The following is a 70,830-nucleotide window of genomic DNA, read 5'->3' as shown; positions in this document are numbered from 1 at the left end:
AATTTTTGAGGTTCCGAGCAACATATTTGTTAACATGTTGTAGCAATTGACCTGCCTTATTTTTCATGTTAACTGATCCCACTTATTATAGATGATTATCCGCAGTAATCTTTTAGGTGATCTGATTGTATAAAAAAAATTTACACCGTAAACACTTTTTAACTTATTGTGTTACAATATGATTAGCAATATCATCATGCTGTATTTTGACTATTGATTTTGAATAATTGCAGGTTTGGAGATATGATGAGATCAGTAGCATATTGCAATATTGACTGTTTGAAGCAGACACTATCTGAGGAGGACTAATACAATCAAAGTCTTTAAATTGTTAATCCTATTAGTGTCTGTAAAAGCAATTCTTTTGTTGTTCTTTCCCTTTGTTTGAATTTCTGATAATCCTTGTGTAATGTGAGTGGCACAATACAAGAAAAGGAAAAGGGAAAAAAGAAGAAGAGATCTGTAAAGGAAAGAATGTTGAAATTGAAGCCATTTTCATAATGTATGGTCTACATTGAATATTATTTCATTACCTACATGTTTGTGATTTGAATATGTCTTCTTTATTCAAAATTTAGTACTGGTCCCTACATTTGCAGTCCATATTTCAAGATTGTTAATTCTTTTAGAAACATTCTTCACATTCTTTATAATGCAAATGATTTCTGGACCCCCATTACATGATTTTTGTTCTAAACTTTGTTTTCGAAGATTAGAAAATCTAAAATAAAGAAGCAAAAGCAAGATAAAGTGATTAAAGAACCAGTAAATGAGCTTCTTAATTATAAATAGAAGAAGAATATGCTTTTACACTCCAGAATTTGCTCTTTTAAAAGGGGCCACAGAGATCATGATTTCTTTGTTGGGGAATGGGTTGGGGACAACCTAAATGGAGTAACACCTTTACTATCCATTGACAAACAAAAAGCATAGGACAGAACTTATCAATGCAATATTCCAAAATCTTGTTTTATAACAAACATTTGACCATGATTTTGATTTGATAGCTTGGTTAGCATTTCCGAGGATAAGGATGTACCCCATGCTATACTGATCATATCACTATTCCCTTGCATAATTCTTAGTAGCTAATGAGTTAAAGAAGTTTAAATAAAGCATACAATCAAGAGTTTTTAAGGCAAAGACCAAGAATTTTTCTTGGTAGTTCAACTATAGAATAGCAGTGGCGGATCCAATCATGAGTTGTGTAGAATCCTCTGATTTGAGGTCAAATTCTATATATATGTGCTAAAAATAATAGTAATAGATAGGTCTATTTTGTATATATTCTGCATAATAACAGACTATTTAGTATATTTTTATATAATGACAGTCTATTGTATATAAATTGTACAATGACAGTTTATTTTGTATATTTTTGTATAGTGGCAATCTATTTTGTATAGTGACAGTCTATTGTTAATTGATTGTATATACATTTCAGAATTCACTCTCTCAATTTAGAACTTGCAACGTCTAAATTTGATCCGCCACGGCGAACAAGGCAACACAAGTACACAACAATTCAAATTTATGACCACTATCATTTTCAACTAGCTGATCTATTCTTGATTGGTAAAAATGGGGGGTTTAATTGATCAATGTTTCACTCATTTGTAAACAAACTTGGAAGAGTATTGATTTCTTATAGGAGGAGTGAGTATTCAACTGCTATGGTCACCACTAAATTTTACTGCTATAGTACACTATTTGAATGTTAGAGTCTGATAAGTTATGTGTCATGCTATGTTTTGATGATCTGACAAACTTAATGTTAAGAACCATATGGAAAACTTGTTCCACATCCTCTGAGTACTCAAAGATCAACAAGTTTCAAATATGGGACATGCTCCAACTTTCAGAGTCCAAGAAACACCAGAGGGAAAAGATCGACATCAGTTCCCTTGCTGACAGTAACAATAACTCCCCACAGCTGTAAAGTGACTGCAATTGTTCCTCTGCACACACGCTGATATCGTCTAAATTCACACCACTGATTAGGATTGTGAAGCGGTCGATGCAATTATAATTACCCAACTTTGAGTCGGGGTCGATTCCTCAGAGAGCTTATATTGGATTAGGTATATACTTAGACTAAGTGTATGACGTGCCTAAAATGCACTTCCACATACTTGGTTGTTTCTTTCTACTTCTAAAATTTATGCTATTGTTTGTAAATGTAAAGCTATAGAATGATATTTTTGGTGTTGTTGTTTTTCAAGTTTATAAAAGATCTAGGGTTGTGACTTCCACCTAGGTGGTTACCTAACGGGTTATGGGATTTAGGGCATATTTCGTTGGTCGGGGTGTAATATACCAATCAACACGCGATTACTCACTCGATACCTTTCGGTAGTTAGAATGATTTTGCCCAATTTGACTTTCTCAAGTCCAAATGTGTAGTTCACAAAACTGTTGATATATGCTCAAGTCGGGTCTTACTATCTCTAGATTCAACCCTTTAACTGGGGCTATCAATTTCTTGAGTTCACCCCAATTTCTTGTTAGCCAAGTTTTCCTAGATTTAGTCTCTCTTTCTCAAGTAGAGACTAAGTCAATTAGGCATAAATCAATGTTTGCAACCATTAATTCCTAAATTCAAGCAAGAACTAGGCTAAATATCATACATCCAACCTTAAACAAGTCTTAAATCAAACACCCATTAGGTACCCATACTAGGTTTGGGTCACAACTTTAGCTAGAGATTTAGCTACTCATAGGCAAAAATGAAGAAACTAAGGAAGAAAATAAGATTAAGCTCACAATAAATAATAAAGGGATAAAAATCCAATGTTAAAATGATAAACTAATACAAAGTTTCCCAAAGTAGTAAAGGAAAAACAACTATCTACTTTCTGGAGTTCAAAAATTGACCTAAATTTGACAAAAAGAACTATTAATACATAGCTGAAATTATCAGACAAAATTGCCCATGCGGAGGTTCTGACGCCGCACAATTCTGTGTACGGTCCTCACTTTGAAGTTGGGCTTGACATGATGGACTTATGCGGCCGCACAATTCTGGGTTGCGGCCGCAAGTCTTCAGATTATGTGGACCGCACATTTCTGAGTGCGGGCGCACTCTTGAATTTGAGCTTCGTATGAGGGATTTCTGCGGACCGCATATTTCTAAGTGCAACCGCACTCTTGAATTCTGCGGCCGCACAATAATAGTGTGGTCTACACTTCTTCATGGACTCAGAACTCCATCTCTCTGAACCTTTCTTCTGCGGCCGCACAATAATTATGCAGTCCGCACTTTGCAAAGGCATTCTGTCAGAGGTCCTTCATAGTCTGTGGCCGCACTCAATATTGTCTGGTCCGCACTTTACTCTTTTTGCTTAGTTTTAGTCCTTGTCCAAAAATACTCCTTCTTGAGTTGAATTTCATCGTTTTGGCATTTTTTCCAATGCTCCTGCAAGTAAGTACATTTTATCAGTTTTCGGGAATACCTTTAAGTATTTTTTTAACTAAAACTAAAGTAAAAGAGTGCAAATAAGTAGTTAAAATCTCTACTTATCAACTCCCCCAAACTTAAGCTTTTGCTTGTCCTCAAGCAAATAAGGTAATTCCCACCTCCACAAGAAAAAAGCTATTTCAGTTGGCCTAAGTTGCATCAAACACACATCAATTGAGACCAACAATTATCCACACACTCATGAATTATCAATAAGGCATGGTTTTGAATGTTAAAGCACAAATAGCTCTAATGTGACACTTGAGCATCAAAAGTTGACTTTACTCATCAAGAAAGTTCTCACTTTCATGTAGATCACTGTGGATCCCAAACTCATCCTCTTATACTCTCTGTAAGCTCATATCACTCAAGAACATAGCACTCAATTCAATGATTCATGAAAGGTTCGCTCATTACTCTCAAAAGAATGTCACAAGTACGGCTCTAAGTACCATATGTTTGCCCCACATGTAGATCACCACTAATGTAAGCTTACTCGTCTTGAAATCACGTAGGGATTTTTCGGCATGTAATGAAGGCTTTTGAACTAAGGAGGGAAATGTTGGAATGGAACGGGTTCATCTTTCCTGTAGCACTCCATTTTCTCTTTTTGGCTCATACTCTGCCGACTCTTTGAGTAATTTTCTTTTTCCTTAGGGGAAATAGAGAGACTTGACATCACTCTTTCTTGATCATGATATTTATATTATCCTTCTTTGTTTTCTCCATGCTTTGCATTTTTGCTTTCTTTTGAATCATTTCAACCCTTCAAATTATTCACTTTCTTTTTGTGCTTTTCTTTTGTTCTTTCTTTCTTTTTCTTTGCCTTTCCTTTTTTTCATTTCTTCTCTCTTTTTGTTCCTTGATACCACTTTCAAACTCCTCATCTCTCCCCCAAACTTATGTTTTCGCCATTTGTTTCTCATGAGTGCTAAGAAAAGCTCGGGTGACAATAGAAGGTCACTATAAAATGTGTAAAGGCTTGTAACATGGTTATCGAATGAAAAAAAAGGCTTTAGGCTCAAAAGGGTTGACTAAGAATAGCATCATTAGTGGGCCATGGAAGGTTTCATAACGGGTCAATGAGAGCCTACAATCACTTCTCAATCCAAGAAAATTTAGAATTTCGCCTAGAAACACATTCGGGGCAAGTTCTAGACCATTCGCACAGGTACTTGGACTTGTAACAAAATATCTCACCTCTCACACAACCGGATTGTTAAAGAGGATAGAGTCGAGGGCCCACAACAACCGTATTCAAGATTGAAGATTGTTAATGGTTCAACTAAACCACCTGATAATTGCCTAAGTCAACACAAGAGTCACAAGGTCACTGACTAGATCCATTTCTTTCCAAAAGCTTGTTTTTAACCATAAGCGTGTAGTTAAGTGTGTTGGTACCAAGTGAAGCATGCTTGACCCTTTTTTATTCATTAACACTACTGTTTCTACCTAAACATAAAAAACAGACTCAATCCCTTAAGAAGGTTCTCACGCCATCCATCGTTGGGAAGAGCCACCCGGTTCACACAGAACCCACCTTTGGAAAGAACCGTGGCATTAAGAAAAATAAAGGCTTATTGCTCACTTAAACATAAAAAGAAGATACTGAATCAAAAAAGAAGCTATTAACATAAATAAGAAGCTAGACTACTAAGAAAACAAAATAAAGAAGCTATGAAATAAGCTACTGAAAGTAAGACAAATGAATATACAAACCGAGGGGAATAAAATATATACATCAAAAGAGAGGGAGGAATATATACATAATGAAAGAAAAAATAAACCAACCAATGTCATTGTCAATGTCATCAAATCAAACCAACCAAAATAGACCACCCCCCTGAATAAAAATAAGCATTGTCCCCAATGCTTAGCAAAATCAAAATAAAGGGAGGGTAGAGAGTAAATAAAACTCCCTATGTGGTCTCAGGGTACATGGCAGCATCACCACCCTCGGACTCCTACAACTGGATCTCATCATCCTCTGCTCGAGGAACAACGGGGTTGGTGGACATCTAAAGCACCTCCTCGGCAATATGGACAACAAGGTCTGGCTCGTCAGACTGGCTAGCTGGTGCCTCTATTGATGGTGTTGCTGGTGATATTGATACTGATGGATCTGTCTCCATTAGTAGGTCAAATGGTAAATCACCAGCTGTTGCAATCTTTGCCACTTCCTTTCTCAATCTCTCCACTGATTTCTTCGAGGCCTCGGATTTTCTCATCCTCTTCACCTGTTTGCCCAGCTCCTCAATAGCTCCCACATGTGCCACCAGTGTACCCATAATTGTCTTTTGGTTCTCTAGGATCTTCTTTAATGTTTCCTCCACTGAGAGAGGAACCTGTGGTGCTGCTGCTGTAGAAGACTATGTTGCAACAATACTGGATATGTCAGACAGCTTTGAAGTAGTTGTCTGCATCCAGTTGTTGAGACTCGCCAATGTCTGGGAGACTCACAGAGCAGCGAGTGGATATGTGGATGAGGCAGTCACTGGTACTGATGATGATGGTCTAGAAGATGGGGGTGGTGGCATGGAAGCTGTCTCGGTGGAAGGACCGGCCGTTATGGAAGGCATGGGAGCTGTAGATGGCTCAGCAGTAGAATTTGTAACCACCACCGATGGCTCATCAGACTGGCCAACGGTGGCAGTTGCCTTACCCTTGAACTTTGGGTTTCCCGGACCTTGCAAGGAGTACCATGAAAAAGGCTTCTTGGACCGCACTTTTGTATCAAAACTCCTCGGCTCCACCTTTGCATCTGTGAGATATTCTGTGAGGGTGTTGGGATATGGGTAAGAGCTTTCACCTTTCCGGACAACCACTGATATGTTGGCTGACATGATGGCACCTACATTGATTGGGTACCCGACCATGATAGATGCCACCAAAATTGCTCGGGGAATCATAAGATTGTTCTCATTCCGGTTTGGGTCAATACGGCTGCACACAAAAATTTTCCACCCCTTTGCTTCAAAGTTGAGGGTGGCCCATGCAATGGGAACCCCTGCTGTGATCCACGATGGTGGTGGTCGTGGAGGAGCCAAAATCTCTGCTAACCAAGGGCTAGTTTCATCACCCATAGCAAGCTTCTCCAAGTACTGGATTGCCTCTACCTCCTCGAATCCCATGTAAGTGTTCAAAGTGCTTGGGTCGAATCTGAGTTTCAAATTTCTCACTTTGGTCACTTTGGTACCCTTCTCGATGTGTTCCACATTGGCATAAAACTCCCGTACCAAGTGCTCTTTGGTATACATAACACTCTTGGTGAAACACATCCACCCCTTGCGCTCTCTGAACTGCTTAAGGACATTTGGGTTGTATTTATCCAAATCCTTTAGCAAGAATTATCGCTCGAGTGTGATCTATCTCTGAGGCCACCACTCTCTAAACATTATGAAGGCAGTCAAACTCACGAACCTATCTTCCCATGTTTCCTTCTTCTTCGACCTCCCTAGGCCGCCCACTCTAGTGTCACCTCCCCTACCATCATCAGGAATATCATCATCATCATCTACTGCAACCGGTACAGAGGGAGTGTGTGTAGAGGAAGGCTCTAAACCATGGCTACCGACATCGGAACCCTCAGAAGAACTTGTTGTGGTGGAGGGTTCGTTGCACAGTTGGTATCTCCCAGTGAATTATGGTGGTTGGGACTGGGCCTCAGGCTGTACCTCCACTGAGTGACCCTCAGAGGCTTCCCTAGATGGGACATATGATCTTGATTCTGAGGGCTCTGTGGACCTACCTCTCCCAGTGGCCGGCTTTTTGGCTATTGCTTTTCATTGCACTCCCAGAGGTTGAGTGTCATTTCCTCGACCTCGGGAGTGTTCACCCCTCCCTTTAGATGTACCACCTCTGCCTCGTGATCGAACCATTGTCTGTAATACGAAGCATATAAGTCAGTTTAAGTTCAGAAGCATGTTAATAGTTGGAGGAAATTAGTGTACAAAAGAGACAGTGCAGACCGCAGAATATTGAGTGCGGTCGCAGACTGCCTTGTACAGACCGCACAATTTAAAAGTGTGGTCGCACATGCTGAAGTGCGGACCGCAAAATTTTGAGTGCGGCTGCACAAAGCCAGGTTCAGACTACTAGTTCTCTGAAGTTCCTAAGTGCGGTCGCACACATTTTTTCGAAGACCGCACAATATTTATGCGGACCGCACAATTTTGAGTGCGGCCGCACAAAACTAGGTTCAGACTACTGGTTCTCTGAAGTTCCAAAGTGATGTCGCACACAGTTTTCTGCGGATCGCACAATTTTTCTGCGGACCGCACAATTTTGAGTGTGGACTACACTTTTCATGTATCACATTTTGCCCTAACTAGATCTGCGGACCGCACAATTTTGTGTGCGGCCGCACAATCAAAAATAAAACGGCACTAACTTAGGTTTTGCAATTTTTTTGCACAATTTAAACATGGTATTTGCAAATTAAACACGATGAATGATCTACCGCTTCCCCAATGAGCACACATGAACTTACCCACATTCAAGCACACATGAAGAACATTTGACATTTTAGGCCTAAAAATAACTATACTAATTAAGAACAAAAACTAAAAAAAAAATTAAAAAATCTAAACATGAATTGAACATACCAGTGATGAAGGATGCAGGTAAGAATCTACACTGATGAAATGAAATTGGATTGTGAGGTACTTTTGTGCACTGTGCTTGCTTAGGTCTGAAAAGTTCAGAGTGTGTAAAGTTGTGAATAGTGCAATGAGGTCTTTTTTATAGGTTGACCAAAGTCAGTCAAAATTGAAGCTGAGTGCGGCCGCACAATTTTGAGTGCGGTCCGCACTCTTTACCTGAACCTTGTCGAAGTTTTGCAGTTCGCACAAAAGTGAGTGCGGCCGCAGAAATTTGTGCGGTTCGCACAATTTTGTGTGCGGCCGCAGAATGGCCTTTTCTCTGCACTTCAAAAACTTCAGAGAGTTGGATTTTTTTTGGGTCTCCAGTTGTGCGGCCGCAGATTTTTCTCTGTTGTGGCATACAAAATTGTGCGGTCCTCCTTTTTCAACACTTGGCCAATTTTTTTCGAATACAATACACGCAATGCACACTCATTCATGCAATTCACTTCAAAACCAGTTAGTTCAATACAAAACCTATCTAAAGAAGAAAATAACAAAATGGAAAATACATGGGTTGCCTCCCAAGAAGCGCTTGATTTAACGTCGCGGCAGGACGAAGATTACCATCAATCACTTGCCAAGATAATGCTTTACCCCTGTGACCATTGACTCTAAACACTTCATCATTTTTGCTCTTCAAATCTAATACACCAAAGGGTGTCACATTCACAACCTCAAACATACCACTCTACTTAGACTTCAACTTTCCGGGAACATTCGTAACCGAGAATTGAACAATAACACAAGATCACCTTCTTTGAACTCCTTGTTCCGGATATACTTTCCATGGAGGTACTTCATTTTGTCCTTATATAAGGACGAACTTGTATAAGCATGGTATCGGAATTTATCAAGCTTATTCAATTGTGCCACCCTTAAATTGGCGACGACATCCCATTCAAGATTAAGCTTCTTCAATGCCCACATAGCCTTGTGCTCAAGTTCTACGAGCAGGTGACAAGCTTTCTCGAACACTAATCGGTATGGAGACATACCAATCGGTGTTTTGTAAGCCGTCCTATAAGCTCAAAGAGCATCATCAAGTTTCTTTGACCAATCCGTCAGGTTGGCATTTACTGTCTTTGACAAAATACTCTTGATCTCCCGGTTGGAGACTTCCACTTGCCCGCTTGCTTGAGGATGATAGGGGGTCAAGACTTTGTGAGTGACACCATTCTTGGTGAGTAAGGTATCAAAAGCTTTGTTGCAAAAGTGCGATCCTCCATCACTAATAATGGACCTTGGAGTACCGAATCTTGTGAAGATGTTCTTTTTTTAAAATGACACCACACTTCAAGCTTCATTGTTGGGTAAAGCCACAGTTTCAACCCACTTTGATACATAATCCACAGCTACCAAAATGTAAGTTCTCCCACAAGAGCTCACGAACGGACCCATAAAATCAATGCCCCACACATCAAAGATGTCAAACTCCAAGATGGTGGTGAGGGGCATCTCATTGTTCTTAGAAATCCCACCGGCCCTTTGACATTCATCACAACGCTTGACGATATTGCTAGCATCCTTGTAAAGAGCAGGCCAATAGAATCCACAACTCAACACTTTTGTTACCATTCTAGCTCCACCATGGTGACCACCATATGGTGAAGAGTGGCAAGCCTCAAGAATTTCCACTTGTTTTTCTTCCAATACACATCATCGAATCACACTATCGGTACAAATCTGGAAGAGATACGACTCATCCCAAAAATAGTCAAGGCAATCCTGTTTGAGCTTCTTCCTTTGGTTTGAAGAGAACTCATTCGGTACAATACCACTCACAAGATAATTTGCTAAGTCGGCGAACCATGGCATCCCGATCATTGAAATGGCTAGAAGTTGCTCGTCGGGGAAGGAATCATTTATCTCAAGGTCTCCATGTGGCCTCCCCTCCTCCTCCAAATGAGACAAGTGGTCCGCCACATGGTTTTTACTACCCTTGCGGTCTTGAATCTCTAGATAAAACTATTGCAATAGAAGCACCCACCACATTAACCTTGCCTTTGAATCCTTTTTGCTTATTAATTACCGAAGCGCCGCATGATCGGTGTGGACAATCACCTTTGTACCCATCAAGTATGGGCGGAACTTCTCCATAGCAAAGACAATAACAAGTAGCTCTTTTTTGGTCGTTGTGTAGTTGACTTGGGCATCATTCATGGTCTTGCTAGCATAATAGACCGGATGGAAGATTTTTTTGATACGTTGCCCCAAAACTGCTCCAACCGCCACATCACTTGCATCATACATGAGCTCGAAAGGCAAGCTCCAATCAGGTGCGGTGATAATATGAGTAGTAGTCAATTTGAACTTGAGCAATTCGAATGCCTTCATGCACTCCTCGTTGAAATAGAACTTGGCATCCTTCTCCAATAGTTTACACAAGGGGTTCACCACTTTGGAAAAATCCCTAATGAATCGGTGATAGAACCCCGCATGACCCAAGAAGCTCCTCACTCCCTTCACGGATGTAGGGGTGAGAGTTTAGAGATCACCTATATTTTGGCCTTGTCAACCTCAATACTATGCTTTGAAATTTTGTGGCTGAGGACAATTCCTTCCTCGACCAGGAAGTGGCATTTCTCCCAATTCAAAACCAAGTTTGTCTCCCCACATCTTGCCAATACTTTATCCAATTTGTCCAAGCAATCATCAAAAGAATTTTCGACCACAGAAAAGTCATACATGAAGACCTCAAGAGAATCCTCCACCATGTCGGTAAAGATAGCCATCATACACCGTTGAAAAGTCATTGGTGCATTGCATAACCCAAATGCCATTCGCGAGAATGCGAAAGTACCATAAGGACAAGTGAAAGTAGTCTTCTTTTGGTCCTCTGAAGCAATAAGAATTTGATTGTAGCCGAAATATATATCAAGGAAACAGTAGAAAGCTCGGCCGGCCAACCCATCAAGCATTTGATCAAGGAATAGGAGTGGGAAATGATCTTTCCGAGTGACTTTGTTGAGCTTCCGATAGTCCATACACACTCTTTACCTGGTCACCGTTCTTATGGGGATCAACTCGTTCTTGTCATTTGTGACCATAGTCATGCCCCCTTTCTTTGGGACACATTGCACCAGAGAGGTCCACGAGTTATCGGAAATGGGGTAAACAACCCCGACATCCAACCATTTTATGATCTCCTTCTTTACCACCTCTTGTATTGCTTCATTTAATCTTATTTGATGTTCAACATAGGGTTTGGCATCCTCCTCCAAAATAATCTTGTGCATGCAAAGGGCGGGGCTTATACCCCGAATGTCCGCCAATGTCCATCCTAGCTTTCTTCCTCTTTTGTAGCATCGCCAAAGTAGAGTCTACCTGTGCGTTGGTCAAATAAGAGGAAAGAATAACCGGTAAAGTAGAACATGGCCCAAGGAATTAATACCTGAGATATGGAGGCAATGGCTTTAACTCCAAAGTGGGAGGCTCCTCGATTGAGGGTTTTGTTGGAGGAGTCTTCCTGTTCTTAAGATCTAAGGACAATTTTCGAGGTTCATAAGTGTACGACCCCATTCCTTGCAGTGCATTTACACATTTCACATAGCATTCCTTCTCATCATCATCATGATTAAGCAATACGGCCTCCTAAAGTATCATCAACATTCATCATAGCACTAGCATCATCAACAATCACCTCGGTCACTAAGTCCGTAAACGAAAAAACTTCATTGCTATTCGGTTGCCTCATAGATTTGCATACATGGAAAACCACTTTTCATTACCCACCCGAAAGGTGAGCTCACCGGCTTTCACATCAACAAGAGCCTTCCCCGTAGCAAGGAACGGTCTACCCAAGATAATAGTCACCTCATTGTCCACTTCGCAATCAAGAATCACAAAGTCCGCCGGGAGGATGAACTTATCAACACGAACCAACACATCATCAATATTACACAACAGTCTCTTCATAGTACGATCCTCCATTTGTAACCTCATATATGTGGGTCTTGGTTACCCAATTCCCAAAGTTTTGAACACCGAGTAGGGCATCAAGTTGATACTCGCCCCTAGATCACATAGAGCTTTGGCAAAGTTGGCGCTTCCAATAGTGCAAGGGATTGTGAAAGCGCCGGGATCTTCCAATTTCGGAGCCATTGAGTTCACAATTGCACTCACTTGATGTGTCATCTTGATAGTCTCACAATTCATTGATCTTTTCTTTGTCACCAAACCCTTCATGAAATTTGCATAGCCGTGCATTTTTTCCAATGCCTCAACCAATGGCACATTAATGGATAAGCTCTTCATCATGTCAATAAACTTTTTGAATTGGTTCTCGCTATTTTGTTTGGCGAGCCTTTGAGGGTATGGAGGAGGAGGCCTTGGCATTGGTGCCTTGACCTTTGGCACTACCGGTTTCGGTATGTCAATCATGTGTTCCCTAGACGGGTTCACTTTTTCTTGAGTCTCCTCCACATTTTCATCAATACCAATTCTCACTTCTTCATTAGCTTGAACCACATTTCTTGGAATTTCATCTTCTTGAATCACTACATCATCATCCACAATTATTCTTCGGTTTGAGGTTGTTGACTCCCATCTTTTGCACTCCATGTGGTTACGGGCATGGCATGTCTCGTGTTGTTCCTACCCTTCGTATTCACCATAGTGTCACTAGGTAGTTCCCCCTTAGGACGAGTGTTTAAAGCTTGCGAGATTTGCCCTAATTGGACCTCCAAATTGCGAATTGAAATATTGTGAGAGGCTAGTTGAGCATCAGAGTCAACATTTTTCTCCATCTTTTGCTTGAACATATTTTCAATCCGTCCCATCTCATTATAAGAAGAGCTAGAACCATGAGACATATAAGGAGGTGGGTTGCTTGGTTGTTGATACATCGGGGGCCTTTGAAAGCCCGACCCCTGATTCCCTTGGTTATTATTCCAACCCCATTGGTTATTGCCTCCCCAATATCCTTGATTGTTTCCACCCCAATTGCCTTGGTTGCCTTGATTATTCCAATTACCTTGATTGTTGTTACCTCCACTCTAATTGCCTTGGTGGTTTTGATTGTTCCTATTTTCTTGACTTCCTTGAGATCGTCATTGTTGTTGATTCGGGCCTTGAGAGTTATTTCTTTGCCCTTGGTAGTTGTTCACATATTGCACATCTTCTTCTTGCTCATTGTATGATTCATCTTGGTCAATCCCACTATCATCTTGCACAAATTATTCCACACGATTTTGCACTTATTGACCCTTTTGCTTTCGCTTGTTCACCATCATGTTGACACATTCCATTGCATTTACTTGCTAAGGACCTTGAACTTGTCAAAGTTGAGCTTTGTCTAATTGATTCATTATTGTGGTCAACTCGGCAATTGCTTTCCCATGACCATGCAATTCTTTGTGTAGGTGAATCATATTTGGATCACCTTGAGGAACATTAGCTCTACTTTGCCATGCCGATGAAGTATCCACCATTTCATATAAAATCTCACAAGCTTCGGCATATGGTGTTGTCATGAAATTTCCACTGGCAAGTTGGTTGATCACGCATTTATTAGTAATATTGATAACCCTATAGAAGGTTTGTTGGATCATAGCCTCAGTCATATTATTATTCGGGCACTCTTTCACCATAGTACGGTACCTCTACCAAATCTCGTGCAAAGGCTCATTGGGTTCTTGCTTGAATTCTAGAATCTCGTCTGGAAGAGTAGCCATGAAAAGAACTTGGCAATGAATTTTTTCACCAATTCATCCTATGTATGGATATAATAGTTTGACAATATTTCTAACCAATCCAAGGCTTTCCCGCGTAGAGAGAAGGGAAATAGCCTCAACCTTAGAGCATCCTCGGAGACATTGGTCTATTTACTCCCCCAGCAAGTGTCCACAAACCCCTTCAAGTGTTTGTATGCATTTTGACTCGGAGCCCCGGTGAAGAATCCTCGTTGCTCTAGCAATGTGAGCATAACATTGGTGATTTGGATGTTGCCCCGCCCTAATGCGGGGTGGGACTATGGCACTTGCGTATCCTTCGTTTGGCAACACCCGGTGTGGAGCCGCTCTTGGTGGAGGTGGGGGAGGTACGAGAATATTTTATGAGGCAGTCAGCCTCGCCTATTTGCTTAAGGTTGAGAGCCATTTTTATTCCTACAATCGATTCACAAAAAGGTTAGTAACTTGGAGGGAAAAGAATACAAGTCATACACAAAACCAAATATATAGCTAAATCCGTTTTTTAGCTCTCCGGCAACAGTGCCAAAAATTGATGTCACCCAAATTCACACCACTTATTGGGATTGTGAATCGGTCGATGCAATTATAATTACCCAATTTTGAGTCGGGGTCGATTCCTCAGACAGCTTATATTGGATTAGGTATATACTAAGACTAGGTGTATAACGTGCCTAAAATGCACTTCCACATACTTGGTTGTTTCTTTCTACTTCTAAAATTTATGCTATTGTTTGTAAATGTAAAGCTATAGAATGATATTTTTGGTGGTGTTATTTTTCAAGTTAATAAAAGATCTAGGGTTGTGACTTCTACCTAGGTGGTTACCTAACGGGTTGTGGGCTTTAGGGTATGTTTCGTTGGTCGGGGTGTAATATAACAATCAACACGTGATTACCCACTCGATACCTCTCGGTAGTTAGAGTGGTTTTGCCCAATTTGGCTTTCTCAAGGCCAAATGGGTAACTCACAAAATCGTTGATATATGCAAACTCACAAAACCATTGATATATGCTCAAGTCGGGCCTTACTATCTCTAGATTCAACCATTTAATTGGGGCTATCAATTTTTTGAGTTCACCCCAATTTCTTGTTAGCCAACTTTTCCTAGACTTAGTCTCTCTTTCTCAAGTATAGACTAAGTCAATTAGGCATGAATTAATGTTTGCAACCATTAATTCCTAAATTTAAGGAACAACTAGGATAAATATCATACACCCAACCTTAAACAAGCCCTAAATCAAACACCTATTAGGTACCCACACTAGGGTTGGGTCATAACCCTATCTAGAGATTTAGCTACTCATAGGCAAAAATGAAGAAACTAAGGAAGAAAATAAGATTAAACTCATAAAAGATGATAAAGGGATAAAAATCCAATGCTATAATGATAAACTAATACAAAGTTTCCCAAAGCAGTAAAGGGAAAACGGCTATCTACTTTCTAGAGTTCAAAACTTGACCTAAATTTGACAAAAAGAAATATTTATACACAGCTGAAATTATCGGACAAAATTACCCCTACGGAGGGCTCGACAGTATGGACTTCTGCGGCCGCACAATTCTGGGTTGCGGCCACACGTCTTCAGATTCTGCGGACCGCACATTTCTGAGTGCGGGAGCACTCTTGAATTTGAGCTTGACATGAGGGACTTGTGCGGACCGCACATTTCTGAATGCAGCCGCACTCTTGAATTCTGCGGCCGCATAGTAGTGCGGTCCGCACTTCTTCATGGACTCAGTACTCCATCTCTCTGAACCTCTCTTCTACGGCCGCACAATAATTGTACGATCCGCACTTTGCAAAGGCATTCTGTCAGAGGTCCTTCATAGTCTGCGGACGCACTCAATATTGTGCGATCCACACTTTACTATTTTTGCTTAGTTTTAGTCCTTGTCCAAAAATACTCCTTCTTGAGGTGAATTTCATCATTTTTGGCTCTTTTTCCAATGCTCCTGCAAGTAAGCACATTTTATCAGTTTTTGGGAATACCTTTAAGCATTTTTTAGCTAAATCTAAAGTAAAAGAGTGCAAATAAGAAGTCAAAATCCCTACTTATCAACACGCAACAATGCAAACAGTGGTGCAGTCACTTTATAGGGAATGTCTTTGTACCAAGCATGCTTGCATCATTCAAGTAATGTCACTTATGTAATATTAACATGAAGCAAAGCAAAAATAATACACTTGCACACTCAGAATCGATCAAGCTCTCTCTTAAGTGTATTGCCAACTTGCAAGTGACATTCAAGGCATCAAGAACAAAGAGCAACATAACGAAGGACCAGTTTCCTGCATTGAGTCATCCTATGTCCTTAGTTGTGTAGCACCTTTGTCAAAACAATTTACTTGTCATTCCTACTTAGCTTAGTTCGAAGCATTGTGTAGGAAACCCTTGTAAAATCATAAATCATACGTTTGTGTCTTGGCTAGAGATAGTCGAGTTGTAAGCTTTGTAATAAAGTTAGCACAAAGGGGCTTATAATAGAGTTGTTACAAGTTAGTGAGGGATTAAGAGGTTAATTCCTAGGTTACAACAGTTTGTAATATGAAGTTTGCTCAGTAGTGAAGTTGAAATCCTACAAGGGTAGGTCGTAGTTTTTAATCCCGAGAGCTGGGAGTTTTTCACGTAAAACTCTACTGTATCATTTACTTATTGTTGTGTGCGTGCATTCTGTAGAAACTGTAGAGAACTAAGTTCTCTATATAGTTTGGTGGACCCCTAGTTTCTATCAATTGGTATCAGAGAAGGTTCTTTCTATTAGGCTAACACCTAGAAAGGATCCTCATGGCTGCTCCACCAAACTTTGAAGAAGGTCAATCAACCTACAGACCAACACGATTTAATGGCCAATACTATGGATGGTGGAATACAAGGATGCATGATTTTATCATGGCTAAAGACTAAAATATTTGGGATGTCATATGTGATGGTCCTTTTGTTCCTATGAAGACCATTGGAGAGCCATAAGGGTCAGTTCCCAAGACGAGGAATAAATACAACGATGCTGACAAAAAAGTGATAGAGAAGAACTTCCGAGCCAAAAAGATCCTCGTCTTTGGTATTGCACCAGACAAATACAACTAGTTTTCTGCCTACCAATCTTCCAAGGAGATTTGGGAAGCTCTCCAAACAGCATACGGAAGGACTACTCAAGTCAAACAGTCAAAGATTGATATTCTAACCAGTGAGTATGAGCTATTCAGGATGAAAGACGATGAGTCCATTCACGAAATGCACACTCGCTTCACTTTTATCATCAATGAGCTCCATTCTCTAGGAGAAATCATTCCAAGAAACAATCTTGTCAGAAAAATACTCAACGTATTACATGGATCCTGGGAAAGCAAAGTAAATGTTATCACAGAGGCAAAGGATCTACAGAAGCTAACCATTGATGAACTCATTGTCAATCTGAAAACTTATGAAATTAAGAAGAACAAGGATAATGAGAGAATAGATCCCAAAAGGGAGAATAACCTGGTCCTCAAGACATACAAAAATGACACAAGTGGTGAGGATGCTGATATGGCTTACTTGACAAAGAGATTTCAGAAAATGGTTCGCAGAAATGGAGGTATTCCAAAAAGGGGTAGCTCTAGCAAGCCAAGGGGATATGACCTATGTCATACGTGTGGGAAACCAGGACATTTCATCAAGGGTTGCCCCTCCTCAAGCAATATCAGTACAAACACAACACAGACAAAGCAACCAAGAGGAACCCGATTCCTAACAAACGATTCAAGAGAAAAGATGTCACTCACAATGTTGTGAAGCAAGCTCTGGCTGCATGGGGAAACTCCTCCAGTGAATCTGGAGAGGATGATGAACAAAGTGATAGGTCCATGATAGCAGTAAAGAGTGAAGCGGTTAAATATGACTATATCTTTGCCCTGATGGTAAAATCGAACGATGATGAATATGAGGTAAACTTTCTGGACAGTCAAAGAAATTTGAAGTCCTACTCTCAGAAAAGACATATATCTTTGGCAAATATTGTAATTGATGCTTATCATAATCTTATAAAGGATAAAAATGCACTAATTGTGGAATTAGGAGAAGTTGAACATGAGAGAGATGACTTATTAGTAGTAGTCGTGGACCTAAAGGAAACAACTATGAAACTAAAAAGGGGAGGTAGGCATGAGATCAACCAAAAGGGAAAAGGAGTTGCAAGTGAGGCACACATTAAGCTTGAAAATGAACTCCAAACTGTGAAATCTATTATGTGTGTAGAACTTGAAAGAAATAGGCAACTTCAAGAAGACCTAGGCAGAGTTAAAAGTGACCTTGAAAAATCTCTAAAGTGGACCTGGTCCTCTAATGCAATTGCCGCCATGTATACAAGCAATGGTGGGAACATGCAAGGAGTCGGGTTCCAAAGAAAAAGACTCCCTACAACCCACATAGCAAGTATGTTACTGTTCCTGATAACTGGCTTTGTACTCACTATGGCAACACCGGTCACTTTAAAGAAAATTGTAAGGCTAGAATTCAGTCCCAACAGAAAAATAAGGTGTTTGTTGAAAAGGTAACTACTGCTAAGGAACCTGGTCCCTCAACTAAAAAATGTTTATTGCCTGCCTGGACAAGAAGAAGTCTGATTCACCCTTTTCCTCACTACAAGGGACCCAAACTTGTTTGGGTTCCTAAATCTAACCCTTGATTTTCTTATGCCGGGAGCAGTGAAAGAAAGCAGCCAAAAATGGTACATAGATAGTGGTTGCTCCAAATATATGACTGAAAGCACAAATAATTTCCTTTCACTCAAAGCCCTACAAGGAGTGTCCTTTGGAAATGGTAAAAAGGGATACATTCTGGGAGTTGGAAGGATTGGGAAGTCTCTTGCTCACTCAATTGAAAATATGTACTATGTGAACAGATTGAAGTACAGACTACTGAGTGTTTCTGTAATGATCCGATCGGTCATTTTATATATTATAACCCTATTTCCCCACTTAGTGCTCAATTTATGTGTTACGGCTATTTTATGACGTGTCGGGGTAGTTGGTTCGGGTCCAGAAGGAATTCGAAGTGAAATGAGACACTTAGTCTCATAATTAAAAATTTTAGTTAGAAAAGTTGACCGGATATGGACCTATGTGTAAAAGACCTCGGATGTGAATTTTTATGATTCCAATAGCTCCGTATGGTAATTTTGGACTTAGGAGAGTGTCCGAAAAATTAATTGGAGGTCCATGGTAGAATTAGGCTTGAAATGCCGAAAGTTGAAATTTTGGAAAGATTGACCGGGGGTTAACTTTTTGATATCGAGGTCGGAATCCGATTCTGGAAATTGGGATAGGTCCGTAATGTGAAATGTGACTTTTGTGCAAAATTTGAATTCATTCCGGATTGATTTGATGTGTTTCAGCACAAGATACAGAATATGAAAGTTCAAAGTTCATAGATTTTGATTTAAGGTGCGATTCAACGTTTTGATGTTATTTGATGTGATTTGAGACCTCGAGTAGGTCCGTGTTATGTTATGGAACGTGTTGGTATATTTGGTTGAGGTCCCGAGGGGATTGGGTGTATTTTTGGGTCATTGGTTGAGAGATTAATAAAGTTAAGAAATTTGGGAGTTTGTCCATGTTAATATCGGGTCAAGACGACCTCTTTTCAGTGTTTTTAGTGCGCGAACAGATCCGTAGCATGTTTTATGATTGAAATGCATATATGGTTTGTGTCCGGGAGGTTCCGGATGAGTTTTGAGCGAGTCTGGACATTTCGGCACTCTAATATTGTTCTGCCACTTTCGGAGATGCGGACCGCGCATTTTTGGGCGCTGAGGGAAAGAAGGGATGCGGACAGCGCATTTTTGGGCGCTGAGGCGAAGGAGGGACGCAGAATTTTGCGGCCGCGCTCAAAATTTCACGGAGCGCGCAATTCTGTCCGTGGCCGCGCTCCGGGAAGTTCTGCAGATCCGCTGGTCCGATTTCGAAAGCCTATATCTTTTGATCTACAAGGACTTTTGAGATGATTTAAAAACGAAAGTTGTAGCCCCTCATGTCTAGTTTCCAGAAAAGTAAAGAAATCATCATTTGGATATTTTAGAGAATATTATGGCTAAAATACTAAAGCCTGGCAGTACAGCCCTAAGAATTTCGCGGACCGCACCATTTTTTCGCGACAGCGAAACCTGGGGCGTGGCCGCGCGTGGAATTTTGTGGACCGCGCATGGTGAGTTCAGATAATGGGCTATATAATCGAGGTTTAGGGTATTATTTTATTTTTTGACTTTGAGAGCTCGGTTGGAGATGATTTTTCGTGGTGGGGTTTTCAAGAAATTCATCAGGATAAGTGATTTTAACTCAGATTTGGTTAATATACATGAATACATCAATGCTTTCATCACCTGATTAGTACTTTGAGAGGGAAATTTGGGGGAAATTGTAGAAATGTCATAAAACGAATTTTTGGGAGTTGAACACCGATCCGTAGTCGGATTTGAGTGAAATTAGTATGGTTAAACTCGTAATTGAATGGGTTGTCGGATTTTGTAACTTTTGTCGAGTTCCGAGACGTGGGCCCCACAGGCGATTTTTGAGCTAAATTTCGGATTTTTATGAAAAATTAGCATTTTCTTATGGAATTAATTCCAATGAATTTTATTGACCGAAATGAATTAATTGTGACTAGATTCGAGGCATTTAGAGGCCGATTTGTGAGGCAAGGGCATAGCAGAATAAAGAATTTCACACTCTGAGGTAAGTAACAGTTTTAAATCTGGTCCTGAGAGTATGAAACCCCGGAATTGGTATCATGTGATTACTTTGGAGGTGACGCACATGCTAGGTGACGGGCGTGTGTGCGTGCACCGAGTGAATTGTGACTTGATTCGTCCCGTGAGACCTTAAAGTTGAATAACTTGTTGTTAGCTATGTGCTCTCTATGTGTTCTGGAAATTTGACTAGAAAACATGTTTAGACTATATGTTGGTAATGTTGGTAATGTTGGGACCCACAGAGGTTGCGTACTTGTCGAATTACCTGCTAAATGCTATATGTACTCAGTCTCGATTTTTACTTCCACATTTTATCTCAGTCTCTATTGTTCATTATTGATGCATCATATCATTGTTGTTTGGGCTGATTTTCATGATTTCTGAGAGCCCGAGAGACTGGAGAGATTTATGACTGAGCAAGGCCGAGGGCCTGATTGTGAGATTATTATACTATAGCACGTGAGTTGGTCGTGCATCACGTGAGTTGGCCGTGCAGATCCTTATATTATACTATAGCACATGATTTGGCCGTGTGGGTCCTTATATTATACTATAACACGTGAGTTGGTCGTGCGGATCCTTATATTATACTATAGCACATGAGTTGGCCGTGCAACACGTGAGTTGGCCGTGCGGATCCAGATATCTATATTATGGCACGTGAGTTGTCCGTGCAGCACGTGAGTTGTCCGTGCAGATTATAGCGCTTGGGCTGTAGGAACCCCTCCGGAGTCTGTACACCCCCAGTGAGCGCGTGTACCCATTGATTGTGAGTGTTGAGGGCTGAGAGTCGAGTGATGAGTTTAGTGACTGTTACTTGAGAGGTTGACTTGCTTTGCATTTGTTGTTATACTTGGTTGCTATCTGTCATTATTGCAAAATCTCTGAAAGATTTTATATTCGGATTAAATGAACTTGAACTGTATAAAATTGATTTGACTTAAACTGCCGGATTTGAAAGCATGTCTATTCTTTGCTGGAATTACTGAAAGTGAACTATAACTGTGTAGCTCTTCATTATCTTCAGTTCCTTAGTTATTATTATTACTTGCTGAGTTGGTTGTACTCATACTATACCCTGCACTTCGTGTGTAGATTCAGGTGTTCCCGGACATAGAGGGTGTTGATCCTTACACGCGGTTGATTTTCAGGAGATTTTGAGGTAGCTGCCGTGTTTCGCAAACTTTGTCTCTCATTCTTTATTTTCTTGTTTACTGTATTTGGTCTCAGACTATTATAGACCATATTTTTCAGACTTGTATTCATATTAGATGCTCATGTAGTTAGTGACACCAAGTTTAGGGAAGTGTTCGTATCAGTATTTTTGGGATTATGTATTGTATTTAAAATATTATATTTTCAGACTTAAAAAAGAATTTGTGGTTCATTGAGATTTTGGGCTTGCCTAGTATTGAGATATGCATCATCACGACGGGTGGGTTTTGGGTCGTGATAGTTTCCTAAATCTGTGACAAGGGAAACAAAATGGAATTTGTGTAAAAAATATGCACGGTCACAAATCTTGTGACTGGTGAGGTGGTTCTTGTGGCTAAAAGATACAAAAACATTTATGTTGCTGATTTTGAGTCCTTGCAAAATGGGGATCTCAGTTGTTTGAGCGATGTTGATGATGATGCTGAACTGTGGCACAAAAGATTGGGTCATGCAAGTTTTACGTTGCTCAACAAATTGGTCAAGAAGGACCTGGTGTGTGGCCTACCCAAGTCAAGCTTGAAGGATCACAAGGTGTGTGATGCATGTATAAAAGAAAAACAAGTCAGATCATCCTTCAAATCCGAAAGGAAGTTAGTACCTCAAGGCCGCTTGATCTCCTTCATATATATCTGTGTGGACCTATGGGGGTGCCAAATAGAGGAGGAAAAAAGTACATTTTTGTTATAGTGGACGATTATTCCAGATTCACATGGACAATGTTTCTTAGAAATAAGGATGAAACCTTTCAAGTATTTGCTACATTTGTGAAAAAGATCCAGGTGAAGATGAGCCATAATGTAGTATGTATAAGGTCTGATCACGACACAGAATTTGACAATGCCAAATTGGACGAATTCTGTGCTGAAAATGGCATTACTCGTAATTTTTCAGCTCCAAGAACACCTCAACAAAATGGTGTTGTGGAGAAAAAAAAATAGGACTCTTGAAGACATGGCAAGAACAATGTTGATTGACAGTGGCATTGCAAAAATATTCTGGCAGAAGCAATCAACACTACATGCTACTTGGTGAATAAGTGCATGATCAGGTCTCTACTTAACAAAACCCCGTATGAACTATTGAACGGGAGGAAATCCAAGGTGACACATTTAAGGACATTTGGCTGCAAATATTTTGATCTCAACAATGGCAAGGAAGCACTTGAAGAATTCGGTGCCAAAAGTGATGAAGGAATCTTTCTGGGCTATTCATCACAAAGCAAAGCTTACAAAGTGTACAATAAGAGAACTCAATGTGTTGAGTAAAGCATACATGCGATCTTTGGGAAAGATTCACATGATAAGTTGATCAAGACAGAGAACAGTCAGTTGTTCCTGGTGAAGTTATAGACATGGCAAATGGTAAGCCTGACCTGATGAGTCAAGTCAAGGAATCAAATGATGATGGTGTATATGTATATCCAACTGATGCGTAAGAAGTTGGTTCCGCAATCACAACAACTGAAGTTGAGAACAGAGTTGTTGATGTTGTCCAAAGAACCCCACATACTGAGCTGAGAAGCGGAACCAAGGATCACGTTCAGAAATACCTAGACCCACTCAAAATGAGATTTAGGTGTCTAACTGGAAGCACAAAAGTTCACACCCTCTTGAAAATGTGATCTATCCTCTTAACTCAGGGATTCAAACGAGGTCAAAGTCAAGAAATGCGCTTGCCTTCTCATCCTTTCTTTCTCAAATTGAGCCCAAAAATATCAAGGAAGCATTGAAAGATGATGACTGGATTACGGCGATGCAAAAAGACCTAAATCAATTTGAGAGGAACAATACATGGCACCTGGATCCTCGACCTAGTGATAGAACTGTTATAGGAACCAAATGGGTATTCAAAAACAAGCTTGATGAGGTTAGGAACACAACAAGGAACAAGGCAAGGCTGGTAGTTCAAGGGTACAATCAAGAAGAAGTGATTGACTATGATGAAACTTTTGCCCAGTTGCTCGAATGGAGGCCATCAGAACCCTTATTGCATTTGCTTCTCATATGGAATTCAAATTGTTCTAAATGGATGTCAAAAGTGCATTACTGAATGGCTTTCGAAAAGAAGAAGTCTTCGTCAAGGAACCTCTTGACTTCGAATGTCATGAGCATCCTGAGCATGTGTTTCAAACTTGACAGGGCCTTATATGGGTTGAAGCAGGCTCCTCACGCATGGTATGAAAAGTTGTCCAAATTCCTCCTAGAAAATGGCTTTACAAGAGAAGAAATAGACAACACCTTATTTTTGAAGAAACGAGGAAGGAACCTGCTCATTGTGTAAGTTTATGTTGACGACATCATCATTGGTGCAACAAATGATTCTCTGTGCGAGGAGTTTACAAAGCTCATGGGAAGTGAGTTTGAAATGAGCATGATGGGGGAATTGAATTTCTTCTTAGGCCTGCAAGTCAAGCAAACTCCTAAGGGAATAATGATAAGTCAGCAGAAGTACATCAAAGAGCTTCTGAAGAGATTTGAAATGGAAAGCTCAAAACTCATTGACACTCCTATTGCCACTGCCACTCGACTGGACATGGATGAACATGGTTCCCCTGTGAACAAGACCATGTACAGAGGTATCATTGGGTCACTCTTGTATCTCACAGCAAGCAGACCAGATATTGTTTTTAGTGTGGGACTATGTGCCAGGTTTTAATCAAATCCAAAGGAATCTCATCTGAAGGCTGCCAAGAGAATCGTGAGGTATCTAAAGGGAACGCAAGACCTAGTTCTCTACTACCCCTCAGGAGACAATTTCGACTTGATCGGGTATGCTGATACTGATTATACTGGTTATCTAGTGGACAGGAAAAGCACTTCCGGCATGGCACACTTTCTGGGTTTGTGTCTAATTTCATGGGGTACAAGAAAACAAAATTCAATGGCTCTTTCAAGTGTATAAGCTGAATATGTGGCGGTTGCCTCTTGCTGTGCTCAACTGTTGTGGATCAAGCAACAACTAGAAGATTTTGGTGTGTTTCTGATTGTGTGCCGTTACCATGTGACAACACCAGTGCTATCAATATGGAAAAGAACCTAGTTCAACATAAGATAAGAAAGCACATTGATGTGTGACATTATTTTCTTAGAGACAATAATGAAAAAGGGCTTATCTGCAAGAAGTTCTGTAACACAAAAGATCAAACCGCACACATCTACACAAAAGCACTAAGTAGAGAGCACTTTGAAAAGAATCGTTTTGCACTAGGGTTGATAAAATCAAGCTGAGTACCTGGTCCCTCGATGATTGGCTATGAAAGAAATATACAGGTGAAATTTCTAAAAAGTGTTTTCTGACAAGGTCTAACTCATTTCTATACTGTTACAGGTAGACATGCATGACGATTACAGAGCAATTAAGGAGCTAATGTATTTCATCTTCGCAAAAGGATGAGGATCATATTTACAAAATCTATCAAGGAATCTAGTTCCGGCGACACAAGTTAGTAGTTCCTTTTGTACTCTCACGCACAACTTTTTAAACGACTAAAAAGGGTGCCGTGTCATTAAATTGTTAGCTTCTTTTTTTGGGTAACCCAAGCATCCTACCCATTACAAAACGACCTGTCTACCCAAAATATCAATACTCATTCCCAACCGACCTCTCACCCTCTTTTAATAAATCAAACTCGGTCACTCTCACAATTGTTCACATCAAAGGCTAAAATTTCCCTTTTTCTCCCAACAACCAAACACTCTCTTCTTTCATAAACTCTTATTACACCCTATAATGTCTGAGAATATCGAAGCCTCAAATGTCCCCAGTATCCTCCCCACTGTATCTTCATCTCTTGAAGTACCAGTGACAGAGTCTACGCACTTTACGCCACCCAATCCAAACCCTAAGCAAGATTCCCAACCACTCACTGCCTCTTCTCCACCCCAATCAAGTTCTGATTCTCATCGAAGTCGAAAAACTTCAAATCCCAAGAGGTTTGTGGCTATGACCTCTCCATCTGCCTCACCAAAAAAAATGGTTGAGGGGGAAAACGTAGAGGGAGAAGAATATCATGAAGTTTCCAGTTTGCGTTTAGAAGAGTGTTCTGAGGCACAACAAAGTGTGGTTATCACAATGACTACCCCAAGTCTCAATTTGAATGTTGCATATCTGACATGTAATAATTATTTTGTGCCTTCCGAGTTTCCTTTGGTGTTAGAAGAATAAGAGGCCATAGAAAATATGTTGTCAATAACTGCTGAGAGGTGTATGGATAGTTTCTATGAAGGTGTGTCTGAAACCAATGGGTCTCAGGGGGAAGGTTAGAGTCTACAAGAAAAGGGTAGGGAATTGATGCCTATCAAAAATTTGGCACCTGAAAGTACTACTGGGGAACCACTCGAGGGATCTGATCCTTCCGCCCATGAGGAGCCCTCTCCTCCTACTTGGGATGAAACCCTCATGTTCATCAAAAAAACAAACCCAGGTCAGTACTGATCTCGCTCCCTCTCCTCATTTCTATGCTGAACCATTGGCCATTGTTACTCCGAGATGAGACCTCTGTCTGAGGAGGAGAATGAGGGTAGTGAAGAAGACTATGATAATGTTGCTCTTGCAAGCTTTATTAGTGCTAGGAGTAGCAGTGCAACTCCCAAAACACCCACTCCTAAAAGTCTTACTACTAGGCTGTAACAGAAGGAGGCTCTTGAGTCAGCTCTGAAGAAAAATAAGAAATAAAAGAATAGTAGAAGGTTGGTGAAGGGTGGAAAGTTAGTACATGAAGAGGGTGGTGCCTACAGCTCTTATTGTGGACATTGATGATGAAGTGGATGAGGAACCCAGTCCCTTAATCCAAATCCTCCAAGAAACCTGCGATTCAAAATTCTGGAAAAGAGTCATCTGTGAAAGTGATGGAAGTTAGTAATGTTGAAGTGGGCGAGTTTGGAGAAAAAGTGGATGAGGGGTCTGGTAAGAACGTGTCTGAGAAATCTATGTCTGAGAAGCCTACAGAGTAAGCTAAAAGTGTGAGAAAATCAGTAAAACGGAAGGGTAGTGCCAATGAGGGACCTGGTTCCTTAAAAAAGGACCAAGGTGAGGGTGGCTAAGAATGAAGGAAGGGAAAACCTGAGAAATCAGAAAGTGTTGTGGGGCAGAACATTTTCCCCTGATATTCTCGCCATGGCAGGAATTCGCCAACAATTTACTTATAATTTCTACTTAACTTAGTTAGAAGCATTGTGTAGGAAACCCTTATAAAATCATAAACCATACGTTTGTGTCTTGGCTAGAGTTAGTCAAGTTGTAAGCTTTGTAATAAAGTTATTACAAAGGGACTTGTAATAAAGTTGTACAAGTTAGTGAGGGATTAAGAAGTTAATTCCTAGGTTACAACAGTTTGTAATCTGAAGTTTGCTTAGTAGTGAAGTTGAAATCCTACAAGGATAGGTCGTGGTTTTTAATCCCGTGAGTTGGGAGTTTTCCACATAAAACTCTATTGTGTTATTTACATACTGTTGTGTGCGTGTGTTCTGTGGAAACTGGTAGAGAACGTGGTTCTCTATATAGTTTGATGGACTCTTAGTGTCTGGTTGTCCAGGATCTTCTTTAATATTTCCTCCACTGAGAGAGGAACCTGTGGTGCTGTTACTGTAGAAGACTGTGCTGCAACAACACTGGATATGTCAGATAGCTTTGAAGTAGTTGTCTGCATCCAGTTGTTGAGACTTGCCAATGTCTGGGAGACTCACAGAGCAGCGAGTGGATATATGGATGAGGCAGGCACTGGTACTGATGATGATGGTCTAGAAGATGAGGGTGGTGGCATGAAAGCTGTCTCGGTGGAAGGACCGGCCGCTGTGGAAAGCATGGGAGCTGCAGATGGCTCAGCAGTAGAATCTGTAACCACCAATGATGGCTCATCAGACTGGCCAACGGTGGCAGTTGCTTTACCCTTGAACTTTGGGTTTCCCGGACCTTGCAAGAAGTACCATGAAAAAGGCTTCTTGGCCCACACTTTTGTATCAAAACTCCTCGGCTCCACCTTTGCAAAGAGGCGGATCCAGGATTTAGGGGTTACGGGTGCCGACCTAATCGATGTGATCAGCTCGAGCGTCGATTCGGGACTTCGGGGTATATAGACAAATAGATCAAACGAAAGAAAATATAATAACTATAACTAATTGACGCAAAGCATAAAACTTCTAACAATATTTTTAGTATCATATACAATCTATTTAAAATTGTCCTCGACGAGCTTTCATATTTTGAAAACGATCAATAATGACATCATTACTTACATTTGTAAATACATCACGCTCTATGTAACAAATTAAACAATCATTTAAATATTGATCACCCATGTTGTTCCTCTCTTCATTCTTTATTTGCTTCATGGATGAGAATGCTCTCTCCACAGTTGCGGTAGCAACAGGTAAAATCAGAGTTAACTTCACAAGTAAATAAACATACGAATAAGTCTCCACAAGATTTGTCTCAACCAATGCTTTTGCCAAATCACTAATTCCTTGCAAGTTGGAGAACTTGGGATTGCCAACTCGCATATGAATTATGAAAGTATCTAGTTGATAACTCAAGTCTCGAATGTGTACTTCATCAAACTCATTTGGGTAACATTTTGCTAAAGTCATTATTCTACCTTTATCAAAATTAGCAAAAGAATTGGCTTGATTCAAACTAGCCATCCCAAGAAGCAAATCGCTACTCACTACATCAAAACGGTCATTAAGTTCTTGAAGTTGCACATCAATTACAATATAAAAGATATCAACACGCAAGTGGTGTGAATAACAAATACCAGAAGACTTACGCTTCGACTTTCCAGGAAAATAGGATTCATCCATCTTGGGAATCATAATATCATGCATATGACAAAATGAGGAAATATCATCTAGCAAAGATTCCCATCCAGTTTCCCTCATATCTTGCAATCTTTTCTTTGTAATATTAAGAAACTCCACGGCATTAACAATATCTTGATCTCTCTTTTGTAGGATCTTGTTCAACTCGTTTGACATTGCCAAAACTTTCAACATCAAGTGAAGTATAAAAATAAATTTGAATGTTATTATCTCACTCAAAAGATATTTTGCTTGATTTCTCTCATTTGAGGTAGAACCTTCATGTTCAATCACTTCAAGCACACGAATAATAGATGAGAAAATAACAATAAAGTTATCTAATGTTTGGAAATGTAATCCCCAACGAGTATCACCTGGTCTTTGAAGCCTGCGTTCTTGATTTAGTCCTCGCCCGGTATGAATTTCACCGGACTCAAGTAATTGCTCCAGTTTTTTAGCTTGAAGATGGCGAAGCAAATCTCCGCGCTTAAAATATAATCCAATGACATTCAACACATTAGTAATATGACAAAAGAAGTATTCGACATCCAAATGCTTTTTAGACATAGCTACAAGTGTTAATTGCAATTGATAAGCAAAGCAATGAATGTAATATGTCGATGAGCTGTCTTTCATAATCAAAGTCTTAAGACCACTTATCTCTCCCCTCATGTTACTAGCTCCATCATAACCTTGTCCACGTATTTGAGACGGACTTAGTAAGTGGTCCGAAAGCAAAGAGTAGATTGCTTCCTTCAATGAGCATGTCGATGCATCACTAACATGGACAAGACCAACAAATCGCTCTACCACTTCACCATTTTTATCAACATAACGCAAAACAAGAGCCATTATTCTTTGTGTGAGATATCTTTGGACTCATCAACTAATATACCAAAATAATCTCCATTCAAGTCTCCAATTATAGCCTTTAATGTTTCTTTTACACAAGCATTGATAATATCCTTTTGGATCATAGGGCAAGTCAAAGTATCATTTTGTGGAGCATTTTCTAATATTACTTTTCCCACATCCGGATGCTTGTCCCCATGCCATCGTAAGAATCCTAGAAAGAGGCCTTGATTTATCGAAGATTCAATTTCATCATGGCCCTTAAAAGGCAATCCATACAACAATAGGAGTCTTGCCACATCAATTGATGCTTCTAAACGCATTCGATACTCATTTTTCAACTTCTCGGAGTGCTTATCAAAAACAACTTGAATTGATTGATGGTGATTTGATAAATCTAGCATCTTCTTGAAACATTTATCATGGACACTATTAACATCACCAACATGTAAACGCATTCTTTCAAGACCCTTATTCTAAACCCTAAAATCATTTTTTGTATAAAATTCACCCGCACTTCCATGAATAAATTTATTTTTGAACAAATAACAATATAAGCAAAATGTAAAATTGACCATTGAACCAACTTGGAACAAATTGACACATTCTTCCTCCTATTTGAGTTTTGGGAAATTGATGCTTGGAAGGTTGACAGGGACCATGTTGAATGTAATATTTTCTTACTTTATCTCGTATTCTAGGGTTATAGTCAGCAATAGGTATTCTTTCTCCTAGATCGCCTTTAAGTGACCCCAAATCGAGTTCATTTATAGGATAGGAATGATTGGTATTCGCTTGGATCAAGGATTGACAACTAGGACTTGGTTGAGAATGGTCCAACCTCGTGACAAATTTATCAATCTCAATCAATTCCTATAAAATAGAAGTTCATTCCAGTGAGAAATATAGAACGATTTCTACCAAGTCATACCATCAATAAGTTTAGTTATTTTAAATTCTACAGTGAAACCATTTAAGAGGCATTTGATTTTCAAACACAACCAAAGAAATACATAACAAAAAAATCAAAATAGTAACAATAAATTTTAGCAAGAACACTAATATCTAACTAAATACAAAATAAAAACATAGCAAGAACATATATTTGATGGGGAAAAAATAGCCACATAGAGTTAAGAAATAAACATGAGGAGGTGAGGATTGAGGAAACATTACAATGGTGGGCGTAGTGCAATGACTAGTGACTAGTGAGCAATGAATGTATGAAGCATCAAGCATCCGCAAAGGTAAAGAAAAATAAATGCTTACAGTAACAGTCTAACAGAGAAGCAAGAAGCAGAAGCAGTGGCGTGAATGAAGGCTGAAGCAGCGAGAATTGGAGAAAGGGAAAGGGGAAAGTGGACTTGGGGAATTGGGGCATTGTTTTACCTTTAATTATAAGAGAATATTCTATAAAGAGCACTTTTATTATTATTTTATCTTATTTGTTTATACTTAAAATAACAAACAAACAAACAGAAAAGTAAAACATTTACTATAAAATATAGAAGAGTGTGTTGTGTAGTGTACTAAATTTTCTTAAACAAACAAACAGAAAAGTAAAATATTTACTATAAAATATAGAAGAGTTTGCTGTGTAGTGTACTTAATTTCCTTAAATTGCAACTGAATGTAAGCCAAAAATTTATTTGCTCCCCTGGATTCGAACTCTTGCCCTGCTGAACGAAAAGGCAGACCTTTGCCACTGGCACTTTTGCCACTTTTATTCTACGGGTGGCACTTTAAATATATATCCTATGTCTTATACATATTTACATATATACATAAGGTTTTTGCCGAAGCTTGCGGGTGGCGTACCACCCCGAACCGTGTACATAGATCCTCCCCTGTCTTTGCATCCGTGAGATATTCTGTGAGGGTGTTAGGATATGGGTAGGAGCTTTGACCTTTCCGGAAAACCACTAATATGTTGGCCGACATGATGGCACCCACATTGATTGGGTACCCGGCCATGATAGATGCCACCAAAATTGCTTGGGGAATCGTAAGATTGTTCTCATTCTGTTTTGGGTCAATACGACTGCACACAAATATTTGCCACCCCTTTGCTTAAAGGTTTAGGGTGGCCCGTGCAATGGGAACCCCTGCTGTGATCCACGATGGTGGTGGTTCTGGAGGAGCCAAAATCTTTGCTAACCAAGGGCGAGTTGCATCACCCATAGCAAGCTTCTCCAAGTACTGGATTGCCTCTACCTCCTCGAATCCCAGGTAAGTGTTCAAAGTGCTTGGGTCGAATCTGAGTTTCAAATTTCTCACTTTGGTCACTTTGGTACCCTTCTCGATGTGTTCCACATTGGCATAAAACTCTCGTACCAAGTGCTCTTTGGCATCCTTAACACTCTTGGTGAAACACATCCACCCTTGCGCTCCATGAACTGCTTAAGGGCATTTGGGTTGTATTTATCCAAATCCTTCAGCAAGAATTATCGCTCGAGTGTGAGCGATCTCTGAGGCCACCACTCTCTAAACATTATGAAGGCAGTCAAACTCATGAACCTATCTTCCCATGTTTCCTTCTTCTTCGACCTCTCTAGGCCGCCCACTCTAGTGTCACCTCCCCTACCATCATCAGGAACATCATCATCATCTACTGCAACTGGTGCAGAGGGAGTGTGTGTAGAGGATGGCTCTAAACCCTGGCTACCAACATCGGAACCCTCAGAAGAACTTGTTGTGGTAGAGGGTTCGTTGCGCAGTTGGTATCTCCCAGTGAATTGTGGTGGTTGGGACTGGGCCTCAGGTTGTACCTCTACCGAGTGACCCTCAGAGGCTTCCCTAGATGGAACATACAATCTTGATTCTGAGGGCTCTGTGGACCTACCTCTCCTAGTGGTCGGCTTTTTGGCTATTGCTTTTGATTGCACTCCCAGAGGTTGAGTGCCCTTTCCTCGGCCTTGGGAGTGTTCACCCCTCCCTTTAGATGTATCACCTCTTCCTCGTGATCGAACCATTGTCTGCAATACGAAGCATATAAGTCAGTTTAAGTTCAGAAGCATGTTAACAGTTGCAGGAAAATACTGTACAAAAGAGACAGTGCAGACCGCAGAATATTGAGTGCGGTCACAAACTGCCTTGTGCAGACCGCACAATTTCAAAGTGTGATCGCACATGCTGAAGTGCGGACCGAAAAATTTTGAGTGCGGCCGCACAAAGCCAGGTTCAGACTACTGGTTCTCTGAAGTTCCTAAGTGCGGTCGCACACATTTTTTCGAAGACCGCACAATTTTTATGCGGACCGCACAATTTTGAGTACGGTCGCACAAAACCAGGTTCAGACTACTAGTTCTCTGAAGATCCAAAGTGAGGTCGCACACATTTTTTCGCGGATCGCACAAATTTTCTGCGGACCGCACAATTTTGAGTGCGGACTACACTTTTCATGTATCACATTTTGTCCTAACTCAAGATCTGCGGACCGCACAATTTTGTGTGCGGGCGCACAATCAAAAATAAAACGGCACTAACTTAGGTTTTGCAATTTTTTTGCACAATTTAAACATGGTATTTGCAAATTAAACATGATGAATGATCTACCGAGTCCCCAATGAGCACACATGAATTTACCCACACAATTTCAAGCACACATGAAGAACATTTGACGTTTTAGGCCTAAAAATAATTATACTAATTAAGAACAAAAACTAAAAAAAATTAAAAAATCTAAACATGAATTGAACATACCAGTGATGAAGGATGCATGTACGAATCTACACTGATGAAATGAAATTGGATTGTGAGGTACTTTTGTGCACTATGCTTGCTTAGGTCTGAAAAGTTCAAAGTGTGTAAAGTTGTGAATAGTGCAATGAGGTCTTATTTATAGGTTGACCAAGCTCAGTCAAAATTGAAGCTAAGTGCGGCCGCACAATTTTGAGTGCGGTCCGCACTCTTTACCTGAACCTTGCCGAAGTTTTGCAGTTCGTACAAAAGTGAGTACGGCCGCAGAAATTTGTGTGGTTCGCACAATTTTGTGTGCGGCCGCAGAATGGCCTTTTCTCTGCACTTCAAAAACTTCAGAGAGTTGGATTTTTTTGGGTCTCCAGTTATGCGGCTGCAGATTCTTCTCTGCTGTGGCATACAAAATTGTGCGGCCCTCACAATAAATGTGCGGTTCGCCTTTTTCAACACTTGGCCAATTCTTTTCGAATACAGTACACGCAATGCACACTCATTCCTGCAATTCACTTCAAAACCAGTTAGTTTAATACAAAAACCTATCTAAAGAAGAAAATAAAAAAATAAAAAGAAACATGGGTTACCTCCCAAGAAGCGCTTGATTTAACGTCGCGGCACGACGGAGATTACCATCAATCACTTGTATTGAATTAAAACCACAACGTGGCCATCATCAACTTTGCCAAGATAATGTTTTACCCCGGTGACCATTGACTCTAAACATTTTATCATTTTTGTTCTTCAAGTCTAATGCACCAAAGGGTATCACATTCACAACCTCAAACACACCACTCTACTTAGACTTCAACTTTCCGAGAACATTCGTAACCGAGAATTGAACAATAACAAAAGATCAGCTTCTTTGAACTCCTTGTTCCGGATGTACTTTCCATGGAGGTACTTCATCTTGTCCTTATATAAGGACGAACTTGTATAAGCATGGTTTCGGAATTTATCAAGCTCATTCAATTGAGCCATCCTTAAATTGGCGACGACATCCCATTCAAGATTAAGCTTCTTTAATGCCCACATAGCCTTGTGCTCAAGTTCTACCAGAAGGTCACAAGCTTTCCTGAACACTAACCGGTATGGAAACATACCAATCGGTGTTTTGTAAGCCGTCCTATAAGCTCAAAGAGCATCATCAAGTTTCTTTGACCAATCCGTCAGGTTGGCATTTACTGTCTTTGAAAAAAATACTCTTGATCTCCCGGTTGGAGACTTCCACTTGTCTGCTTGCTAGAGGATGATAGGGGGTCGAGACTTTGTGAGTGACACCATTTTTGGTGAGTAAGATATCAAAAGCTTTGTTGCAAAAGTGCGATCCCCCATAACTAATAATGGCCCTTGGAGTACCGAATCTTGTGAAGATGTTCTTTTTCAAAAATGCCACCACACTTCAAGCTTCATTGTTGGGTAAAGCCACGGTTTCAAACCACTTTGATACATAATCCACAGCTACCAAAATGTAAGTACTCCCACAAGAGCTCACGAACGGACCCATGAAATCAATGCCCCACACATCAAAGATATCAATCTCCAAGATGGTGGTAAGGGGCATCTCATTTTTCTTAGAAATCCCACCGGCCCTTTGACATTCATCACAACAGTTGACGAGATCGCTAGCATCCTTGTAAAGAGTAGGCCAATAGAATCCACAACTCAACACCTTTGTTACCATTCTAGCTCCACTAAGGTGACCACCATATGGTGAAGAACAGCAAGCTTCAAGAATTTCCACTTGTTCTTCTTCCGATGCACATCGTCGAATCACACCATCGGTACAAATCCAGAAGAGATACGTCTCATCCCAATAATAGTCAAGGCAATCATGTTTGAGCTTCTTCCTTTGGTTTGAAAAGAACTCATTCGGTACAATACCACTCACAAGATAATTTGCTAAGTCGGCAAACCATGGAATCATGATCATTGAAATGGCTAGAAGTTGCTCGTCGGGGAAGGAATCATTTATCTCAAGGTCGCCATGTGGCCTCCCCTCCTCCTCCAAACGAGACAAGTGGTCCGCCACTTGGTTTTCACTACCCTTGCGGTCTTGAATCTCTAGATAAAACTCTTGAAATAGAAGCACCCACCACATTAACCTTGCATTTGAATCTTTTTTGCTCATTAATTACCGAAGCGCCGCATGATCTGTGTGGACAATCACCTTTGTACCCATCCAGTATGGGCGGAACTTCTCCATAGCAAAGACAATAACAAGTAGCTCTTTTTTGGTCGTTGTGTAGTTCACTTGGGAATCATTCATGGTCTTGCTAGCATAATAGACCGGATGGAAGATTTTGTTGATACGTTGCCCCAAAACTGCTCCAACCGCCACATCACTTACATCACACATGAGCTCTAAAGGCAAGCTCCAATCTGGTGCGGTGATAATAGGAGTAGTAGTCAATTTAAACTTGAGCAATTCGAATGCCTTCATGCACTCCTCGTTGAAATGGAACTTGGCATCCTTAACCAACAGTTTACACAAGGGGTTCACCACTTTGGAAAAATCCTTAATGAATCGGCGATAGAACCTCGCATGACCCAAGAAGCTCCTCACTCCCTTCACGGATGTAGGGGTGGGAGTTTAGAGATCACCTATATTTTGGCCTTGTCAACCTCAATACTAGGCTTTGAAATTTTGTGGCTGAGGACAATTCCTTCCTCGACAAGGAAGTGACATTTCTCCCAATTCAAAACCAAGTTTGTATCCCCACATCTTTCCAATACTTTATCCAATTTGTCCAAGCAATCATCAAAAGAATTTACGACCACAAAAAAGTAATACATGAAGACCTCAAGAGAATCCTCCACTATGTCGGTAAAGATGGCCATCATACACCGTTGAAAAGTCGCGGGTGCATTGCATAACCCAAATGACATTCGCGAGAATGCAAAAGTACCATAGGGACAAGTGAAAGTAGTCTTCTTTTGGTCCTCCAAAGCAATAAGAATTTGATTGTAGCCGGAATATCTATCAAGGAAATAGTAGAAAGCTTGACTGGCCAACCCATCAAGCATTTGATCAAGGAATGTGAGTGGGAAATGATCTTTCCGAGTGACTTTGTTGAGCTTCTGATAGTCCATACACACTCTCCACCCGGTCACCGTTCTTGTGGGGATCAACTCGTTCTTGTTATTTGTGACCACAGTCATGCGCCCTTTCTTTGGGACACATTGCACCAGAGAGGTCCACGAGCTATCGAAAATGGGGTAAACAACCCCGACATCCAACCATTTTATGATCTCCTTCTTTACCACCTCTTGTATTGCTTCATTTAATCTTCTTTGATGTTCAACGGAGGGTTTGGCATCCTCCTCCAAAATAATCTTGTGCATGTAAAGGGCGGGGCTTATACCCCAAATGTCCGCCAATGTCCATCCTAGCTTTCTTCCTCTTTTGTAGCATCGCCAAAGTAGAGTCTACTTGCGCGTTGGTCAAATAACAGGAAATAATAACCGGTAAAGTAGAACATGGCCCAAGGAATTCATACCTGAGATATAGAGGCAATGGCTTTAACTCCAAAGTGGGAGGCTCCTCGATTGAGGGCTTTGTTGGAGGAGTCTTCCGGTTCTCAAGATCTAAGGTCAATTTTCGGGGTTCATAAGTGTACGACCCAATCCTTCCAGTGCATTTACACATTCCACATAGCATTCCTTCTCATCATCATCATGATTAAGCAATACGGCCTCCCAAAGTATCATCAACATTCATCATAGTACTAGCATCATCAACAATCACCTCGGTCACTAAGTCCACAAACGAACAAACTTCATTGCTATTCGGTTGCCTCATAGATTTGCATACATGGAAAACCACTTTTCATCACCCATACGGAAGGTGAGCTCACCGGCTTCCACATCAACAAGAGCCTTCCCTGTAGCAAGGAAAGTTCTACCCAAGATAATAGTCACCTCATAGTCCACTTCGCAATCAAGAATCACAAAGTCCGCCGGGAGCATGAACTTATCAACACAAACCAACACATCATCAATAATACCCAATGGTCTCTTCATAGTACGATCTTCCATTTGTAACCTCATATATGTGGGTCTTGGTTACCCAATTCCCAAAGTTTTGAACACCGAGTAGGGCATCAAGTTGATACTCGCCCCTAGATCACATAGAGCTTTGGCAAAGTTGGCGCTTCCAATAGTGCAAGGGATTGTGAAAGCGTCGGGATCTTCCAATTTCGGATCCATTGAGTTCAAAATAGCACTCACTTGATGTGTCATCTTGATAGTCTCACAATTCATTGATCTTTTCTTTGTCACCAAACCCTTCATGAACTTTGCATAGACGGGCATTTGTTCCAATGCCTCAACCAATGGCACATTAATGGAAAAGCTTTTCTTCATGTCAATAAACTTCTTGAATTCGTTCTCGCTATTTTGCTTGGCGAGCCTTTTAGGGTATGGAGGAGGAGGCCTTGGCATTGGTGCCTTGGCTTTTGGCACTACCGGTTTTGGTATGTCAATCACGTGTTCCCTAGACGGGTTCACTTCTTCTTGAGTCTCATCCACATTTTCATCAATATCAATTCTCACTTCTTCATTATCTTGAACCACATTTCTTGGAATTTCATCTTCTTGAATCTCTATATCATCATCCACAATTATTCTTCGGTTTGATGTTGTTGCCTCCCACCTTTTCCACTCCTTGTAGTTATAGGCATGGCATGCCCCGTATTGTTCCTACCCTTCGGATTCACCATCGTGTCACTAGGTAGTTCTCCCTTAGGACGAGTGTTTAAAGCTTGCGAGATTTGCCCTAATTGGACCTCCAAATTGCGAATTGAAATATTGTGAGAGGCTAGTTGAGCATCAGAGTCAACATTTTTCTCCATCTTTTGCTTGAACATATTTTCAATCCGTCCCATCTCATTATAAGAAGAGCTAGAACCATGAGACATATAAGGAGGTGGGTTGCTTGGTTGTTGATACATCGGGGGCCTTTGAAAGCCCGACCCCTGATTCCCTTGGTTATTATTCCAACCCCATTGGTTATTGCCTCCCCAATATCCTTGATTGTTTCCACCCCAATTGCCTTGGTTGCCTTGATTATTCCAATTACCTTGATTATTATTATTGTTCCAATTATCTTGATTGTTGTTACCACCACTCCAATTGACTTGGTGGTTTTGATTGTTCCAATTTCCCTGACTTCCTTGAGATCATCATTGTTGTTGATTCAGGCCTTGAGAGTTATTTCTTTGCCCTTGGTAGTTGTTCACATATTGCACTTCTTCTTCTTGCTCATTGTATGATTCGTCTTGGTCAAACCCACTATCATCTTGCACAAATTGTTCCACACGATTTTGTACTTATTGGCCCTTTTACCTTCGCTTGTTCACCATCATGTTGACACATTCTATTGCATTTACTTGCTTAGGACCTTGAACTTGTCGAAATTGAGCTTTGACTAATTGATTCATTGTTGTGTTCAACTCGGTAATTGCTTGCCCATGACCATGCTATTCTTTGTGTAGGTGAATCACATTTAGATCACCGTGAGGAATATTAGATCTACTTTGCCATGCCGATGAAGTATCCGCCATTTCATATAAAATCTCACAAGCTTCGGCATATGGTGTTGTCATGAAATTCCCAAAGGCAAGTTGGTTGACCACGCATTTATTAGTAGTATTGATACCCCTATAGAAGGTTTATTGAATCATGGCCTCAGTCATATCATTATTCGGGCACTCTTTCACCATAGTACGGTACCTCTCCCAAATCTCGTGCAAAGTCTCATTGGGTTCTTGCTTGAATGCTAGAATCTCGTCTCGAAGAGTAGCCATGAAAAGAACTTGGCAATGAATTTTTCCACCAATTCATCCCATATATGTATAGAATGGTTTGACAATCTTTCGAACCAATCCAAGGCTTTCCCTCGTAGAGAGAAGGGAAATAGCCTCAACCTTAGAGCATCCTCGGAGACGTTGGTCTGTTTACTCCCCCAGCAAGTGTCCACAAACCCCTTCAAATGTTTGTATGCATTTTGACTCGGAGCCCCGGTGAAGAATCATCGTTGCTCTAGCAATGTGAGCATAACATTGGTGAATTTGAAGTTACCCGCCCTAATGCGGGGCGGGACTATGGAACTTGTGTATCCTTCGTTTGGAAATACCCGGTGTGGAGCCGCTCTTGGTGGAGGTGGGGGAGGTACGAGAATATTTTATGAGGCAGTCGGCCTCGCCTATTTGCTTGAGGTTCAAGAGCAACCTCATCACCTTGGTCATCGTTCACTTCTCCCCCAAAGGCAAGTTTCCGAGAGAATCATTATTGAGAGCCATTTTTATACCTACAATCGATTCACAAAAAGGTTAGTAAATTGGAAGGAAAAGAATACACGTCACAGACAAAACCAAATATATAGTTAAATTCATTTTTTAACTCTCCGGCAATGGCGCCAAAAATTGATGTCGCCCAAATTCACACCACTTATTGGGATTGTGAATCGATCGATGCAATTATAATTACCCAACTTTGAGTCGGGGTCGATTCCTCAGAGAGCTTATATTGGATTAGGTATATACTAAGACTAGGTATAAAACGTGCCTAAAATGCACTTCCACATACTTGGTTGTTTCTTTCTACTTCTAAAATTTATGCAATTGTTTGTAAATGTAAAACTATAGAATGATATTTTTGGTGTTGTTGTTTTTCAAGTTAATAAAAGATCTAGGGCTGTGACTTCCACCTAGGTGGTTACCTAATGGTTTGTGGGCTTTAGGGCATGTATCATTGGTCGGGGTGTAATATAACAATCAACACGCGATTACCCACTCGATACCTCTCGGTAGTTAGAGTGGTTTTGCACAATTTGGCTTTTTCAAGGCCAAAAGGGTAACTCACAAAATCGTTGATATATGCAAACTCACAAAACCGTTGATATATGCTCAAGTCGGGTCTTACTATCTCTAGACTCAACCCTTTAATTGGGGCTATCAATTTCTTGAGTTCACCCAAATTTCTAGTTAGCCAACGTTTCCTAGACTTAGTCTCTCTTTCTCAAGTAGAGACTAAGTCAATTAGGCATGAATTAATGTTTGCAACCATTAATTCCTAAATTTAAGCAACAGCTAGGATAAATATCATACACCCAACCTTAAACAAGCCCTAATCAAACACCCATTAGGTACCCACACTAGGGTTGGGTCACAACCCTATCTAGAGATTTAGCTACTCATAGGCAAAAATGAAGAAACTAAGGAAGAAAATAAGATTAAACTCATAGTAGATGATAAAGGGATGAAAATCCAATGTTAAAATGATAAACTAATACAAAGTTTCCCAAAGCAGTAAAGGAAAAACGGCTATCTATTTTCTGGAGTTCAAAACATGATCTAAATTTGACAAAAAGAAATATTTATACACACCTGAAATTATCGGACAAAATTGCCCCTACGGAGGTTCTGCGGCCGCATAATTATGTGTGCGGTCCGCACTTTAAAGTTGGTCTTGACAGTATGGACTTCTGCGGCCGCAAAATTCTAGGTTGCGGCCGCACGTCTTCAGATTCTGCGGACCGTATATTTCTGAGTGCAGGCGCACTCTTGAATTTGAGCTTGACATGAGGGACTTGTGCGGACCGCACATTTCTGAATGCAGTCGCACTCTTGAATTCTGCGGCCGCATAATAGTGCGGTCCGCACTTCTTCATGGACTCAGTACTCCATCTCTCTGAACCACTCTTCTATGGCCGTACAATAATTGTGCGGTCCGCACTTTGCAAAGGCATTCTGTCAGAGGTCCTTCATAGTTTGCGGCCGCACTCAATATTGTGCGATCCACACTTTACTCTTTTTGCTTAGTTTTAGTCCTTGTCCAAAAATACTCCTTCTTGAGTTGAATTTCATCGTTTTTGGCTCTTTTTCCAATGCTCCTACAAGTAAGCACATTTTATCAATTTTCGGGAATACCTTTAAGCATGTTTTAGCTAAAACTAAAGTAAAAGAGTGCAAATAAGAAGTCAAAATCCCTACTTATCAATACGCAACAATGCAAACAGTGGAGCAGTTACTTTATAGGGAATGTCTTTGTACCAAACATACTTGCATCATTCAAGTGATGCCACTTATGTAATATTAACATGAAGCAAAGAAAAAACAATACACGTGCACACTTAGAATCGATCAAGCTCTCTCTCAAGTGTATTGCCAACTTGCAAGTGACATTTAAGGCGTCAAGAACAAAGAGCAACATAACGAAGGACTAGTTTCCTGCATTGAGTCATCCTATGTCCTTAGTTGTGTATCACCTTTTGTCAAAATAATTTACTTGTAATTCCTACTTAGCTTAGTTTGAAGTATTGTGTAGGAAACCCTTGTAAAATCATAAACCATACGTTTGTGTCTTGGCTAGAGTTAGTCGAGTTGTAAGCTTTGTAATAAAGTTAGTACAAAGGGGCTTATAATAGAGTTGTTACAAGTTAGTGAGGGATTAAGAGGTTAATTCTTATGTTACAACAGTTTGTAATATGAAGTTTGCTCAGTAGTGAAGTTGAAATTCTACAAGGGTAGGTCGTGATTTTTAATCCCGAGAGCTGGGAGTTTTTCACGTAAAACTCTACTGTGTCATTTACTTATTGTTGTGTGCGTGCATTCTGTGGAAACTGTAGAGAACTAAGTTCTCTATATAGTTTGGTGGACCCCTAGTTTCTATCAATTGGTATCATAGAAGGTTCTTTCTATCAGGCTAACACCTAGAAAGGATCTTCATGGCTGCTCCACCAAACTTTGAAGAAGGTCAATCAACCTATAGACCATCACGATTTAATGGCCAATACTATGGATGGTAGAAGACAAGGATGCATGATTTTATCATGGCTAAAGACTCAAATATTTGGGATGTCATATGCGATGGTCCTTTTGTTCCTATGAAGACCATTGGAGAACCATAAGGGTCAGTTCCCAAGACTAGGAATGAATACAACGATGCTGACAGAAAAGTGATAGAGAAGAACTTTCGAGCCAAAAAGATCCTCGTCTTTGGTATTGGACCAGACAAATACAACTGGATTTCTGCCTACCAATCTTCCAAGGAGATTTGGGAAGCTCTCCAAACAGCACACGGAAGGACTACTCAAGTCAAACAGTCAAACATTGATATGCTAACCATAGAGTATGAGCTATTCAGGATGAAAGACGATGAGTCCATTCAGGAAATGCACACTCGCTTCACTTTTATCATCAATGAGCTCCATTCTCTGGGAGGAATCATTCCAAGAGACAAGCTTGTTAGAAAAATACTCAACGTACTACATGGATCTTGGGAAAGCAAAGTAAATGCTATCACAGAGGCAAAGGATCTGCAGAAGCTGACCATTGATGAACTCATTGGCAATCTGAAAACTTATGAAATGAAGAATAAGAAGAAGAAGTATAATGAGAGAATAGATCCCCAAAGGAAGAAGAACTTGGTCCTCAATACAGACAAAAATATCACAAGTGGTGAGGATGCCGATATGGCTTACTTGACAAAGAGATTTCAGAAAATGGTTAGCAGAAATGGAGGTATTCCAAAAAGGGGCAGCTCTAGCAAGCCAAAGGGCTATGACCTATGTCATACGTGTGGGAAGCCAGGACATTTCATCAAGGGTTGCCCCTCCTCAAGCAATATCAGTACAAACACAACACAGACAAAGTAGCCAAGAGGAACCTGGTTCCTGACAAACGATTCAAGAGAAAAGATGTCGCTTACAATGTTGTGAAGCAAGCTCTGGCTGCATGGGGAAACTCCTCCAGCGAAGCTGGAGAGGATGATGAACAAGGTGATAGCTCCATGATGGCAGTAAAGAGTGAAGCAGTTGAATATGACTATATCTTTGCACTGATGGTAAAATCGGATGATGATGAAGATGAGGTAAACTTTCTGGACATTCAAAGAAATTTGAAGTCCTACTCTCAGAAAAGACATATATCTTTGGCAAATATTTTAATTGATGCTTATCATAGTATTATAAATGATAAAAATGCATTAATTATGGAATTAGGAGAAGTTAAACATGAGAGAGATGACTTATTAGTAGTAGTCGTGGACCTAAAGGAAATAACTGTGGAACTAAAAAAGGGAGGTAGGCATGAGATCACCCAAAAGGGAAAGGGAGTTGCAAGTGAGGCAAGCTTGAAAATGAACTCCAAACTGTGAAATCTATTATGTGTGTAGAACTTGAAAGAAATAGGCAACTTCAAGAAGACCTAGGCAGAGTTAAAAGTGACCTTGAAAAATCTCTAAAGTGGACCTTGTCCTCTGATGCAATTGCCGCCATATATACAAGCAATGATGGGAACATGCAGAGAGTCAGGTTCCAAAGAGAAAAGACTCCCTACAACCCACATAGCAAGTATGTTACTATCCTTGATAACTGGCTTTGTACTCACTGTGGCAACACTAGTCACTTTAAAGAAAATTGTAAGGCTAGAATTCAGTCCCAACAGAAAAACAAGGTGTTTGTTGAAAAGGTAACTATTGCTAAGGAACCCGGTCCCTCAACTAAAAAACGTTTATTGCCTGCCTGGACAAGAAGAAGTCTGATTCACCATTTTCCTCACTACAAGGGACCCAAACTAGTTTGGGTTCCTAAATCTAACCCTTGATTTTCTTGTGTCGAGAGCAGTGAAAGGAAGCAGCCAAAAATGGTACATGGATAGTGGTTGCTCCAAATATATGACTGAAAGCACAAATAATTACTTTTCACTCAAAGCCCTACAAGGAGTGTCCTTTGGAAATGGTAAAAATGGATACATTCTGGGAGTTGGAAGGATTGGGAAGTCTCTTGCTCACTCAATTAAAAATAAGTACTATGTGAACGACTTAAAGTACAGTCTGCTGAGTGGTTCCGTAATGACCCGGTCGGTCGTTTTGCATATTATAACCCCATTTCCCCACTTACTACTCAATTTATGCGTTACGGTTATTTTATGATGTGTCAGGGTAGTTGGTTCGGGTCCGGAAGGAATTCGGAGTAAAATGAGACACTTAGTCTCATAATTAAAAAATTTAGTTAGAAAAGTTGACCGGATGTGGACCTACATGTAAAAGACCTTGGATGTGAATTTTTATTATTCCAATAGCTCCGTATGGTGATTTTGGACTTAGGAGCGTGTCCAAAAAATTAATTGGAAGTCCATGGTAGAATTAGGCTTGAAATGCCGAAAGTTAAAATTTTGGGAAGCTTGACCGGGGGTTGACTTTTTGATATCGGGGTCAGAATTCGATTCTGAAAATTGGGATAGGTCCGTAATATGAAATGTGACTTGTGTGCAAAATTTGAAATCATTCCGGATTGATTTGATGTGTTTCAGCAGAAGATACAAAATATGAAAGTTCAAAGTTCATAGATTTTGATTTAAGGTGCGATTCTACGGTTTGATGTTATTTAATGTGATTTGAGGCCTCGAGTAGGTCCATGTTATGTTATGAAACGTGTTGGTATATTTGGTTGAGGTCCCGAGGGGATTCAGTGTATATTTGGTCATTGGTTGAGAGATTAATAAAGTTAAGAAATTTTGGAGTTTGTCCATGGTCAATATTTGGTCAAAACGACCTCTTTTCAGTGTTTTTAGTGCGCGAACAGATCCGTAGTGTATTTTATGATTGAAATACATATATGATTTGTGTCCGAGAGGTTCCAGATGAGTTTCAGGATGAGGTTTGAGCGAGTCCGGATATTTCGGCACTCTAATATTGTTCTGCCACTTTCGGGGATGCGGATCGTGCATTTTTGGGCGCTGAGGGAAAGGAGGGATGCGGACCGTGCATTTTTGGGTGCTGAGGCGAAGGAGGGACGCAGACCGCAGCAGAATTTTGCGGCCGCGCTCAAAATTTTGCGGACCGCGCAATTCTATCCGCGGCCGCGCTCCGGGAAGTTCTGCAGATCCGCTGGTCCAATTTCGGAAGCCTATATCTTTTGATCTACAAAGACTTTTGAGATGATTTAAAAATGAAAGTTGTAGACCTTCATGTCTAGTTTCCAGAAAGGTAAAGAAGTCATCATTTGGATATAGAGAATGTTATGGCCAAAATATTAAAGCTTGGCAGTACAACCCCAAGAATTTTGATGACCGCACCATTTTTCGCGACCGCGGGACTTGGGGTGCGGCAGCGCTTGGAATTTCGTGGACCGCGGTTGGTGAGTTCAGGTAATGGGCTATATAACCGAGGTTTGGTTTTTTTTTTTTGACTTTGAGAGCTCGGTTAGAAATGATTTTTTGTGGGGTTTTCAAGAAATTCATCAGGATAAGTGATTTTAACTCGGATTTGGTTAATATACATGAATATATCAATGATTTCATCACCTGATTAGTACTTTGAGAGGGAAATTTGGGAGAAATTGTAGAAATTTCATAAAACGAATTTTTGGGAGTTGAACACCGATTCGGAGTCGGATTTGAGTGAAATTAGTATGGTTGAACTCGTAATTGAATGGGTTGTCGAATTTTATAACTTTGTCAGGTTCTGAGACATGGGCCCCACAGGCGATTTTTGAGCTAAATTTCGGATTTTTATGAAAAATTAGCATTTTCTTATGGAATTAATTCCAATGAATTTTATTGACCGAAACGAATTAATTGTGACTAGATTCGAGGAATCAAGAGGCCGGTTTACGAGGCAAGGGCATAGCAGAATATAGAATTTCACACTCTGAGGTAAGTAACAGTTTTAAATTTGGTCCTGAGGGTATGAAACCCCGGAATTGGTATCATGTGATTACTTTGGAGGTGACGCACATGCTAGGTGACGGGCGTGTGTGCGTGCACCGAGGGGATTGTGACTTGATCCGTCCCGTGAGACTCTAAAGTTGAATAACTTGTTGTTAGTGTGCTCTCTATGTGTTGTGGAAATTTGACTAGAAACCATGTTTAGACTATATATTGGTAATGTTGGGACCAACAGAGGTTGCGTACTTGTCGAATTGCCTGCTAAATGCTATATATACTCAGTCTCAGTTTTTACTTGCACATTTTATCTCAGTCTCTATTGCTCATTATTGATGCATCATATCATTGTTGTTTGGGCTGATTTTCATGATTTCTTAGAGCCCGAGAGATTGGAGAGATTTATGACTGAGCAAGGACGAGAGCTTGATTGTGAGATTATTATACTATAGCACGTGAGTTGGCCGTGCAGCACATGAGTTGGCCGTGCAGATCCTTATATTATACTATAGCACGTGAGTTGGCTGTGCGGATCCTTATATTATACTATAGCACGTGAGTTGGTCATGCAGATCCTTATATTATACTATAGCACATGAGTTGGCCGTGCGGATCCAGATATCTATATTATGGCACGTGAGTTGTCCGTGCAGCATGTGAGTTGTCCGTGCAGCACGTGAGATGTCCATGCAGATTATAGCGCTTGGGCTATAGGAGCCCCTCCGGAGTCTGTACACCCCTAGTGAGCTCGTGTACCCATTGATTGTAAGTGTTGAGGGCTGAGAGCCGAGTGATGAGTTGAGTGACTGTTGTTTGAGAGGCTGTACTTGCAATGCATTTGTTGTTGCACTTGGTTGTTATCTGTCATTGTTCCGAAATCTCTCGAAGATTTTATATCCGTATTACATGAACTTGAATTGTATAAAATTGATTTGACTTAAACTGTCGGATTTGAAAGCATGTCTATTCTTTGCTGGAATTACTGAAAGTGAATTATAACTGTGTAGCTCTTCATTATCTTCAGTTCCTTAGTTATTATTGTTACTTGCTGAGTTGGTTGTACTCATACTATACCCTGCACTTCGTGTGTAGATCCAGGTGTTCCCGGACATAGAGGGTGTTGATCCTTACACGCGGTTGATTTTCAGGAGATTTTGAGGTAGCTGCCGTGTTTCGCAAACCTTGTCTCTCATTCTATATTTTCTTGTTTACTGTATTTGGTCTCAGACTATTATAGACCATATTTTTCATACTTGTATTCATATTAGATGCTCATGTAGTTAGTGATACCAAGTTTTGGGAAGTGTTCGTATCAGTATTTTTGGGATTATGTATTGTATTTAAAATATTATATTTTCAGACTTAAAAAAGAATTTGTGGTTCATTGAGATTTTGGGCTTGCCTAGTATTGAGATATGCGTCATCACGACGGGTGAGATTTTGGGTCATGACAGTTTCCCAAATCTGTGACAAGGGAAACAAAGTGGAATTTGTGTCAAAAATATGCACGGTCACAAATCTTGTGACTGGTGAGGTGGTTCTGGTGGCTAAAAGATACAAAAACATTTATGTTGCTGATTTTGAGTCCTTGCAAAATGGGGATCTCAGTTGTTTGAGCGATGTTGATGATGATGCTGAACTGTGGCACAAAAGATTGGGTCATGCAAGTTTTACGTTGCTCAACAAATTGGTCAAGAAGGGCCTGGTTTGTGGCCTACCCAAGTCAAGCTTCAAGGATCACAAGGTGTGTGATGCAAGTATAAAAGGAAAACAAGCCAGATCGTCCTTCAAATCCAAAAGGAAGTTAGTACCTCAAGGCCACTTGATCTCCTTCATATAGATCTGTGTGGACCTATGGGGGTGCCAAATAGAGGAGGAAAAAAGTACATTTTTGTTATAGTGGACGATTATTCCAGATTCACCTAGACATTGTTTCTTAGAACTAAGGATGAAACCTTTCAAGTATTTGCTGCATTTGTGAAAAAGATCCAGGTGAAGATGAGCCATAATGTAGTATGTATAAGGTCTGATCACGACACAGAATTTGACAATGCTAAATTCGACGAATTCTGTGCTGAAAATGGCATTACTCGTAATTTTTCAGCTCCAAGAACACCTCAACAAAATGGTGTTGTGGAGAGAAAAATAGGACTCTTGAAGACATGGCAAGAACAATGTTGATTGACAGTGGCATTGCAAAAATATTCTGGGCAGAAGCAATCAACATTGCATGCTACTTGGTGAATAGGTGTATGATCAGGTCCCTACTTAACAAAACCCCATATGAACTATTGAACGGGAGAAAACCCAAGGTGACACATTTAAGGACATTTGGCTGCAAATATTTTGTTCTCAACAATAGCAAGGAAGCACTTGGAAAATTCGATGCCAAAAGTGATGAAGGAATCTTTCTCGGCTATTCATCACAAAGCAAAGCTTACAAAGTGTACAACAAGAGAACTCAATGTGTTGAGTAAAGCATACATGCGATCTTTGATGAATCTCACCATCTTTGTGGGAAAGATTCACATGATAAGTTGATCAAGACAGAGAATAGTAAGTTGTTCCTGGTGAAGTCATAGACATGGCAAATGGTAAGCCTGACCTGATGAGTCAAGTCAAGGAATCAAATGATGATGGTGTATCTGTATATCCAACTGATGTGCAGGAAGTTGGTTCTGCAATCACAACAACTGAAGTTGAGAACAAAGTTGTTGATGCTGTCCAAAGAACCCCACATACTGAGCTAAGAAGCGGAACCAAGGATCACGTTCAGAAATACCTAGACCCACTCAAAATGAGATTTAGGTGTCTAACTGGAAGCATAAAAGTTCACACCCTCTTGAAAATGTGATCTATCCTCTTAACTCAGGGATTCAAACGAGGTCAAAGTCAAGAAATGCGCTTGCCTTCTCATCCTTTCTTTCTCAAATTGAGCCCAAAAATATCAAGGAAGTATTCAAAGATGCTGATTGAATTACGGCGATGCAAAAAGACCTCCATCAATTTGAGAGGAACAATACATGGCACCTGGATCCTCGACCTAGTGATAGAACTATTATAGGAACCAAATGGGTATTCAAAAACAAGCTTGATGAGGTTAGGAACATAACAAGGAACAAGGCAAGGTTGGTAGTTCAAGGGTACAATCAAGAAGAAGTGATTGACTATGATGAAACTTTTGCCCAGTTCCTCGAATGGAGGCCATCAGAACCTTTATTGCATTTGCTTCTCATATGGAATTCAAATTGTTGTAAATGGATGTCAAAAGTGCATTTCTGAATGGCTTTCTAAAAGAAGAAGTCTTCATCAAGGAACCTCCTGACTTCGAATGTCATGAGCATCCTAAGCATGTTTTCAAACTCGACAAGGCCTTATATGGGTTGAAGCAGGCTCCTCGCGCATGGTATGAAAGGTTGTCCAAATTTCTCCTAGAAAATGGCTTTACAAGAGAAAGAATTGACAACACCTTATTTTTGAAGAAACGAGGGAGGAACCTGCTTATTGTGCAAGTTTGTGTTGACGACATCATCATTGGTGCAACAAATGATTCTCTGTGTGAGGAGTTTACAAAGCTCATGGGAAGTGAGTTTGAAATGAGCATGATGGGGGGATTGAATTTCTTCTTAGGCATGCAAGTCAAGCAAACTCCTAAGGGCATAATGATAAGTCAGTAGAAGTACATCAAAGAGCTTCTGAAGAGATTTGAAATGGAAAGCTCAAAAGTCATTGACACTCCTATTACCACTACCACTTGACTGGACATGGATGAACCCGGTTCCCCTATGAACAAGACCATGTACAGAGATATCATTGGGTCACTCTTGTATCTCAAAGCAAGCAGACCAGATATTGTTTTTAGTGTGGGACTATGTGCCAGGTTTCAATCAAATCCAAAGGAATCTCATCTGAAGGCTGCCAAGAGAATCGTGAGGTATCTAAAGGGAACGCAAGACCTGGTTCTCTACTACCCCTCAGGAGACAACTTCGACTTGATCGGGTATGCTGATACTGATTATGCTGGTTATTTGGTGGACAGGAAACGCACTTCCGGCATGGCACACTTTCTGGGTTTGTGTCTAATTTCATGGGGTACAAGAAAACAAAATTCAGTGGCTCTTTCAACTGTATAAGCTGAACATGTAGTGGCTGCCTCTTATTGTGCTCAACTGCTGTGGATCAAGCAGCAACTAGAAGATTTTGGTATGTTTCTGATTGTGTGTCGTTACCATGTAACAACACCAGTGCTATCAACATGGCAAAAAACCTAGTTCAACATAAGAGAACAAAGCACATTGATGTGTGACATCATTTTCTCAGAGACAATATTGAAAAGGGGCTTATCTGCATGAAGTTCTACAACACAGAAGATCAAATCGCACACATTTACACCAAAGCACTAAGCAGAGAGTACTTTGAAAAGAATTGTCTTGCACTAGGGTTGATAAAATCAAGTTGAGGACCTGGTCCCTCGATGATTGGCTATGAAACAAATATACAAGTGAAATTGCTAAAAAGTGTTTTCTGACAAGGTTTAACTCATTTCTATACCATTACAGGTAGACATGCATGACGATTACAGAGCAAACAAGGAGCTAATGTATTGCATCTTCGTAAAAGGATGAGGATCACATTTACAAAATCAGTCAAGGAATCTAGTTCCTGCGACACAGGTTAGTAGTTCCTTTTGTACTCTCACGCACAACTTTTTAAACGATTAAAAAGGGTGCCGTGTCATTAAATTGTTAGCTTCTTTGTTTTGGGAACCCAAGCGTCCTACCCGTTACAAAATGACTCGTCTACCCAAAAAATCAATACCCATTCCCAACCGGCCCCTCACCCTCTTTTAATAAACCAAACTCGTCACTCTCACAATTGTTCACATAAAAAGCTAAAATTTCCCTTTTTCTCTCAACAATCAAACACTCTCTTCTTTCATAAACTCTTATTACACCCTGTAATGTCTGAGAATATCGAAGCCTCAAATGTCCCCAGTATCCTCCCCACTGTATCTTAATCTCTTGAAGCACCAGTGATAGAGTCTACGCACTTTACGCCACCCAATCCAAACTCTAAGCAAGATTCCCAACCACACACTGCCTCTTCTCCACCCCAATCAAGTTCTGGTTCTCATCGAAGTCGCAAAACTTCAAATCCCAAGAGGTTTGTGGCTATGACCTCTCCATCTGCCTCACCAGAAAAAATGGCTGAGAGGGAAAACGTAGAGGGAGAAGAACATTATGAAGTTTCCAGTTTGCATTTAGAAGAGTGTTCTGAGGCACAACAAAGTATGGTTATCACAATGACTACCCCAAGTCTCAATTTGAATGCTGCATATCTTACATGTAATAATTATTTTGTGCCTTCTGAGTTTCCTTTGGGGTTAGAAGAACAAGAGGCCACAGAAAATATGTTGTCAATAACTGCCGAGAGGTGTATGGATGGTTTTTATGAAGGTGTGTCTGAAACCAATGGGTCTCAGGGGGAAGGTTAGAGTCTACAAGAAGAAGGTAGGGAATTGATGCCTATCAAAAATTTGGCACCTAAGAGTACTACTGGTGAACCACTCGAGGGACCTAATCCCTCCGCCCAAGAGGAGCCCTCTGCTCCTACTTGGGATGAAACCCCCATGTTCATCAAAAAAACAAACCCAGGTCAGTATTGATCTCGCTCCCTCTCCTCATTTCTATGCTGAGCCATTTGCCATTGTTGCTCCGAGATGAGACCTCTGTCTGAGGAGGAGAATGAGGGTAGTGAAGAAGACTATGATAATGTTGATCTTGCAAGCTTTATTAGTGCTAGGAGTAGCAGTGCAACTCCTAAAACATCCACTCCTAAAAGTCCTACTACTAGGCTGAAACAGAAGGAGGCTTTTAAGTCAGCTCTGAAGAAAAGTAAGAAATAAAAGAATAGTAGAAGGTTTGTGAAGGGTGGAAAGTTAGTACATGAAGAGGGTGGTGCATACAACTCTTATTATGGACATTGATGATTAAGTGAATGAGGAACCCAGTCCCTTAATCCGTAAATCCTCCAAGAAACCTGTAGTTCAAAGTTCTAGAAAAGAGTCATCTGTGAAAGTGATGGAAGTTATTAATGTTGAAGTGGGCGAGTCTGGAGAAAAAGTGGATGAGGGGTCTGTTAAGAACGTGTTTGAGAAATCTGTGTCTGAGAAGCCTAGAAAGAAAGCTAAAAGTGTGAGAAAATCAATGAAACGGAAGGCTAGTGCCAATGATGGACCTGGTTCCTCAAAAAAGGACCAAGGTGAGGGTGGCTAAGAATGAAGGAAGGGAAAACCTGAGAAATCAGAAAGTGTTGTGGGGCAGAACATTTGCCCCTGATATTCTCGCCATGTCAGGAATTCGCCAACTGGTTGATATATGTGACTTTTAACAGTGGACACCATTGTTCACAAATGAGAGTCCTACAATATATGAGGTCGAAGTGCGCAATTTTTATGTTGATTTTTTTCACTGTTGAGGATGATAACATCTGTATGAAAGTGAATGTGGTTGATTTTGTGTTGGATGAAGCTGTGTTGGGAACCATCTTGGGTGTGCCTCCTAATGGAATATCCTCTATTGAGAGGACTTGTTCGTCAAACTTCAGAAATGCCATTATGAAGGATGATGCAGTGTAGCAGGGGGAACAGGTACACAAGAAGGCCCTCATTCCAGTGTACCGATTGCTATTCAAAATGGTGAACAAGGTGTTGCACCCTCGTGCAGAAAGATGTTCTATTACTTCACGAGTAGACTTGTTCCTTATGGAAGCACTGGAAGCATACTCCACTATGGGTTTCTTCGCACAAAAGTTTTTAAGTTCTTCAAAGTTCCCCTGGGAAAGGCCACCATGGGTACTCGCAAGCAGAGTTTCTCCAAAACCACCTCGGAAGAGTGTGAGTATATCGATAAGAAATGAGGGGTTGACAACAATTCCACTATCTCTCAACTGATTGAAGCTCAGAATATCACTAATGAAGAGATCATGAAGTTGAAGGGAAGGAATGTTATCCTTGATGGTCAGATCAGTCAAGCCCAAGAGGCACCTGGTTCCAGTAGCTCACAAAGCGCAGAGGTTGCTCGCCTGACCAAAGAAAATGTTAATCTCAAGAAACAGGTCGAGGACCTAAAGGAAAGGTTGCTCAACGAGCAAGGGTCTGCAAATGCTCGAATGGATATCCTCCTTAGAACTCTTACCTCTTCATCTCTGCCTCCCTCTTCCAGTGCTCCTTATAGTCATTCCCTTCCCAGTGTCAAGTTTAAGTTCAAGTTGTTTCTATTTCCTATTTTTGCTTATGGTTGATGACTGGTACCTTTTTTTTGCTGTTTTTTATTTTGTGTTGATTATGTAACAATGGAACCACTCCTTGTTTATTTCCAAAATTAATGCATTTATCGTCCTTTTGTTGTGCATATCTTGTTCTTCTGCTATGTTTTTAGTCATGATTGTGTGCACACATGTGGCATTAGTTAACCAGGCTAGACTTCTTTTTGCTTGTTGATTGTGCCTAATCTTTTTATGATGACAAAAGGGGAAAAAGTAATTGAGGGGGAACGTGCACATGCTCAGGGGGAATTTATTAATTGAGGGGGATCAAGAGGGGAAACAACACATGCTCATGGGGAATTTCAATTACAAGTTTGTCATCATCAACAAGGGAAAAATTGATAAGGTTATGTGGCATGCTATGTTTTGATGATTTGGCAAACTTAATGTTAAGAACCATATGGGGAACCTGTTTCACATCCTCTGAGTGCTCAAAGATCAACAAGTCTCAAGTATGGGACATGCTCCAACTTTCAGAGTCTAAGAAACACTAGAGGGAACAGATCGACATCAGTTCCCTTGCTGACAATACCAGTCAACTCCCCACAGCTGTAAAGTGACTACAATTGTTCCTCTGCACACACACAACCGTGCAAATAGTAAAGCAATCACTTTATAAGGAATGTCTTTGTACCAAGCATGCTTGCATCATTCAAGTGATATCACTTATGTAATATTAACATGAAGCAAAGCAAAAACAATACACTTGCACACTCAGAATCGATCAAGCTCTCTTTCAAGTGTATTGCCCACTTGCAAGTGACATTCAAGGCGTCAAGAACAAAGAGCAACATAACGAAGGACCAGTTTCCTGCATTGAGACATCATATGTCCTTAGTCGTGTAGTACCTTTGTCAAAACAATTTACTTATAATTCCTACTTAGCTTAGTTAGAAGCATTGTGTAGGAAACTCTTGTAAAATCATAAACCATACGTTTGTGTCTTGGCTAGAGTTAGTCGAGTTGTAAGCTTTGTAATAAAGTTATTACAAAGGGGCTTGTAATAGAGTTGTACAAATTAGTGAGGGATTAAGAAGTTAATTCCTAGGTTACAACAGTTTGTAATATGAAGTTTGCTTAGTAGTGAAGTTGAAATCCTACAAGGCTAGGTCGTGGTTTTTAATCTCGTGAGTTGAGAGTTTTCCACATAAAACTCTATTGTGTTATTTACTTACTGTTGTGTGCGTGCGTTCTGTGAAAACTGGTAGAGAACGTAATTTTCTATATAGTTTGGTAGACTCTTAGTTTCTATCAGAATCCCACACCACTTGGGTGGGAGGCTATTTGTCTCCTTATATGATATTAAACAATCCTCACCTCTTGAGCTAGATTTTGGATTGAGGTACGCACGAGGTCCATTTGTTTATCATGGCTTCATAACCACATTCACTCATTTGTTATTTCACTAGAATTTCTGCTCACCTATTCTTGGTAAAAAGAGACTAATTAACTGTTGATCATGTACTTTTTAATGCAGAAAGCCAGAAACTTGTCTTACTGGCACGGACTCTTGATTCTTGAAAGGTATTTTCTTGTGCATGTTGGACTGTTGGTCAAGACGTTATTCATTAGGTTCGAGAGCATCTTTGGGGGAGCAAGAGATGGTAAATGATCCTTGAGGTTATCACAAAGTTTAATTACAGAAAATATGTCAAGAGCAAAGCTAGCAAATGGAACTCGCTCTCTTCATCTAGTTAGCAAATTTAAGAATTTCAAGCATGGTAAAATCAGTGAATCAAAATTTTGTGCAAGTGATGTCGGCTGCGGCTGCCCATTATCACCACTTGACTTGTATGTCGGTTTGAATATGAATTTGTAGAGGTTCTATGATTTTAATTCTTATACCAAAAAGCCTTAAAAAGACTTGTCATAAAGTTTTAAAAAGGAAATAAAAAGGAATTAAATTCTACATTGTGTACAAACAGATACAAGGTTCTTCACTTAAAGTTGCAAGCAATTAAACAGATAATGGATGGCCGATAGTTTGAACATAAACAACCAGGAACCATAGGCGGATCCAGGATTTAGAGGCTCCGGGTGCCAAATTTTTTGAACGTAGTCATATTACAATTTACATTGTCTAATATTGTATAAATTTAATCGGCTTGGTCTATTTGGGTTTCGGTTCGGGTTATTCGTCTTTTGAATTAATATAAACAAATCGATCGAGCAAAAAGATTACGTAATAATTATGATAACTTGAAAAAAAAAACATAAAAATTCAACTGAATTATGCATTTTGTACAAGAAAAAAATTCGTTATCACTTTATATTTAGATACTTAAGGCAAAACTTGTACTAATAAGCACTCTAAATATTAAGTAAGTTTACTGACATTTTTCAATAAATATTTTTCATAAAAATTAACTCACTCGATATTATATACAATTGTCCTACTCTAGAGCAATCTGACAAAATAATAAACTTTCATCATTGATTAAAACAATAACTTATTCAAGGATTCTTTTTTTTAATTTTTTTTTGGTTTCTGCAATTAGATTTTCAGAGTTGTGGTCCTGGAGAAAACAATTAATTTTTCTTTATCTATTGATAAATCACGGAGGAGTTAGGAAAGTGCAACAATGGAGATTTCTTTGAATAAAAATAAACTAATAAGATCAAAGAAAAAGTCAATATGACCTATTAATAAACAAAAAAGAGCAATTAAGTAAATAGAAAAAAAAAACAAAGGATCCTCCTTTAATTGTCTTAAATGCACCAAACAAAAGCTTTTAAACAAGTGAGCTAGGCTAGATTCAAACCCCCCGCCATTTGGGTGAAAGTGGCAATACCTTGCGAGTGGCACCTTGAGCGTTTTTGTTACTAAGGGTGCCACTTAAAGTATTTGTATACATTCCTTCTATATATACATGCATGTATACATACTATTGCATAATTTCGACCAAAACTTACGGGTGGCGTACCATCCTGTCCCTTGCACGTAGATCCGCCCCTACCGAAACCATGGAATGGATCCTCATGTTTCACATTACTGTAATCTAAATCATTTTAATACGTATTGGTCCCTTATGTTTGTCAAAAAGCTCATTTTAGGACCCCATAACTTTTTCCTTTAAACTAGTGAATAAATCGTTTCTATCATTATACAATGTTAAATTATGCAATAAATATTTCATGAAAATCATTAGTCATAATTAGTTCACATAAATTTTAATATGCAATGTCTAACTCCTAACACGAGCATTGAATTATACAAAAAGTATTATTTTCAGTACAACAATAATACAGTATAAGAGTAATGTGTACGCAGATCTTACCCCACCTAAAAGGTAGAATGGTTGTTTTTGACATATACTCGGCTCACGAAAAATAATTAAAAAATAAAATAAAATAAATCATAGCACAAAGCAGTAACAATAATTTTAATTATTTTTTCGATACAAATAATTAAAATTAACATAACAGGATATTGTAATTGCTGACATGGCAGCATCCTCACCTTATAATTCCCCACACACAAACTTCCAAACTAAACCCCCAATTATATTTCCAGTTCTAGAACATTCCTCTTTTTTCCCCTTAAACCCCCTTCTTCACACTTACAGGGTTTTTACACAAACCCTCAAGAATTCTTGCCCCATCTTCACACCCTTTATCCACACACACACAAACACACAAAACACACACTGAAAAACTCAATAGAAACACCAAATAGGTTTAGCTAATGGCCCCGGTAGTTAGCAGGAGTTTGACCTCTGCTTCTATGGCGTCAGTGCCTTATTCCCCTTCTATTGTATTGGGGAGTGGTAATATCAATAGGGTCTGTCTTAAAAATGCTTTTTTGCCTAAAAATAACATAAAGAATGGATTTTTACAATCTGGGTTGAAGTGGAAATTACAAGAAAAGAGGGACAGTAGAGTAGTGGTTAGATGTGAGGCTTCTGCTGTAGCTGAAAAAGAAGCTTCTGAAAGTCCTGGAGAGACTCGTGAGTATCAGGCTGAGGTGGGGTTTTTATTTTCTTGAGTAAAGTTTAAGTTTTAGTTTGTATTTTTCAGTTTTTAGTTGTATTGGGTGGGTTTGGATTATACATGAATTTTGGCTAGTTATAATGTTATGAATTTTGTATTCGCATAATATTGGCATGAGATAAGTTTGAATGGAGTAACGTGGTCCGTGATGATTTAGCCGACCCCAATTTTGTTCGGGATTGTTTGGGACCGAGACATAGTAGTAGTAGTAGTAGTTGTTGTTTTCTAATATCATGAATTTTCAAAACATTGAATGGATGCATGCATAATGTCATTTCCAGCCAGTTTGTTATTGTAGTATAGTTGAATGAAGAGGAATTGGCAGTTAGAATTTAGATGGTCCTTTTTAGCAATAAGGAAATCAATCTATGAAATGTTGTGGTTTCCAACATATTAAAGATTTAATCTTTAGTTAATTTTAGGAGTTCATGAATTCCCAATATAATTTAGCTTAAAGTCCTTTGTCCATAATTGTTTCTCTAACTCTTTTATTCAGATGTTAAAACTTAGAATATTGTTTTTTGCAGGTCAGTCGCCTATTAGACTTGATTGTTCACAGTCTTTATAGTCACAAGGAGGTTTTCTTGCGAGAGCTTGTGAGGTGAGGACATCTCTCTCCTTTTCTTTTCCCAAGTGGCGAAACGTTTGAATACTACTTCATTGTTTTCTTGATAAAATCAACAATTGTTGATCGTGTAACGTTATGCATTAAAAGTTACTGCTTGTAGTCGGCATTGACATCATGATGCATGTTTGTGTCAAAAGCCATCTATTTGTCATAGATTAAGTGTCTTATTTTCTTACTTGCTGTTGTTATCTGACTCTCGCCATTACCAAAAGATTGTTTCTTTTTTTATTCATAGGGTTCTTTTTTTTTTTTCCAATGCACTAGCAAGTCTTTAGGATGCTTTGTAATTGTTTTTAAAATTTTCCTCTTGTCCTTTTATGTGCTATTGCTGACTTTGGCTTCTTCTTTTGGACAGTAATGCTAGTGATGCTCTCGATAAGTTGAGGTTTCTGAGTTTGACGGAGCCTTCTTTACTTGGGGATTCTGGTGAGCTAGAGATTCGCATCAAGCCTGATCCAGACAATGGGACTATTACCATAACGTATGTGGCTTATTATTTAGCTGCATTAATGTTTTCCTTTGAAAAAGGACTAATTAATTGATAATGCAGAGATACTGGTATTGGAATGACTAAGGAGGAGCTCATAGACTGTCTCGGGACTATTGCCCAAAGTGGTACCTCAAAATTCTTAAAGGCACTTAAGGTACTATAGGGTATCTTCATGTAGTGGAGTAACTTCACAAGGTCTCTGACGTTGGTTGTTAATTTGTGATTTGAAGTCATTGTCTCTAAGAATTATGCCGTTCTCCTTTTGTAGGAAAACAAAGATCTTGGAGCTGACAATGGATTGATTGGTCAGTTTGGTGTTGGTTTCTATTCTGCATTTCTGGTTGCTCAAAAGGTAGCTGTTCATTCTATATGTTTTTTTCAAAAAATAGCCTCTGCATTTCCACTGATTTTGTTATCTTTTGATCTTTTTGTACAATCAGGTCGTAGTATCCACAAAGAGCCCAAGGTCAGATAAACAGTATGTTTGGGAGTCGGTGGCTGACAGTAGCTCATATGTCATCAGAGAGGAAACTAATCCTGAAAACCTTCTATCTCGAGGAACACAAATTACACTTTATTTGAGGGTACTGCAGTACTTCTGCGCCTTTCTCTTGGTGTCTTTGCTCCTGAACCCCCCGGGTTTGGCATGTGCTAGTGTCGATATTTTATTTAGATTCATCTCCTAATTTTATTCAACTATAGACCATTATAACAAATTAAAGATAAATTCATAATATTCATCACTGACCATGTCATCTGATGTCTTCTCTGCATGATAATGGGTTGAGAATTGTAAGACCATCATAGCATTGTGATATATTTTCTTCCCTGTATTAAGAAGGATCAGTAGAGAGCATTGAGAACAGTTTTGTTTCCTATTGTGGATGCATTCTGATAGGCTATCATCTTTTGTAGGACGATGACAAATATGAGTACTCGGAGCCCAAGAAGATCCAGGATTTGGTGAAGAATTATTCACAGTTTATTTCTTTTCCAATTTACACATGGCAGGAGAAATCAAGAACAATTGAGGTAAGTTTCTTGTATGTTCTAAAGCTGTTTTAACCTTATCTCATCTATTTTCTTGGTGTTTGAGAAATTGTTTGTGGTTTCAGCTAATGGGTACTTTCCTGTTCATGAATATATTTTCCAGAGCTTTAGATATTTAATGCCCTCTTTCTATAACCTTAAAAAAGGTCATCCATACTACTACTCTTATTAGCAAAGCTACCTCAGCACTTATTTTGATGATGTGAAGGGGGATCAGATAAATTTCTAATTTTGAGACCTTTAAAAGTTTTCACGTTCGAAAAACCATTGCCAGGGGCAGATAGCGGGGGCCAGTTGGTGCTTAGAAAATTGATACACTTGCATCTTTTATACAATATACTTCTTATAAAAAAAGTTAGAGGTTGTGGTACTGCTTGTGTTATGATTAAGATGAGTATGTCTGATTTGCATTTTCATGTGATAACTTTGTTGTTGTTGTTGTTCTTGTTGTTATTAATATTATTATTGTTATTAATATTAGGGGATGTGAGGGGGTTTCAACTCGTTATCCAATGCTAGTTTCTATTCACCTATCCTTATGGTCCTAATTTTCAATGGTAAATTTCGACAGGTAGAGGAAGAGGAAGAACCAAAGGAAGGAGAAGAAAAAACAGAGGTGATGGTTTCAGACTTATTTGCTTACAGTGTATTATCTTCAGTGTGTGTCTATACCTCTCAGTTTATTGATGGCAATGGGGTTCTTGTTTCCTTTTTCTTTTATAATGACAGGAAGAAAAGAAAAAGACAAAGAAGACCAAAACTGAGAAGTACTGGGATTGGGAGTTGACAAATGAGACAAAACCTATATGGGTGAGTTATTGGCTACAATGAGAAGCCTGTGTGTTCTTGATGTTGTATTCCTATTTTGATGCGTGATATATGTTTTAATGGTTATTCTAACTAGGAAAATCCTTTTTTCCTCATAATAATAAATTGTAGATGCGGAATCCAAAAGAAGTCGAGAAAGAACAGTACCAGGAATTCTACAAGAAAACTTTTAATGAGTTCTTGGATCCACTTACCTACACTCACTTCACTACAGAGGTATTCACTTCTCATATTGGATTGATGACTTGTCATTTTGTCGGGTTTTAAAACTGGTATTTTAATTTTGATATTACAATTTGTCAATTTGTGCAGGGTGAGGTGGAGTTTAGAAGTGTCCTGTATATACCTGGAATGGCTCCTCTTAACAATGAAGATGTCATAAATCCCAAGACTAAGAACATACGCTTGCATGTGAAGCGTGTCTTTATTTCTGATGATTTTGATGGAGAGTTGGTGAGTTCTACGTTTAGCTCTATTTGCAAATTGTAAAGGAGATGTCATGAGAATTAATATGTATTTCCTGTTTCATTATGTAGTTTCTCATACATGGTAGTTGTGTTTCTTTATATGACCCTCCATTATCGGCATTGCTCTGGATGGTCAAATGGTCCTGCTATATTATTTGTGTGGAACTCTTTAGAATAAGCTTCTGATGTCACTTCAACTTGTGTGTTATTCATTGGTTTGCTTCACCAGGCCATATCAAGAACTTAAATTTGATTATAATAACTGGTAAAATGTCAAACTAATGGAACAAGCCAAATAATCAACAATAAGCAGTTTTTTCATTTTCCTGATAATAATGATTAGTTGGTCTTTTAGTTTTGTTGTCTTTCCTGTTTTCTATTAGACATTGTTGCTTTATCAAATGAGTTACTAGTTTTATGAGTCACTAGTTTTTGTACTTTGTGGGTTCAAATCAGAACAAAATTTTAGGCACATACAAGGGCAATTAGGCAACGATCCTGTTTGTTTTGTACTTCTGCACCAACTGCCTGAGAACATGTTGCTTCGTGTGAAGGAGGTTGTCACATGAACCCCTTCTGTCTGGTGTTTGGACGGCTGTGTTGTGGTTTCTAAGTTCTGCTTTTCTATCCCCTGCAAAGTATATATCTGCAGTAGCGGTCGTACTGAGGCCCATTTGTAAGACGGTCATCAGGGACGAACAATCGACTAAACGAACTCATAGTCTCTCATTCTTTGAGCTACCTATTTGACATTAATATGCACGTGAAGAGAAGTGAGGTTTTCGAATCACGTTCAACAAGTGTACTGCAGAATAAAAGAATGATGTGTGTTTAGTGGTTGAAGAAGAGATTGTGCTGTTCTAAATTGACTTTTGAGTGCCTTTGGTTGCCAATTAGGGTGCAATCTAGTGGCTTTTATCAGTTGATGCTAATTTCTGTGCATTTTTCAGTTTCCGAGGTACCTGAGCTTTGTTAAAGGAGTGGTGGACTCAGATGACCTTCCTCTTAACGTTTCACGAGAAATTCTGCAAGAGAGCCGAATTGTAAGAACAAACTTTCGTGCATCAATGAATTACATTTTATATCTCAATTGTATTCTTGTTGCGCAGTTTGCAATATGGTCAATTACTCAAGCTGCCCTTTGCAGTTTGATTGAAAAGGAAGATTTTCTTTTCTTAGATTAAGACACGTTTATGTTATTTCATCCCAGGTTCGGATAATGAGAAAGAGACTAGTGAGAAAAGCATTCGACATGATTCAGGATCTCTCTGAAAGTGAGAACAAGGAGGTAAAATGTCATCAAAGCTTTCTTTACCTTTGTAGTTTCCTTTGGTTCCTTATCAAAAAATAATTTTCTTTGAATTCTGTAAGAGCGCTGCTATTTTGTTACAGGATTACAAGAAATTCTGGGAGAACTTTGGTAAATTTGTAAAATTGGGATGTATTGAAGACACTGGTAATCACAAACGAATAACCCCATTACTGAGATTTTTCTCTTCCAAGAGCGAAGAGGAGTTGATAAGCTTAGATGACTATGTTGAGAACATGGGCGAAAACCAGAAGGCTATTTACTATTTGGCTACTGATAGCTTACAGAGTGCCAGAACTGCTCCTTTCTTGGAGAAGTTGGTTCAGAAAGGTATTGAGGTATGTACTTCATCCCCCCAAAAATGGAACAAAAACGGAGGTGTATATGTGTATATCACAAGAAGTTGCACGAGTCCTGCTTTTGAACTTGTCAATCTATTTCTAGATAGAGCAAAAAAGAACCTGTGGCCAGTACATTCTCCCTATATGGTACTAAAACAACACATAATTTCAACTCTTATCTTAATCTGCATGACATGTCGTAGTAGGATGTCCAATGGAAGACAAAAACATGCATTTAAGGGGGAAGCTGTGTCGTAGAATCACCTTATCTGGCTTAAGTTCTCACTAGAATACCCTCTCTTTGTACACTCTTCTGACATTTGCTTGTGTTGCTGTGAGTGTGATATAGGTGTTGTACCTTGTCGAACCAATAGATGAGGTGGCTATCCAGAATCTACAAACATACAAGGAAAAGAAGTTCGTTGACATAAGCAAAGAGGACCTAGAGCTTGGTAAGCTCAATTTTTCTCACATTGACTGGGAATTCAGTATAGAAATTCTTTCTTTTCTATATTTTCTGCCTTTTCTTTTAATTTGTATTTCCCACTCTGTAAACACGCAAATAAACAACAGAAGGGTTATTGGAGAAATAGAAATGAAATGGTCATTGAAGTTTGACCTCTTTCCAGAGTGTTAACATATTTTAATCCCCGTCATTGATTCAGATGATGACGATGAGGTGAAAGAAAGGGAAACCAAGCAAGAGTACAATCTTTTATGTGATTGGATAAAGCAACAATTGGGTGATAAGGTGGCGAAGGTACAAGTTTCGAAGCGTTTAAGCTCATCACCGTGTGTGCTTGTATCTGGAAAGTTCGGTTGGTCTGCCAACATGGAAAGGTCTGTGGGTTATGATTTCTATCTTCTTTTTCTATTCTTTGTCAGTTCATTTAATTTTAGAAATTGCAAGACTATGTGCTGAAGATCTTTGTTTCCCTTTGTGTATGAAATAGGTTGATGAGAGCACAAACATTGGGAGACACTTCAACCCTTGAGTTTATGAGAGGGAGAAGAATATTGGAGGTTAATCCTGATCATCCGATCGTCAAAGACCTAAATGTAAGTTTGCCCTGCTGGAGTTGCATAGGCTAGTTTCTTGGTTTGGACTCTGAGAACAAGTGTTGTGAAATAAAAAAAAAGGTATCTGAAGTTGTAAGAACTCATTAATGATAAAATATATTGAGCTTATCATTTAGTAATATTTTCTATTAGAAATTAAAAAACAAAATTGAAACAGAAAGTTTATATGGAAACAATTTTACATACACAAATTTGGTAACATGTTGGAATGTTAATTCTGATCATCTGAACTATGATGATCACTTGATGCTCTAGGGAAGATAGTTCTGAGATAGTGTCGTGAAGTTTCACTCATCTAATTCTATTAATTCGTTTAAGAATATTAACCTTTTAAGTTCATAAGATTTTTTTTTATTTTTTAAAATAATAAATGAAGTAGAATGATCAAACGTACAATGATTACTGTGCATTGCTAATAAGAACTGTTTTGCCCCCCATTGTTAAAAGAAAAAACAGTAACTTATTAAAAAAAGAAAAAGAAGAAAAATACAGTAAAATTTGACTAAGAACCCTACGTATTTATCAACCGATGATTTTGTGGAACTTCTTGCAGGCTGCATGCAAGAATGCACCCGACAGTTCTGATGCCAAGCGAGCTGTAGAACTATTGTATGACACAGCATTGATCTCCAGTGGATTTACTGTAAGTACTGTGGAACATACTTTTTTCTTTAATAGAACAAGGATAAGTAAGTTATTTCTACTGAATACATGAATTTTTAACATTGGAAATGGGAAACAGCCTGATAGTCCAACTGAGTTGGGTAACAAGATCTATGAGATGATGGCAATGGCACTTGGAGGAAAATGGGGCAGATCCGAGGAAGACGAGACAGAAACACCAGCAGATACTTCAACAGAATCAGATGCAGGCTCTGCTGAAGTCTCAGAGGCACAAGTCGTCGAGCCATCAGAAGTAAGGACCGAGAGCAACGATTATTGGGAGTGATTTAAAGTGTTGTCATTCTTGTTTAGGCATTCTTTCTGGCATGTCATCAGGAACTTCCAGAAGATTAGAGCATTTTTGGTTTTTTGGAGGGGGTACAAGAATGTTATAGGGGAGAAAATGGAAATTGTATTGAAGAAATTTTGGAATGAATAATCAGTTATAGAATTAGTAAGATTTGGTTGGTTTCCCCCCTCTTGCATTACCATTTACTATGGTCTCACATTGTAAACACAAACCATTATACGAGCACAAAGGTGGCAATATAAAATGCATCATTCTCCTCCTTAAATGTTTTTCACAATCGAAAAATTCCTTAAATCATTAGCGGTGGCAATATAAAATGCGTCATTCTCCTTCTTAAATGTTTTTCATAATCGAAAAATTCCTTAAATCATTAGCGTCCGGTTCAAAGCATGGTGAATAATAGGGGTCTGTTTTTCTACCTTTTTGCCTTAAAATTTAGGCTTTTGGTTGCAGCAGAATTTGACACGTTGTGTTCTTATTATTGGACCAAAATCGAGAGTTTTTTGTTTTATAGCTTAAGGCTCACAAATTCTGTAAACGTGTTCCTTTTGGAATGATTCTTACTGCTCGTGTCTGAAAACGTTCCTTAAGGGTCTGTTTAGAAAGCTACCCAATGATGCCTACGGCAGCAATGAAACAGTAAAGAAAAAGGAAAGGAAGCTAAGAAGTAAAATTAGGGCAAAAACTAAAAAGGGTTTTCAATATATCATCTGAAGCTCAATGATACTTACATATAGACTCCACTACTCACTACAAAACAAAAACTTAAAACTACTTCTCACAGGGACTATAAGTGTCGGATTAGAATAAATCTATGGACCTAATTACAATTTATTAAACTTGCTTTTAGAAACTTAGAGGGACTAAACTGCTCACTTAACAACTTTCATTCTATCCATTAATAACTAACTCTTAATGGCTAGGTACAACTATTTAAGCTCCTTGTACATGCCACGCAAGCTGAAGCCATTCTTGTTTGCATCAGTTCCCTCCCTTGAAAGCTTTCTTGTCCTCAAGGAAGGAAAAGGGGAAAGCGAGTCTTCAAGGCTTAATAGTCCTCCCAGGTAGCTCGATCAGGTGGCAGTTGGTCCCATTGTACTAGAACCTGCGCCACAGCCTTGTTTCCCTTTTGGATCATACGTCTCTCTAAGATTTTGTGTGGCTGGGGACAGTAAGGGCTGGACAATTCGACTACAGGGGGATGTGAGGTTGTTTCTGGTAATTCATGGCATTTCTTGAGTTGGGCCACTATAGGGGGATGTGAGAGTTTATAGGCAACATTCCCAATCTTTTGTAATATTTGGTAAGGCCCGTAATACCTAGCTGAAAGCTTAGAGAATTGCTCTCCTGACATGGTGATTTGCCTATATGGTTGAATCTTAACATACACCCAGTCACCTTCTTTGAATTGTTTGTCTGACCTATGCTTGTTTGCTTGGTTCTCCATCCTCTGTTGAGCCCTCTTAAGGTGGTATTTAAGAAGTTGTACCTTGAACTTTCTCGTGGGTAAGCTTCTATCTACTTCCTCCATGCTTGAATCTCCAGCAGCATAAGGCAAGTGCAAGGGAGGAGGTTGACCGTATAAGGCTTCATATGGTGTACACTGGATGGCAGAATGAAATGTGGTATTGTACCACCACTCAGCTGCTCCTAGGTAGTGCATCCAATCTTTTTGAGAGTCTGAGCAAAAGCATCTCAAATAAGTCTCCACACACCTGTTAACTACCTCAGTTTGACCATCTGTTTGAGGGTGGTAAGCTGTGGAAGTATTAAGACTCACTCCTAATATGGCAAACAATTCTTGCCAGAGCTTGCTTGTAAAGATAGGATCTCTATCACTTATAATATCTTCTGGCAGCCCATGCAACTTATAAACCCACTTCATGAAAAACTTGGCCAATTCATTGGCAGAATAAGGATGAGATAACCCTATAAAATGAGCATACTTTGTGAGCCTATCCACTATTACCCAAATAACTGATTTCCCTTGAGACTTGGGTAGCCCTTCTATGAAGTCCATACTTATGCTACTCCAGGCTGCAACATGTATTTTCAGAGGTTGTAGCAATCCTGGGTAAGGGGCATTGTCATACTTGTGCCTCTGACATGTATCACAACTCTTCACAAGGTCTTGAATTTCCTCTTTCATTCCCTTCCAATAGAACAAAGAAGATATCCTTCTGTAAGTATTATCCATTCCTGAATGCCCCCCAATAGTAGAATTGTGCCACAACTGTAGGATCTTCTTCCTTATTTGTGGGTCAGGCCCTATCACTAACTTACCATTCTTTCTTAGTTGCTCATGTATGAAGGTGTACCCTATATTATTGGAACCCTTATTCTTGAGGACCTGGATTGCTGCCTTTAGTTCATCATCTAACTCCCAACTTTTCATAATAGCTTCTAACATGTCAGTTTTCACAGTTGAGAGTGTCATGGATGACAACTCAATTAGTGGAAGTCTGGAGAGTGCATCTGCAGCCTTGTTTTCCTTACCTTTTTTGTATTTAATCTCAAAGGCATATTGCATCAATTTGGTTGTCCACTTCAACTGATTGCCTGTGTGTAACTTCTGTTCTAGCAAGTACTTAAGAGCCGTTTGGTCTGTTTTAACAATGAAAGGCTTCACTGTCAGATACTGAGACTATTTGTTTACTGCCATGACCAAAGCTAATAGCTCTTTATCATAAACTAATAGGGACTGGTGCTGAGTGGATAACCCTTTATTGAGGTAGGCAATTGTTTGGCCTTGTTGCATTAACACAACTCCAATACCTACATTGCAGGCATCAGTTTCAACCACAAAGGTTAAAGAGAAGTTGGGCAGGGCTAGAACAGATGCTGAAGTTAAGGCTAGTTTCAGCTTGTCAAAGGGTTCCTCAGCCTTCTTAGTCCAGCAAAAACTATCTTTTTTTAGAAGATCAGTAAGAGGTTTACTAATGTTGCCATACCCTTATATAAACCTCCTGTAATACCCAGCTAATCCCAGAAATCCCCTAAGTTGGGTAACAGTTTTTGGTTCAGGCCAATTCTTCACAGCCTCCACCTTTCTAGGATCAGCTGACACTCCTTGTGAAGATATGTAGTGCCCCAAATACTCAACTCTTTTTGCCCCAAACACACATTTGCTCTTCTTTGCTAATAACTGATGTTGCATCAACAGATCAAAGGCAATCTTAAGATGATGTACATGTTCCTCTAAGCTCTTACTGTAGATTAAAATGTCATCAAAGAACACAAGAATGAACTTTCTCAAACATGCTTGAAAGATGTGATTCATTAGTCCTTGAAAGCTTGAAGGAGCATTGGTCAGCCCAAAAGGCATAACCGGGTATTCATAATGCCCAGAATGTGTTTTAAAGGCAGTTTTGGCCACATCTTCAGGTGCCATTCTGATTTGATGGTATCCTGCCCTGAGGTCTATTTTAGAGTATATCTGAGAACCACATAATTCATCCAACAACTCCTCAATAATAGGGATAGGAAATTTGTCCTTGACAGTCATTTTGTTCAAGGATCTATAATCTACACACATCCTCTATGTCCCATCCTTCTTTCTTACTAAGACCATAGGTGATGCATAGGGGCTTGAACTATGTTGTATTATCCCTTGTCCTAACATCTCTTGTACCAATTTCTCTATAACATCTTTCTGTACAGGGGAGTACCTATAAGGCCTGGTATTGGTTGGAGAAGTACCCTCCAATAAAGGTATGTGATGATCAAACACACCTCTAAAGGGGGGCAGTTGAGTTGGTTCACCAAACACCATGTCATATTGCTTCAGGCCCTCGGTGATTGTCCTTGGTTCTTGAATGTTTTCAACTCCTTCAACATTTGATTCTTCTTCCTTGGCACCTATAACCTTTACCATAAAGAACATTGATTCATTTCTATTAACCTTCCCCAAAGCCTTGGACTGAACAGCCTTGAGTTTAGGTTAGATTCCTTGTAGAGTCAGTAATTTGCCCTCATGTTCAAACTCCATTATTAACTTTTTGAAATTGAACTTGATGTCTTCCAATGGATACAACCACTGAATGCCCAGTACAATGTCATTGTTGCCAATAGGGAAGACCAGGAAGTCACCTTGGAACACTGCACCTTGCATGAGCCACTAAAATCCTTTACAAATTTTCTTTGTAGGTAACTCTCTACCATTAGCTACTTGCACTAATGTCACGATCCCAAATTCCCTCCGTAGGATGTCGTGATGGCACCTAGTCTCTAAGACTAGGTAAGTCTATCAATGCGGAATAATAATAAATATCTGAAATAAATAAACTACAATTCAAACAATTTCAACTCCCAAAACCCGGTAGAAATAAGTCACAAGCTTCTAAGAATTTATTCCCAATGTCTCTATATGTCAAGGTCTAGATAAAATATAAGGAAGCAACATAAAATGATAGAAGGGGACTCCGGAGTCTGCGGACGCTGGCAGATATACCTCGAAGTCTCCGTGCGCAGGTAACTCAATGACGTCTAGGCTGGTAAAATGTACCTGGATCTGCACAAAAAGATGTGCAGAAGCGTAGTATGAGTACACCACAGCGGTACCCAGTAAGTGCCAAGCCTAACCTCGGTAGAGTAGTGACGAGGTCAGGTGAGGCCCTACTGGAATATAATAATGGCATGGTAAAATGTTTATCAATGTAGTAAAATAAAATGACATTGAAAATGAATCAAATAGTATGTCACATTTAATGACACCAAATAATTGCAAATAATATCTCGTGGAAATCAAAACAGAATTTCCTTCAACTTTATGAAAATCACAATAATAATCAAAGGCAACTACGGCCATAAATCAATATCAACAAGGGCACTCCCGAGGTACCGCCTCGTAGTCCCAAATCATAAATAAATTCACAATATCTCATTTTCTTATATCACCGCGGGAGCCTTCACAATTTATTTAAAGAAAATATTTTTTTCGAAATAGCATCCCGCGTTTTAGCCACCCTTATCACACCGCATGACTTCTAGTAGTTCCCCTACTAGCCACGCGTATCAAGCCACCCTTATCTCACCGCATGCGTTTCAACACCCAGACCTTATACCACCGCATGCGTATCAATATCACAATATATCACAATTTGCACCTCAAGTGCTCAAATAATTTAACTTGCCAAAATAATTCAACAACAATATTTTTTCACAATAAAGAGCTCACGGCTCATGCCAAAATAAATCATCAATAATAGTTTGCCACAATAAAGAGCTCACGGCTCATGCCAAAATAAATCATCAATAATAGTTTGCCACAATAAAGAGCTCACAGCTCATGTCAAAATAATTCATCAATAATATTCTTCCACAATAAAGAGCTCACGGCTCCCTCACAATGAGTATAAAAATATTCAGGAGTAAATAATTTAGGAAAATAATATTTCAAAATCTTTACTACGTTGCTTCAATATCAAGTTTAAAAATGTCAAATACTTCATATTAATAATATTTAATTTAAAAAAAATCAACCTTCAAATAATGCACAGAATAAAAGAAACCAAGTTTCAACTAAACAGGTAAAATAATTAGTAAGAAAAGATCAAACAAATTTGAAGTATATATCTCACATCAATGATGAAGAATATAACAAGATAAAATAATTTAATAAATGCGCAACAGTGATCTACACAATTTAAAAATATAATCTTTCGCAATTTAACCCGTGTACACACTCGTCACCTCGTGCACACGACTTTCAACACATTTCAATAATCACATCAATACCAATCCTAGGGGAAATTTCCCCACACAAGGTTAGACAAGTCACTTACCTCGACTTGCTCCAATTTAACCAAGTATTATGCTTTTTCCTCGATTTTTCGACTCCGATCGACTCGTATCTAGTCATAATTAATTCGACACAGTCAACAAAAATTATAGTAATCACTTTCATAAGAAAATATTATATTTTCATTAAAATCCAAAATTAGCTCAAAATTTGCCCGTGGGGCCCACATCTCGGAATCCGGCGAAACTTATAAAATCCGATAACCCATTCAATTACGAGTCCACCCATACCAATTTTACCAAAATCCGATAACAACTCGACCTCCAAATCTTAAATTTTCGTTTTTGGAAGATTTTGCAAAAATCTTGATTTTTCTTCCATAAATTCACGGATTCATGATGTAATTGAGTATGGAATCATGAAATATAATCAATATAGGATAAGGAACACTTACCCCAATGTTTTCCCTTGAAAATCGCCCAAAAATCGCCCAAGCACCGTGCTCCAAAAATCCAAAACGAAATAAATGAAATGACCATTTTTGGTCCTTAAGTTTCTGTCAATCCATCACTAAAAGTCCATTTTTCGTCACTAAAAGTTCACCAGAAACAACTCTACCAGTCTTACTTCAATTGATCATAACTTAATGTACAAATGTCCAAATGATAACTGGTTTAACTTTCTGGAAACTAGAATCCACCGACTACAACTTTCATGTTTTGTAATTATTCCGATTCCTTATGCATTGCGAGATATAATGTCCCAAAGTCGGCTGCATGCATCAGAATTTTTGGCGAAATTTCTGGCTAAACTGCTCTACTAGCCTTCATTCAATCCATCATACCTTTCTGTACAAATGTCCAAATAATG

The 70,830-nt window shown here is 39.5% G+C and overlaps 8 protein-coding genes across 8 annotated transcripts in view; 6 read left to right on the top strand and 2 right to left on the bottom strand.

Moving 5' to 3' along the window:
- The window catches only part of LOC104098670 (uncharacterized), a 3,607-nt gene extending 3,054 nt beyond the window's left edge, over positions 1 to 553 (top strand). Inside the window, exon 6 of the mRNA XM_009605467.4 lies at positions 234 to 553. Coding sequence (XP_009603762.1) covers positions 234 to 309 — 76 coding nt within the window. The 3' untranslated portion in view covers positions 310 to 553. The remainder of the gene's footprint in view (positions 1 to 233) is intronic.
- Positions 554 to 16,996: 16,443 nt separating this feature from the next.
- LOC138900337 (uncharacterized) lies at positions 16,997 to 23,780 on the top strand. Its single transcript, XM_070187065.1, has 7 exons — positions 16,997 to 17,366; positions 17,450 to 18,320; positions 22,073 to 22,262; positions 22,511 to 22,610; positions 22,734 to 22,965; positions 23,049 to 23,145; positions 23,307 to 23,780. Exons 1-7 carry the CDS (start codon positions 16,997 to 16,999, stop codon positions 23,778 to 23,780), a joined length of 2,334 nt encoding a protein of 777 aa, XP_070043166.1.
- A 297-nt stretch (positions 23,781 to 24,077) lies between these two features.
- Positions 24,078 to 25,124, top strand: LOC138900336 (uncharacterized mitochondrial protein AtMg00810-like). The gene is made up of 3 exons (XM_070187064.1): positions 24,078 to 24,379; positions 24,539 to 24,626; positions 25,059 to 25,124. The coding sequence occupies exons 1-3, from the start codon at positions 24,078 to 24,080 to the stop codon at positions 25,122 to 25,124; spliced, it is 456 nt and encodes a 151-aa protein (XP_070043165.1).
- A 2,777-nt stretch (positions 25,125 to 27,901) lies between these two features.
- On the bottom strand, positions 27,902 to 29,377 carry LOC104118137 (uncharacterized). The gene has a single exon (XM_009629319.1). It carries the CDS (start codon positions 29,375 to 29,377, stop codon positions 27,902 to 27,904), a length of 1,476 nt encoding a protein of 491 aa, XP_009627614.1.
- LOC138900335 (uncharacterized) lies at positions 29,377 to 29,835 on the bottom strand. Its single transcript, XM_070187063.1, has one exon. The coding sequence runs from the start codon at positions 29,833 to 29,835 to the stop codon at positions 29,377 to 29,379; it is 459 nt and encodes a 152-aa protein (XP_070043164.1).
- An 11,963-nt stretch (positions 29,836 to 41,798) lies between these two features.
- Positions 41,799 to 48,215, top strand: LOC138900334 (uncharacterized). The gene is made up of 7 exons (XM_070187062.1): positions 41,799 to 41,826; positions 41,983 to 42,594; positions 42,678 to 43,154; positions 43,247 to 43,542; positions 47,213 to 47,482; positions 47,731 to 47,903; positions 47,999 to 48,215. Exons 1-7 carry the CDS (start codon positions 41,799 to 41,801, stop codon positions 48,213 to 48,215), a joined length of 2,073 nt encoding a protein of 690 aa, XP_070043163.1.
- A 1,287-nt stretch (positions 48,216 to 49,502) lies between these two features.
- LOC138900333 (secreted RxLR effector protein 161-like) lies at positions 49,503 to 50,363 on the top strand. Its single transcript, XM_070187061.1, has 3 exons — positions 49,503 to 49,809; positions 49,885 to 49,955; positions 50,298 to 50,363. Exons 1-3 carry the CDS (start codon positions 49,503 to 49,505, stop codon positions 50,361 to 50,363), a joined length of 444 nt encoding a protein of 147 aa, XP_070043162.1.
- Positions 50,364 to 56,582: 6,219 nt separating this feature from the next.
- On the top strand, positions 56,583 to 64,383 carry LOC104118136 (heat shock protein 90-5, chloroplastic-like). The gene is made up of 19 exons (XM_009629318.4): positions 56,583 to 57,028; positions 57,582 to 57,655; positions 58,038 to 58,163; positions 58,233 to 58,326; positions 58,441 to 58,524; positions 58,613 to 58,756; positions 59,088 to 59,204; positions 59,794 to 59,838; positions 59,952 to 60,032; positions 60,162 to 60,266; positions 60,363 to 60,503; positions 61,468 to 61,560; positions 61,728 to 61,805; positions 61,910 to 62,164; positions 62,517 to 62,619; positions 62,833 to 63,007; positions 63,121 to 63,226; positions 63,801 to 63,890; positions 63,990 to 64,383. The coding sequence occupies exons 1-19, from the start codon at positions 56,750 to 56,752 to the stop codon at positions 64,194 to 64,196; spliced, it is 2,397 nt and encodes a 798-aa protein (XP_009627613.1). The 5' UTR covers positions 56,583 to 56,749; the 3' UTR covers positions 64,197 to 64,383.
- The last annotated feature ends 6,447 nt before the right edge of the window (positions 64,384 to 70,830 follow it).

This window comes from Nicotiana tomentosiformis, chromosome 10, assembly GCF_000390325.3.
Source record: "Nicotiana tomentosiformis chromosome 10, ASM39032v3, whole genome shotgun sequence".
NCBI lineage: Eukaryota > Viridiplantae > Streptophyta > Magnoliopsida > Solanales > Solanaceae > Nicotiana > Nicotiana tomentosiformis.
This window is presented reverse-complemented; position numbering and strand designations above follow the sequence as displayed.

Coding starts and splice junctions, on each gene's coding strand:
- LOC138900333 (XM_070187061.1), top strand. CDS start 49,503: ATGGATGAACCCGGTTCCCCTATGAACAAGACCATGTACAGAGATATC. Junction 49,810..49,884: donor CGGCATGGCACACTTTCTGG/GTTTGTGTCTAA, acceptor CTGAACATGTAG/TGGCTGCCTCTTATTGTGCT. Junction 49,956..50,297: donor ATTTTGGTATGTTTCTGATT/GTGTGTCGTTAC, acceptor ATACCATTACAG/GTAGACATGCATGACGATTA.
- LOC104118136 (XM_009629318.4), top strand. CDS start 56,750: ATGGCCCCGGTAGTTAGCAGGAGTTTGACCTCTGCTTCTATGGCGTCA. Junction 59,205..59,793: donor AGAAATCAAGAACAATTGAG/GTAAGTTTCTTG, acceptor AAATTTCGACAG/GTAGAGGAAGAGGAAGAACC. Junction 60,267..60,362: donor ACACTCACTTCACTACAGAG/GTATTCACTTCT, acceptor CAATTTGTGCAG/GGTGAGGTGGAGTTTAGAAG.
- LOC104118137 (XM_009629319.1), bottom strand. CDS start 29,377: ATGGCTCTTGTTTTGCGTTATGTTGATAAAAATGGTGAAGTGGTAGAG.
- LOC138900336 (XM_070187064.1), top strand. CDS start 24,078: ATGGGAAGTGAGTTTGAAATGAGCATGATGGGGGAATTGAATTTCTTC. Junction 24,380..24,538: donor AGTGTGGGACTATGTGCCAG/GTTTTAATCAAA, acceptor TCTAGTGGACAG/GAAAAGCACTTCCGGCATGG. Junction 24,627..25,058: donor ATTCAATGGCTCTTTCAAGT/GTATAAGCTGAA, acceptor ATACTGTTACAG/GTAGACATGCATGACGATTA.
- LOC138900337 (XM_070187065.1), top strand. CDS start 16,997: ATGAAAGACGATGAGTCCATTCACGAAATGCACACTCGCTTCACTTTT. Junction 22,263..22,510: donor CAAGCTTGAAGGATCACAAG/GTGTGTGATGCA, acceptor AAAAAGATCCAG/GTGAAGATGAGCCATAATGT. Junction 22,611..22,733: donor TGCTGAAAATGGCATTACTC/GTAATTTTTCAG, acceptor ATATTCTGGCAG/AAGCAATCAACACTACATGC.
- LOC138900335 (XM_070187063.1), bottom strand. CDS start 29,835: ATGCGTTTACATGTTGGTGATGTTAATAGTGTCCATGATAAATGTTTC.
- LOC138900334 (XM_070187062.1), top strand. CDS start 41,799: ATGGCTGCTCCACCAAACTTTGAAGAAG. Junction 41,827..41,982: donor TCCACCAAACTTTGAAGAAG/GTCAATCAACCT, acceptor GAGAACCATAAG/GGTCAGTTCCCAAGACTAGG. Junction 47,483..47,730: donor CAAGCTTCAAGGATCACAAG/GTGTGTGATGCA, acceptor AAAAAGATCCAG/GTGAAGATGAGCCATAATGT.